This window comes from Asparagus officinalis, chromosome 4 (genome assembly GCF_001876935.1).
Source record: "Asparagus officinalis chromosome 4, Aspof.V1, whole genome shotgun sequence".
Classification (NCBI taxonomy): Eukaryota; Viridiplantae; Streptophyta; class Magnoliopsida; order Asparagales; family Asparagaceae; genus Asparagus; species Asparagus officinalis.
This window is the reverse complement of record NC_033797.1, coordinates 16,456,813-16,515,118: the sequence shown is the minus strand read 5'-3', so window position 1 is coordinate 16,515,118 and position 58,306 is coordinate 16,456,813. Positions and strand designations below refer to the sequence as shown.

At 39.2% G+C, this 58,306-nt stretch overlaps 2 protein-coding genes across 3 annotated transcripts; one reads left to right on the top strand and one right to left on the bottom strand.

The window, feature by feature from the left end:
• Positions 7,415-10,665, top strand: LOC109836754. Of its 2 annotated transcripts, none has more exons than XM_020404753.1 (4): positions 7,415-7,755; positions 7,856-8,067; positions 9,039-9,306; positions 10,207-10,665. In XM_020404753.1, exons 1-4 carry the CDS (start codon positions 7,501-7,503, stop codon positions 10,519-10,521), a joined length of 1,050 nt encoding a protein of 349 aa, XP_020260342.1. In that variant the 5' UTR covers positions 7,415-7,500; the 3' UTR covers positions 10,522-10,665. The 2 variants fall into 2 exon arrangements, with proteins under 2 accessions (XP_020260342.1, XP_020260343.1); XM_020404754.1 differs by having other exon boundaries at positions 7,427-7,769.
• Positions 11,862-18,216, bottom strand: LOC109836755 (diphosphomevalonate decarboxylase MVD2, peroxisomal-like). Its single transcript, XM_020404755.1, is given in 9 exon segments — positions 11,862-12,341; positions 12,450-12,624; positions 13,205-13,376; positions 13,624-13,710; positions 14,714-14,794; positions 14,935-14,998; positions 15,236-15,299; positions 17,594-17,792; positions 17,867-18,216. Coding segments are annotated over 9 exon segments (1,278 nt in total). The 5' UTR covers positions 18,083-18,216; the 3' UTR covers positions 11,862-12,121.

Below are 58,306 nucleotides of genomic sequence, written 5' to 3'. Positions count from 1 at the left end.
TTGATGCTTGTGATTTGAACAAGATTTTGAAGACTTAGTGTCTTACTGGGGAAGATTGCGATTTGAGCAATTTCGAGGACCTATCATCCTATTGTCAAGGATTGATAAGTTGATTGTCAGAGGTGTATTGTTAACGTGACAAATTAGGAGTGATGCAAGCTGCATTCATACTCTGTGGGGGTGATGATCGTCAGAAGTATAATGTTAACTCGACGATGTGAAAGATTCGTTACTCTTAATCCCGTGGATTCCAAGTAACCAACCCCCAGTCTTGATTAAAACTTAGTAGGGGAATAAAAAGAGGTAGACAAGGCACATCGCCTAGTGGGGCACTATCCATGAAGTCGGAATAGAGACACATCACCTGGTAGGCCATTATCTGATGAGTTTGACTATCAGAGGTAACTGTTAACGTGATAGTTTTGTGGACCCGCCATCCTACTTGAAGAGGATTGGTGGGGGAATTTGGAGGAAAAGGACTATCAGAGGTGACAGTTAACGTGATAGTTTTGGTGGACCCGCCATCCTACTTGAAGAGGATTGGTGGGGGGGAAAAGGGGAATAGAGGCACATCGCCTAGTGAGCCACTGTCTAACGAGTTTGACTATCAGAGGTAACTGTTAACGTGATAGTTTTGTGGACCCGCCATCCTACTTGAAGAGGATTGGTGGGGGAATTTGGAGGAAAAGGACTATCAGAGGTGACAGTTAACGTGATAGTTTTGGTGGTCCGCCATCCTACTAAAGAGGAGGATTAGCTTCAGTGGCTGTAGTATCTTCCGGTTCTGACTGAGAAGATTGAGCTTGGTCCGATTGCTCAGGAGAAGATTGGGCTTGGTCTGATTGCTCAGGTATAATCTTTTGAGCCTGTTCGCCTTGAGAGATTAGTTGTCTCCAAGAACGACATTCTGCAACTCCGATTCGGGCTAGGAGGTTGGTCTGCAAGTTGTGCCGACAGGTCTCTACTAAGGTAGACTGTGTCATACCTGACGAACACCGGAGAGCCATGGTTCGGAACCTCTTGACGAAGGCTTTGACGGACTCCCTCCTCTTCTGCTTAGTGGCGAGAAGGGTATGGATGAAGACTTCCGTATCCTCTTCAAAGAATCTCGACAGGAAGAGTCTCTCTAGATCTGCCCACTTTTGGATACATCCGGCAGGCAATTTTCTGAACCATTCAAAGGCAACTCCCTTGAGGGTGCCAATGAATAATCGAGCTATGGCATCGTTTGATATTACATTCCCAGTCTGTGACTTGAAATGATAGATATGTTGGTTCGGTGATCCCGTGCCGTCAAAAGCTTGTAGCGTCGGGACTTCAAATTTTGGAGGATAAGGGGCTGCGTCCCATTCGGTAGGGTAGGGCCTGACAACTCCCTCATCTTGGAGCTCGCTTCTGTTAGCAATGACATTGAGGCGGGCTTCCAATTCCTCGATTTTAGCCGACTGAGGATTTTGCTCATACTCCGTCTCTCTTCCTTCATCAGAGGAAGATTCTAGGTTGTGGGCTTCTTGGTCAGAAGCCGTGTCATCAACCATTTTTCCCTTCCCTTTGCTTGCGTGAGGTCGGGACGAAGACGTTTTTCCTCTCCGGGAGAGTTCTTGCCTAGGTGGTGAATCTGTCTTCTGAGATTTGGCCTTGTCTGTGACAATTTGAGTCAACAGGGCCATGAGTTCATTGATGGCCTCTTGCTGAGATTTGAGCATGGCCTCCTGCTCATCAAGTCTCTTCGCGAGATCTTCATGGCTTTCTGTCATATAGGCGGAGCTCTCATGTTCAACAAAAAAGCTTGATGATTGGGACTCTGCAATGGCTGAGTGTTCATCATCGGAATTGGTTCCTCTGGCTAACCTCCGATAGTTGACAGGGGGAATGGCTCCTGTTCGCGTCCGAGTATGTTGATAAACTCCATCAGACTTATTCAGGAAGTCTTTCAAGCCAGGAGACTGATCGTTCTCTGACTCATCGGAACTAGGAACTGATGATCTCCCTCTGCCGATCATGTTAGAAGTGACTCTAAGGTATTCATCCTCAGAAGTCTTCTTCTTGTGTGAACGCCGTCGTTGGTTGAATAAAGCAACGTTCGTAGATTGGTTGAACACCAGCAGTTGGGCCGCATATGAGCAGCATTGGCGTCCCGAGAGGACCGTAGGAATCAGTCGTTCACATTGAAATGAACGAATGACTTGTTGCATCGATCTTTCTCTCGATGTGAACTCTCTCGAATCTGTTATAAAGATTCGAGGAGAATTACTCACTGATTGTGAGGTTTGAACTGGAACCCCCAGTCCATGATTGGACAGGACTGGCTCTTGGTGAATATGGATCTGATTGAGATGCCTTGAATCCATAAACTTCTTATATCCGCCCCTCAACCTAGTCGCGCTACGCAGAGTATTCGCGGTATTGGATTTGGAACTTGGGACGCGAGGGTCGCGTTTGGCACTTGATACACGAAGGTCGCGTTTGGCACTTGAAACGCGAAGGTCGCGTTTGGCACGAAGATCGCGTTTGGCACTTGAAACACGAAGGTCGCGGTTCACGTACACATGTTCAGGGTGTTGGCAACACCAATCCTACCCATAGTCTTCCCCTTTCCTCCGTATTCTATCTTTTTAGTTTTTCCTATAACCTTTTATCTATTAGTAAGATAACTAAATTACTAAATTGTACTGTGACATTCTTCCCCATACATTGTGTTTTTCAGGATCTTGTCACGAGGAAAATGATTGGAACGGGATATGAGCAGAATGGTCATTATAAATTGGACTTGGGCTCCAAACATTTAGCTTGTATCAGAAACTCATCAGCTCTACAATGACACTGTCAGCTAGGGCATCCCTCTCTCTCTGTTCTCAAGCTTCTAAATCCTCAGTTCAAATCTCTTTCCTCATTAGAGTGTGAGTCGTGTCAACTTGGCAAACATCATCGTGTCTTATTCTAATCGAGTCAATAAGAGTGTTTGTGGAAAATTTGTAATAAAAAGAAATGAAGGAAAATTGATTTGTATTCCTTTAATCTCAGTTACAATTGGATTTCCTGATTACAAAAGAGAGGAGAATGATCTGGATTCTCCCCTTTGTTTAATTCTGGGTTCTTCACGGTGGCGATGAGATGCCTCCCTCGAATGCTCGCGTCGAGTTTGCTTCTCGTTGACGATCCGACGTCTTGTTTCACTGGAACGTGGTCTTCTCCTCACGATTTGACGTTGTGGAGAACTCTGAACGAGTTTGAAACTCTATGAAAGAGTTGATTTAACCGAAAGTCGGTTATAAGCCAAGGATGAAGAAGATCTTGTTGCCGATCTCCAAAGCTCCAACCGAAGGATGAAGGATCCTCTTTTCGCTGCCAAGTAGTCCCAACAGACCGCACCCGAAAGATCCAGCCCTGATCTGATTATCAAAAATCCGATCTTTAACTCTGTTGAGTTTGTTGTTATTTATAGGGGATTAAGGGGTGTAACCACCTCCTTAATTCGCTCCTAAGTGGGGCTAATGGGATGTAACCGCCCCTTAAATCACTCCTGAGTGGAGTTGTGATCCCCTCAGATCGTGGGAAACGGTTTTGGAACCGTTCAGCTCGTGTTTGAACGAGTCAAACGCAGATCCGCGTTCTGGCATGAATTCTGTGTCTGAACGCAACATCTGGAGGTGCGTTCTGCAGCGATATTGAGCTGCGTTCTTCTATGTTTGAAGGTGCGTTTGGCAGCAGTATAGAACTGCGTTCGAAGTCAGCTGGAGCTGCGTCTGGCAGCGGTTGAAGCTGCGTTCAGCTGCTGATCTGAGCTGCGTTCAGCTGCTGATCTGAGCCGCGTTCAGAGGCTGATTTGAGCTGCGTCCAGAAGCTGATTTGAGTTGCGTTCAGAGCTGATTTGAGTTGCGTTCAGAGTTGCGTTTGGCAGCGATTGGAGCTGCGTTTGAGCTGTGCTTGGCAGCGATTGGAGCTGCGTTTGAGCTGCGTTCGTGGCTATGAACGCGGCGCATATTGATGCTGGTGTGCGGGGAGGACTTCCGCAGCTTGATTTGAAGAGACCGTCGATTTGTAGTCTCTTTCTGTCGAAGCGTTGCAAAGATCGTCATTTTGTAATCTTTGCTTTAGCTCTCTGATATGTGAGAGTCGTCAAATTGTAACTCCCGATGTTGACTATGAAGGATGTTTGATTAGAGCTTCCATCAGTTGTCGTGAAGGTCGTCAGATTGTAACATTTAGCGATCTACGTGAAAGTCTTCAAATTGTAACCTCCTGGAAGTCGTCAGAGTGTAACTTCCATCATCGGTGTTTGATGAGGATCAGCTATCTATTATGATTTTTAGACAGCCTACAATAAGCATCGGTGTTTGAACCAGATTCTCATAAGACTTCGGTAGAGATAGAAGTAGTAGAAGTGCATGATCCTCGACTTCCACTGTCACCTCAATGTCTTTCAAATCCGATCAGATCCTATCGAACTTGTTGATGTATTCCCGGATTGATGGACCCTCCTCCATCTTGTAAGTATACAATTTGGATTTTAAATAGATCCAGTTCGTTAGACTCTTCGTCATGAAGGTGCTCTCTAACTTTAACCACACGCCCGCATTCGTTTCCTCCTTGTCCACCAAGAAAGCTACATCCCTTTCAAGGCAAAGGATAATCGACGCCCGTGCTTCCAGATCCAACTCTTCTCAATCCTCATCAGACATATCCTTGTGCTTCTTCTCTTTTCCCGCCAAGGCTTTGTGTAATTTCTGCGAAATCAACGAGTTTTTTATCTGCATCCTCCAATAGGAAAAATCATTTTTCCCATTGAATTTTTCAATCTCGTACTTTCCAACTTTAATTATTTTACTTGTAGACGCCATTCTCCGCTTGTCTGCTTCTCTCAGGAATTTCAACAAATATCTTGTGTTTTACCACACAATAATCAACCACCACCTCAGATCAGTAGCTCAACCACCGCCAATCTGAATAAGGGCTCTGATACCAATTGTTAGGCGCAGAGTCACGTCCTCACGCCGCGGAAGCGATATCACCTGAGAGATAACCCTGACTTTTGTTGCACAAAAGCACAAGTCAACCTCTATATTCTTGTTTCTCAAAGAAAACTAGAATAGATAGTGAAATTCTTATTTCTCAAAGGAAACAAGAATTGAAAGTGATATATTTCATCAAAGTGAAATATACATTCTTCCTCTCATCAGTTCTAGGACTGAAATATCGAGGGAACCTACAAGCTATGGCAACTCACAGATAAGACAAATACAAACACGAGATTTACGTGGTTCGGCTAACTAGCTTACGTCCACGGGAGGGGGTTTCACTATGAAGAAAAAATACCAAACTTATACATGTTCTCTCTTCCTCTCTTTCTTTTCTTCCAAAAGAACTCTACACAGCCCACTTATTTTCCCCACACTTTCTCCTCTCAACCTCCCTTCTATTTATAGCCAAGAGAGAGAGGAGGGAGGGGAGGGGGGGTGCCCTGCGGGACAGCTCAAAAATGAGCTCGGAAGAAGTCATAGGGGGTAGGAGCATTGGACTGCGTAGAGTATGGGCAAAGGAGGTACAAGAGCATGGCATCATGTCCTGTGTGTACAGGAGCATGGACCTAAACAACCCATTTCCAAACAATGAAGGTTCGGTTCACTTATGGCACGGCACTGAAGATCTGATGGTTTCTGTATCTCTCTCGCGTTGCATAAGCCAGAAGCTCCCTTGGGTTCACTATCATGAGATCCAAAATGCTGGACATTTGTTTCCTTTAGCTGACGGTATGAGTGATACCATAGTGAAGACGCTTGTTGGTGGAGATCGGTAGCACAAAAGAGTTTTCTTCTTTTCTTTCTAGTTTCAGAAACTGTGTTCAATGAGATGTTTGCTTTGTTCTTCGTAATGTTGGGCGATCCATTTGTGGGTGCACTTTTAAGCGGCAGCGTAGTTTCAGAGCATCAAACTTTCTTGTTTCCATTCGAGGTTCTTGAGTTTGAGTACTGTAAATCACCGTTGGAGAAAAATGTGCTAGATAATGCAAAATAATGCATTATGCAATGTAACAGAGTTTTTTTTCTTTTCTTTTTTAGCATAACATCGTGAAATAGAGCAGTGAAACACTGTTTTAGTGTGACATACACTATATTAATATAATGTTCGCCATTTCAATCTAACATATGTTATTGCCATACAATTTATTGCTACTTTAGTATAACCTTAGATAGGTTATAGTTCATGTGACGTATTGATACTTTTTGTGTTCGTGTGATTTATGAATACTTTTTCGCTCTTTATTAATTACTTGCTAGTAACTTCATGGAACTCGAAAGGAGGATCACTTTTCTCTCTTCAGTACTTTGTTAGTAAATTCGTATGACTTGAATTCAAGTTTAGAATCTTTATTAAACTATTTTATATTAAAAAATTATTGTAAATATTTTGTTGAAATCACCCCCAAAAATACCACTATCATTAGAAGTGTTACAAGCATCATTTTTTCAGCTTGTTCAGATCCACCAATAACGTAGGTAGGAAGCAAGTAACTTACAAATGTCCGTGTCACAGCTAATGATGTTGCCTTTTGTGGTCCACTCTTCATAGCATTTGCGTTTAAAACAAACACTAATTATTAATGGTTTTTTTTAATTTTTAGATCTTACTCCCTTACATATAAGTATTTTGATATTAGTCCCTAAACTCTTCATGTTTTAATATTAGTTCCCCAAATTATTTTGACGTGTTGATATTAGTCCTTCTGCTAGATTTACTGTTTAAACCTCAAACCATAATTGGGTTAACTCTAACCATGAGTGGATAATTGGGTTAATGCTAACCATGAGTGGGAAATTATCTTATTACGCACCCCTCTCTTACCTCCTACCTCTTCCACTACCATTCCCCCCTCCACAAGTATTCTCACCTCATCCTCCATCTCCTTCTCCACCGGTATTCTCACATCCTCGATCCATCATCGCCACCGCCACCATCAACACCTTCATTGGTAACGTCACCACTACCACATTGGAGTGGGCTCAATAGAGGAGGGAGAGGGCGGAGAGGAGGGGTCAAGCGCAAAGAGGAGAGAGGTCGATGGGGAGACGATGGGGAGAGATGAGAAGGGTATAATTGTCAGTTCAAAAAAGTTAAAAGAAAGCAAAATATTCTCCCCCATCTAATTTAACACCAACTAACCAGAGGGACTAATACCAACATAAGGTAGTTTGGAGGAGTAATATAGAAGTATAAAGACTTGAGGGACCAAGTGTCAACCTACCTATAACATAAGGGACAAATATTGAAAAACCCCATTATTAAAAAAATGCAACCACAATACTTTATTTATTTATTTATTTATTTATTTATTTTGGCATCTACGAGGCATGTGCACGACACGTTGAACAATAAGTACCTTATCGCAAAAGAGTAAGCATCCATCCCTACTTTCCTGTAACTTTCTCACGAAACTTAATTCAATTATCTTTCTACAAAACTCTTTCTCTCTCTCTCTCTCTCCGTCTCTCTCCTGCAGAGATGCTTATTGCTACATTAACAGTCACAGCTTTAGCAGTTCTTGCAGGATGGGGTTATCAAGCGATTCAACCACCGCCACCAAAACTCTGTGGCTCTCCCAATGGCCCTCCAATCACTTCTCCGAGAATTCAGCTAAGCGACGGCAGGTTTCTTGCCTACAAAGAATCAGGAACTCCAAAGAACAAGGCCAAGCACAAGATCATCCTCGTTCACGGCTTCGACAACTGCAAAGAGCTCATATTACCCGCATCTCAGGTTACAGTAAAAAAGTTAGCACATACATCGTCGTGTAATATGAATTGATGAAGGGGGTTTTGACCGTGTATATGAAATATGTTTTTGGTTTTGCGTGCAGGAGCTGGTGTGTGAACTCGGGGTGTACTTTCTGTCGTTTGATAGAGCGGGTTATGGAGACAGTGATCCAAACCCGAAGCGAGATGCCAAAAGTGAGGCTACGGATATTGAAGAACTTGCGGATAGGTTGGATATCGGGTTGAAGTTTTATGTGATTGGGTTTTCTATGGGAGGGTATCCGGCGTGGAGCTGTCTCAAATACATACCTCACAGGTACGTAGAAGATCAGAATATATCTTTGCGGTTCTTGGGATTAATTTGTGAAGGCTACACGTCCTTTTGGTGCTTTTGAAAATCTTCAATACTCTGTTGTTATAGATGATTCTCGAACAAAGGGGTAATTGCGGATAGCGCTGCCAGTACAGGCTCAAAAAATAAAAATAAAACCAGATATGATTAATGTATATATACTTGCATATAATATATAGCTATATACTAATATTTAAGTATATACTAATACATACTTATATAAATATAATAATAATAATAATTTAATTTTTAATTAAATTTTTAAAAAATACAAAAAATCCAGATCGTCCTGGAGCCCGGCCCGGTTTGGCCCGGACCAGGACAGGGGCCCGGCCCAAGAACCCCGGGTCCGGGTTCGGGCTAGGCATTTTACCCGGCCTGGACCCAAAAATCCAGACCGACCCGTTTGGACAGCCCTAACACAAACCCCAGGATAAGTTACATACCACATGCCACCGGATGTAATTAATCCTTCATTAAAAGATGTCATGTGTCATTCATTGGTCACTCTTGTTCCCTGCAGTTTTATTACATATGAGCCTTAACATTCTCAATTCCGCTAAATTCACAATGTTTGCTTTGCACATGTCAACAACCAAACATTTTGAACCACAAGATACGGACTTGATCCAAATGTCATCAAGTGACAAACATCTCCAATTCAATCTAAATTCACATTCTGAGAAGAGTCTAGCTCCTGTTCTGCCAGAATTCTCCTATTTCATTGCAACCGAAGTATCAGAGAACATTTCCCACAGCCTTAACTTCTTCATACATCCCAGCTTCAAATATCCATCCATAATAATACCAGCAACTGAACATTGGACATAATTAAAAAAAAATTAATAATAGAACAAATTTCATATTGTTAATTAACTCATCCCTTTGGGTGATGTTTGCATATCGATATCCTAACAAAGATCAAATGTTTGCAGATTAGCAGGAGCAGCTCTGGTTGTACCCGTTATCAACTACTGGTGGCCCTCATTTCCTGCAAATCTATCAAAACGAGTATACAGAAACTTATTAGTACAGGATCAAATAACATTCTGGATAGCGCATAATGCTCCATCGCTTTTATGTGGGTGGATGACTCAGAAATGGATCCCTAAACTGTCAGTTGTTGAGGGACACCCACACATATTCAGTGGGGATGATAAAGAGATCAGGCAAAAGATGGCAGCATATGCCGAAGAAAATGGGGTATTGCTTTTACTTTATGATATGCGTTTGAGATTTATTCACATTGATAGGCTTCTTTGAATTGCTTACTTCCCTCTGTCTACGTTTATTATGGTTTCTAGATCTCCTATCGATTCTTTCTGTTGGAATATTTTTGGTAAGGAAGAAGTTTGATTATCTAAATTCAAGTTTAATAGCAGCTTGGAATTAGGAAACATGTCAAAATAAAGTGAATGTAACAGAAATGAAAATGCTACAATGGATGTGAAAAGTACACTAAGAGATTAGGATAAGAAATGCATGCATCCGAAGTTAGAGGTCGCTCGTATTGAAATTAAAATGAGACTTTAGTTGAACTTGCTACCAAAGACTGGCACCCTCCTCTCTAGCTTTCCAGCAAGAATGGACCTATCTTCTACTCTTGCAATGAAGGCCAGTAAATGCACTATAAACTTGAATACCCTAAAGTTTACATTATTTTTTAACTTTGACACCCCAAAGTATTTCCCCTCGAAAAATACCCCGAACTTAGAAAGAAATTACTTTGATACCCTAATATGATATGACATGGGTATAAAAGCAATATCATTTATTTATTTATTTTGAACTTAGGGGTATCTTTTCAGCATAAAAAGAAGCTTCACTGCTTCAGGGTATCAAAATTAAAAATGGCGTAAATCATGCAGTATTTAAGTGCAAATAATCTTAAACATAATAAGTTACAGAATTGTACTTACCAAGGAACGCAAATATCAAATCAAGCAGCTTGGGGATCAGATGGTAGCCATCCTATACTTACGAAATGAAAAGTTCAAATTTTCTGTGGTTCTCCTCCTTTCCTTTTTTTGCATTTAATGCTTGTGCATCGATACATTTCATAACCTACATGATCACATACTAATGGTATCTGCAACCAAACAGTTTCTGAACAAACCTCGGCAGCAAGGAGTGCACGAGTCTCTTCATCGAGATCTGATGGTCGGATTCGGAAACTGGGAGTTTGATCCTATGAACATAAGCAATCCATTTCCTGATGATGAAGGTAGTGTGCATATTTGGCAAGGATATGATGATAGGCTAATCCCTGTTGATTTACAGCGATTCCTTGTAAAGAAGCTTCCATGGATACAGTATCATGAGAATCCTAAAGGAGGACATCTATTCTTCTGGACAAAAGAGTGGAGTGATGCAATACTAGGATCGCTTCTACGTGGACAGATGCCAACTGCTACATAGTGAAGAACTACGTTTAATGTTATGAGTTAGACAAACTCATCTTTGGTTCCTGTATCGAGTGAAGAAATTTTATGAAATAAAGCATTTTAAGGTCAATTGATACAGACATTCATGCATTAATACATACCAGTTAATTTTTTATAACGGAGTCATGCTTCTTTATTCTGAACTTGCCTCTTCATTGCCTTGGTCACCTTTCAATATTTTAGGAAAATTCATATTTTATATACAAGATGTTACACCTTTCAGGTGAATTTAACAATATATAATACTACAAGAAAAAAAAAAGAAGTGAATAGTCACAACATCAAAAACACACTTGTCAACTCTGGTCATCACTTTGGAGTTCTGATGTAGTGGCAAGGACAGTAATCAGGTTCCAAGTTCAAACCTCAACATCGACATTTTAAGATATATTAGTTTACCCTCATCTATTTTACCTTTCCATGTGAACCGCGCTTAGCTGGAGGACTTCCAACACGGATTAACAACACATGAGAGTAAAACACAGAATTTGCTTGATGCATTGTCTAATTCATTTATCTAAGATTTTGGATAAGAGAGTTATTTGAATTTGGATAAGAGAGTTATATGGACATGAATAAATAGGGGGGAAACAAAATAAAGGCGCTAAGGCTGATTGAAAAAAGCTATATTTATCTAAAGCATTACAAGATGTAATTGCTCACACAAAACCATGACCAGATAAACAACTGTCCATGTAAATAAGTATCATGTTTTCTATATGGACATGAATAAATAGGAAAAAATATAAAGGCGCTAAGGCTGATTGAAAAAAAGCTATATTTATCTATCTAAAGCATTATAAGAGGTAATTGTTAACACAAAACCATGACCACTTACAACCTTAATTTTCTAAAATAGATGCTGGGGTAAAAAGAATGCATGGTGTTGCTTCGATATTCAAGCTCTATGACAAAAGCAACATGGTGATATATTTATAACTTTGCAGATCCTTACATTGAGCTCAAAAGGAATGCCAACAACAAAGAAAACCTGGTATCAAATCCAGGGAGTTCTGGGTCTTTCTGATGTGAATGCCTATGAAATTTTAGGGTTTACAAAATTCAGGGGCGGGGGGCAAAATTTCCATTCTCTTGGATTTCTCATGTATGCACAGTTAACAATTCCCAGATAGCAGCTTTTATTGGGTGATGAAAAAAAATTTATTTCCAGAGTTGTCCCTTTCTTGTATACAGATTCTAGTCAGTAGAATGTAAAGGCGAAAACACAGGTAAACAACTATCTGTGTTTCAAGTTAAATACATGATGAATCATCAAAATAAGTAGCAGCAGCAGATATTATAATTTGGAACAAGTAGAGGAAAAGACAGCATAAAATATCAAATACCCTATCAACAACAAGAAAAAAAGTGCTTACAGATCAATTTTAACCGCTCAAAAGATACAACAAAGGACAATGCGACTAGAGAACACAAAATAATGTTAAAACACCCTGGTCATGCCTCAACAAAGAACTAGATGGTCTACTGCAAAACTTATAAATTTATTCATCGAACAGATGGAAAGAAATAACAACAATAACAATTACGCATTAAGCTCAACCTTCTAATATGAATCACTTTGGAAGCCCAGTTTCAGAACTAATCAGAGAATGTTCTTCTTCACTAAGTACTGTAGGACCTCTTCCAGACCTAGTGCATATGAAGTAGCTAAGATCACCTGCAGATCTTTGAGGGAGTTTATCCTTTATTTCAGGAGGAGGCTGCAAGGCTTCAATATCCTTTACTGATTCCACCCCAGCTTCATGCAGTATTGATTTGTCTCCTAGTACATAACTGAAAAGTAAAACGGTTAAGATGTTGGTTCATCTATGCGTGTCAATGTTGTTTTTTCCTCTGTTGCAACTTCTATGATATGATATGATATCTAGTACCAGTACCTACCTGTTCAATTCAGTGTCAGGAGGTGGTGGAAAGAAAAACAGCAACCTTTGAAGCAAAAGAGAAGCAATTTTTCTATTAGGTGCAATCATGACAGCATTTGGCCCGGCATCAAAGGTGTAAGCTACCTGTCATGTAACCCATGTTATATTCTTCTCAATTATGTTGCAATGGACATCTACGACAGAACATTCTGACGATATGTTAATTCAAACAGCTAAGATGTTGGCTCATCTATGTGCGTCAATGTTGCTTTTTTCCTCTGTTGTAACTTCTATGATATGTAAGATACTTCCCAGCAAGAAATTGGCATGTCCAACATATTTGGGCATGGAATGCGTGTCCAGCCATGCCCTACGGTTGCAAATTTGTAGACTTCAATTTGCCTAAAAAATCATATATATGATGGCAGTATGTTGTGCCTTTTGACATTATAAATACAAATCATGGGCTTAGACAAATTAATTACTTATCATGAAATAATCCCCTCAACAAAGAATCACAATGCTTCAAAGTTTCAGCATGGCAATCAATAAGGTAAGCTGTTAACCCACTCTGATGCAAATGATAATTAACATTTTTGCAGATAGCACAACAGCCTTAAATCATACCTGGGCTGATTATCCTGATGCAGTTTGTTTGCAAGAGTCATATTTCTTAGTAAGAAATGCAATAAAGTCAGATGAATGTTTTAAATTATCAACAAGCTAGATGCATAAAGAAATTATGAATATCAGAAACTAAGCTGCAATAACTACCAAGGAGATAATACCTGTGAGATGTGTCATTCATGTAGAATATAGGAGGGCTAGTATCCAAACAGACTGCATGAAACTGATTACTATCTGCACAGGTCAACTGTGCAAAAGATTTAAAATCGCGGTTTTTAATTGCTTCTTCCATTTGCACTATTCGACTAGGGACTATAACCTGTCAGTGAACAAAAACGAGAGAATCAATTAACCAGACATGCTCGCATCGACATTTTTTTCACATGTAGGGATTACATGGTCTACTACAAATTCTCAGTGCCCAGAAGACCGTAACTTTTCTCAAATGCCAGTGTGGAAAACCAAAGAAAATTGAAACTGATTCTGAGTAAATAAAATATATAGGCAAAAGATGGCCACATGATTTGATTTGAACAAAAGTTTGGCATGAGAGAGAAGGGGACTACCTTGGCCCTGTGCTCTAATAGAGGACTGGTCTCGACACTCTCACGCATACCCGTGGTGCTACTTGTTTCTTTCTGCCGTGAACTTACCTGAAACACAATGAATTTGACTCAACAATTAATATGTCAGAACTTTGATAATCACTGACGCTAAAACATGACGGAAGGAAGCATAGCTGTCAGCATCTATCTGAAAGTTGATTGTGGGCAAAATAAGCCACCATAGCTACATGTTAACATAAAAGGGCCATGTAAAAAGTTTTGCTGGAGCTATTAAAATAAATAATCAACAAAATAAAAGTGACAAATCAGTCTATTTGATCCAGTGCAAATTCAAGATGCCAATGATCAAGCTTATGAAAATAAGCCCTAGACAAGCACCAATGACAAGAACTTATTATATAATGGCAGAAAATAGAGAAATTCCTTTGTCGAAAGATTGTGGCCCTCTTGAGGATTGGGCCATGGCATAAAACAACCATTATAAACTGCATCTTGCTGCCGCATTGCTAAAGATGCTAAAGACGATTGGATGGTCTTCTCAGTCAGTTGCTATTGAACTCCAAGGTTCATTGTGACACCACAAAACCATGATCAGCCAACTTCAAAAGTAGAGAATAGACTATGTAGAAGTATAGAAAACAAACTTTTTCATCAGAAGTTCATAGTTAGCCACTTGAGTACAAAGAAAATTGTTACTTAAGCCTCTGAAGACTTTTAAACAGATTTCCCAACTTGAAAGTTACGAACAAAAGGTTTCCTGACATGGCCCTTCCTTGGCCTAGGTTGCTTCCACCAGAAGGTTGGCGCCAATTTGAAGAGCATTGATGCTAGATGAGAGTCAGTTCATGAAATCGGTGATTTATGACAATCTTTATCCTCTTAAAGAAGCTTATTGATTGCGGTTATGTCCCAAAAACAGACCCCATATGAAGATTGAAAATTTTGTTTGCTGATAAAAGAAGTGTAGAATATAAACTGGAAAAAATATTGGGAAAACATCTATAGGGCAATGAAACGAGAATTATAAAGCAAGAAAAGTTAATGCAGATATCACACGCTAGATAAAAAGGAATATTGATCTTCCACATACCACTGCTATGATAATAACTAGGTCTTTCCAGTGTGTATCACTAGTGAGTTGAACTGCTAAGCTGTCGCTCCCATTCACATCCTGAGGTTTAGAAATACTCTACTTCAATTGACTAGTGTGCTTGATAAAATGGAAAAGAAAAAGAAAAAAAAGGGGTTCTACTATATTCACAATTGCCAAAATAATATCCCAAAACTTCAATCATCTCTTCATGAACTTACACTTCCCATTTTCCATTTGACAAATCCACCATATAAGCTGCGACATGCACTGCCTGAACCTTGCCTGTGATTTATGATTACAATGTAAAATACCGGGATAAGATCAAATTTACTTCCTCCAAGTATAAAAGCAAACATATTGAAATGAAATAGATAATACATTTAGCTTTGGTATGAAAGTACATATAACACAAAGAATGAATCACCGAAATGCAAAGTCATGCATAAATCAGCAGATTAGATGCTAGGAAAAGAGTGTGCATGCTTGAGATAAAGATTTCAAAGAGATTAAAAACCTAACCTTGCAATAGCGGAGAGAGAGCCATGATCATCCTTCACATTCATTAACTTTGCAAGGGAATAAACTGCAAACAGGAAGTATTGGATTAAAATTATGATTAACAATGTTTAGCACATATACATGGTTTTCTAATACTTTTTGTTACTATTATTATGTTTTTCTAACTTACAATTCAGTTGAATTATGCAATAATTATGTTAGATCTGTAGATAAGAGATAACTCAAAAGCATATCTGCATAAAATTATCTTTAATTATTCAGATCTGCACAAATTGCCTAGGATAAATTTCCAATTAGAAATGTCTTCGATAATTTTTTCTGAAGTTGTAATTAACAACAGAGAAGGGACAATTACAGCATTGTATAGATTTCACAATTCCTAATCAACCAATAGATTAACTGACCATGGCCAGCGCCTCCCCCCCCCCCCACCCCTCCCCCCCCCCCCCCCCCCCCCCCCCCCCCCCCCGCCCTCCGATATCGGTGTAGATGCCCATGGTATTTATTCACATAAAACATAAATACATAATTTACATGAAGAGGAAGGAGAATAAGAACTTTGTACTTAAGGAGTTTATAGACAACTTTATTTTCGTACTATTGGTGTAATCAAGTATTGTTAACATGCAGTAGGACCTGAAGAAATACCTACTCATCTTCAATCTACTCACATTCTTACTCAAGAGATGAATGAACCTAGACTGCAGGTGGAATAAAAGTGAGGGAGTAAGTTGCAATGATAGCTTCAGTAATTAGATTAATTAGATTGAGTCAATAACCTTATCATATAAGTAGTGAGGTTATTATGCAGATGGGAATGAAGTTTTGCAAATAGAGTACCAAAGGTGTTAACTAAAATGTTAATGATCTTCGAAAAAGAAGTTAAAAATCCCAACAAATTCACATAGTGTTCTCATGAAATCACCCATGTCAATTTAATCCTTCCATACAAATAAATTCAGTAATTGTTAGCATATCCAGCTAAAAGTATAGAGCCAATGAAGGAGCCTCAACACTATCTACCACATAAACAACTCCTCCTATCTTGTCTCAACGAAAAATCAATAGAATTTTCTCTTGTTGTGGCTCAAAACCGCATTCCACACTCGTATTGACCCACAATGCGTGACCTCTAGAAGAACCAATTAACTAATATGCGCAATCCTAAAGCTAATAGAAATTCACCTTGAAAACATGTTCTAATTTTGGGTTGCTTTCGCTGTTAACAGTAAATAGACCATGATAATTCTACTATGTAACGTGATGAATTTTGACTTTAACACTTGACCCTGCCCAATTAATTCAGTTACCAATTTTCTTGATAGCTGCAAAAGGATCCAAATTTCCTTCAGTTCCTTTCGAGAATATGTTTAACCTAAATTAAGGTGTCCACCTTGCTAACTGAAGAAGCTGCATTACTATATTTCCACATCGATTGGCTATCATTGTATTAAGTTTTGATCATGACAGAATAAGTTAAGCATTTCAAAGCAAAATGCACGTTGCTAGAAACAAATATTATTCTGGGCAAATTTAACAAATCTACAAGTTAATGATTTATTATCTAATCAAACATGGAGATCAGTATGATAAAATTGCTCACGGAAACGCTTTTCATTCAAGAATATTGCAACGCGTGAATCTGCACCTCGGTTGGTTTAGAGCCTGTTCGGATTTGCCCCTTGTGAAGGGAAAGTTAAGTGAACATATGATAAGTTAAGGAAAATTACGGTAACATACAAAACTTGTTTGGGAATTTAGCAAGGAGCCATGGAGAACTTATTTCACCCAATTTGGTAACTTTAATCAAGTGAAGGGAAGGCAAGGGAGTACATGTAAATTTGCATAAATAGCCTTACATGTTATTTCACCCATTTCGATATCATCTTGATAGTAGAGTAAAATTGTCTCTTTGTAATATTCTTTTTTTTTCAATAGTTTCCTTCCCTTCCATTACATCCCAATTTAAGGGGGAACAAAATTTCAAAATTTTCCCCTCAGTTACCTTAACTTCCCCCATTATCTACCTTAATTGCATTCCCAAACAGGGTTAATGTGTCCCCTACCTTCCCTTACCTCACATTAACCCCAATCCAAACATGCTCTAAAGAGAAATCAATACTACGCTTAGGAACCAACTCGAGCTGCTATTTATACTGGAATTCTCTATTTTGCAACTATTTACATATTGGTCGCAAATAAGCAAATATTGACAGTTTATATTGATGTAAGCCAACATTTTTTAAGATCCATAGGACCAAAAAAAATAGTAATAAACCCCTAACGAGTTCACCACAGCCATATATAACCCACTTAATAAGAACTGAAAAAGGAGTAAAGTTGAATTTTTTTCCTTACCAAGGCAAGCGAAACCCGCAGCCGAGGAAGCCAATCCAGCTGCTGTCGGGAAATTATTATACGACGCAATGTGAACATGAAAATTTCCCCAATCTTCCTTCCTAATCTTAACCCCCTTCTTCTCATCCTCAAAATCTTCAGCCCTACTCCTAATCTCCCTCAAACAATTCTGATACCTCCCTCCACTGAGCGAAATCTCCTGCATTCCCCTAAAAATGAACCTAGGAAACATAAAAAGATAAATTAAATTATAAAATCAGGAAAAGATCAAACCTTTCCATTCAACCACATCCGATCGCTGTCGAATCTAGGGCTAATTGCGACGGTCGTGGTCGCGGATAGATGATCCGGATCTAGAGTGACGCTTATACTGTCATTGATTGGTAAAATTAGGGTCTCGTCTCGCTTCCCCCAGTATTTGATCACGGCGATGTTCGTCGGAGCTCTCGCCGTCGCCATTAGGATCCAGCTTTCCTGATCTCTCGTCATCTCTCAAGGATCAATCGATTCGATTCGATTCGAGAGCCTTGGATCGAGAAAGAAAACCCTAGCTCTGCAAATGATTCACGGTTCTAACAACCTAAGGAGGTGGAGAGAACTTTGTTAAAAGAACCGCGAGCTCTCTGTTTATATGAACGTAAATTTAGATCCAGGCCCCTGGATGTAAGTAGGAATTAAAATATGTGACACGTGCTAACACGTGCGATTGAGCTGATGTGAACAGCTCACCAATTAAAGGTGTATCCAATGAAATTACGACACGTGGAAATTGGAATGAAATGGATGATGATGATTGGATTGCTGACATTTTTCGTGTATATAGCCAAACAGCTGATATTTGACAGCTGACAAGGGTTCAACTGCTGTTTCTCTTCGCTAAAATACTAGTAAACTGACCACGCGGCGCATGCACGACATATACATTTTGTATATTCTTGAGCTGAACTTCTGCATAAAACATCGTTTGGCTATTAGAAATGGCTTGATTGCACTTAAATATCCTATAGTTTCCCTTCGCACTTATATAGACTCATTTATTTTGGCAGCAGTTTTTAAAATTTAAACTCGTATATCCTAAAGTTTTTTAAATGCATAGAATTCTCACTATCACAAATGGTTTTCATAATAGTGAGTTGCAAACAAAATAATAAATTTTCAAGATAGAACTGGAGTCCTATGCGGTCACATTTTATCCCTCAGAATAGACGGTGAAAGTTGAGTAATTGCAGTGCAGTTACCACATAATAAAAAATGATCTCTATCCTTTAGCCCCTTTTAATTATGATTAGAGTCTTGCTTCAGTACTGATAAAATTGGTTTATTTTATTAAATTTGATAAAGGGTGATCATAGGAAACTAGTGTTATCTTTTTCTTCATCTTTCAATTAGAAAATCTATATGGATAGCCTCCTTTTGGCATCTTGTTAATTTTGAGTAAATAATAACTAATCGATGAGAAAATTAAAGCAATCTACTTAAGTATTTGGGACGCTAAAGAAGTAGGATCTCATCAAGATGATATATTATATATTTGTTTCATTGGAAAGGAAAGGAAAAAAAAGGGATCATGTCACATTTAAATGTGTGTTTAGTTAGGATAAGTTGAAACAACAAATGGTCTTATAACATAGTATAATTCCAACTCTCGCTTTTGGAACGTACACTCTGAATTTTAACCTTAATTCAATAACATGGGATTCTAGCCACTCTTAACTAAACATACCTTGAGTCAAGTTAGACTCTAGAGAAATGAGATCAATTTGTAATATACACTAGTAGAATTCGTAGTATCGCTGACAACATCCCTGACGGGAGCTTGCCGTCGGCGTTGTTTATATCCCTGACGGCAAGAGCCGTCAAGGATGTAGCCGTCGGCATTGTAACCTTCCCGTCAGCGATGTTTAAATCGCTGACAGGTGGTCCATCATCGCTGACGGGATCCCGTCAGCGATGTTGAATTATTTTTGGGGGGATTTATCCCTCCAAAAATTTTATTATCGCTGTTAATTTGCCCTAGCCGCCGCTCTCAGTTCGGACATTTCCCATCGAAGAAACCCCGGCCCGCTCCCTCAGCTTCGCCTCCCCCAACCTCTCCGCTCCCAAATCTCCTCTCTCTCCCTCTCCACGAACACTACCCCCAAAAGGACCTCCGCCTCCAGTTCCAGCGTCGACCTCCGCTCCACGACAGCGACGCCGACGACCTCCGCTCCACGACAGCGACGTCGACGACCTCCGCCTCCACGACAGCGACGCCCACGACCTCTGCCTCCACGACAGCAGTCGCTTCTCTCCCTTTGGCCGCCGCCGCCGCCGCCGCCGCGTCCACCGCCGCCGTGACTTCACCGCTGCAGTCACTCAAGGTATTATTTGTCACTTAGATCATTAAAATTTCTATTAGGTCCCTCAATCATTGAAATTACTTAACTTGATTTCGAGGAATTGTACGTTGTTTACATTAGATCTCTGAATCAGGCGAGTTAGGGTTTACTCTAATAATTACTTAACTTGATTAAAAATGAATTCTAAAGAAATGCCTGAAGTTGCCACCAAATAGTGGTAGATGGTAGAGAGAGGTCATAAGATCCTCTATGATGATGTGATGAAGTCATGTAGCAGTGAGATAACCCATGAAAAATAAGATTGCGAGTTGAACCTGTAAGAAGAGAACCACAGAAGGTATTGAGAGGAAGAAAAAAAAAGAGAGAGGACTGCGACAGTCTAGAGGGATGTCAAGTGAGATAGAGAGGGTAAGCCAAAAATTGGTGCTGAAAGCGGGACATCTGACATGAGATAGCATTAACTAGAGGGGGTGAAGTGGGGGTGAAACCAATGCTTGGGATTAGCGTGGAATATAGGGTTTATATAGTAATAGGTTCATTTATCTTTGACAATTAAAAAATGGGATTTCTTGGTGCTTTTAGGCCAAGCACTTACCATGATCCAAAGCTTCTGACTGTTGAATCCAGCCCTTGGGCCCTGAGCACCACGACTTAGCAATATTTAGAGCACTGGTCTAATCTTTTTTATCACTTAAAATTGCACAACTCTAAGAGGAAGATGTCGGAGTTACTTTTCATCTCCTAGTGGGAAAAATTAAACTGTTGCACTCTCTTCAAAAAACAACCAAATAACTTGATAGTGTTTATCTTAAAGATGCACGTAAGAACCTAGCTTAGGCTTGTAGTAGAATCTTTTTCAATGTTAAATCCATGCATGTCTAATAATGTACACTTATTAACTATCACAGCAGTGGTGGGCGCACAGAGGAACTTTAGTTAAATTTGTATGTAGCTTTTGTAGAAGTAAATATTTCAATAATACTAAAAAGGTTGCTAAAGTCAATTGCATATGTTATATATCATGATTTATGAATCGAAAGTCGTTACCCCTAGTTTCCCATCTAATAATGTTGGATGTGAATCTCTTCTGATATAAACTCACGTAATTCTAGTTGGATGTGAAAATACTTTTTACATCTAAAGAGAATAACGTGATTTATGTTAGGAGCATGATATATATGCAATAATTATTAGATCTGTCTGGGGAGGAGTCCCCTTCTCGTACAGGTTAGGAATACAGTAGTGTATTATCTATCTTTGTATACTTTATGCATTTTTATTCCTTTAAAAATTTTGATAACACGTACCGCATTGTTCTCCGTGTACAATAAGCGTATGTTGTTTTACGTATCGATTTATAATCGATCTATTATCGATGATTGATACGCATTATAACATCCGCACAGTGTACTCGGAGAACTGTGGGTAGGTGCTGCCGAAATTTTTAAGAAATAAAAACGCTTAAAGTATATAAAGGTAGTTGTAGACACTACTATATTCCTAATGGGATAGGTCCATTTCCTATGACAGCCGTTAAATTTTCTTTTTTCAAATATGAGCGTTAGATTTTACTCCCATATAATTTATGTTCTGGTAATTTTCCCTCCGAGATTATTATAATTAAAATTTCCTTGATGTCGTGAAGAAAGTTAATATCACGCAACCTTTAATTTGATGCGTTACTAATAAAAATTCACATTACCTAATTATGCTTAATATCATACAGATCTATGAGGATAGTTCCCAACAAATCATGGATCGATATTCCTCGTATTGATAGATGGAGGGATAGTCGATATAAAGATGGAATAAATCAATTCATATAGTACGTCTTGGCAAACCCACGGAAGTTAAATAGTGATGTCGTGTATTGTCCCTGCTGTTGGTGTAAAAATAGGGCGTTGGTGGATAAAAGTGATTTACAGAAACACTTAATATCAGGATTTCATGAGGAGTACAAATATTGGACGTTTCATGGGGAATGATGTCTTGAAGAAATGGAACTGATGGTGGATACCGGTACTTCCGATGGGAGAATAGATGATACGAGAATAGACGATACACATACGATGCTCGCAGATATGTTAACAGTTCCTAATATAGATCAATCTGATTATGCTGAGGATGCTGACGAGTCAGGAAATACTGGAGGCGTGACTGATCATGAGGATCTGGCGCAGATAATGAAATTAATAGACGATAATGAAAATGATCTGTACGAGCGTTGCACCGAGTTCACCAGGTTATCATTTATGCTACGTCTTTTGCGTATAAAGTCTCTTAGTGGAATGGCAGATAAATATTTTAATATGTTGCTGTAGGGTCCTATTTTGCTTATGTATACCAAGTGTAGGATCGTGACCCTTAAGAATAGAGTGCGCTCTTATAAAAATCTGCGGAAGCTTTACACTTAAACACTAGAGTGTGAGTTTGCAAAGTAGATTATAAATTGCAAAGAAAGAATGGCAATTTTAGAAAATAAACATCACAAACACAAGCATGTATACTGGTTCCACCTCCCTGGTGTACATCCAGTCCCCAAGCAAATCCCGCTTGAGATTTTCACTATGATTTTGAAACCTTACAAAATCAAAAGCAAACCTGACCAATTTGCAAGACCATGCAAATTGCAAACCCAATTGACAAGACCATGCCAATCGTCACATCGATCTCTAGACCGAGAGATCAACCCCTCTCATAAACCGAGAGAACCTTTCTTTGAAGCAATGTACAATTCCAATCCTATAAACCTTGATATAGATGTGAATGTATAACAATGGCTTATCAATCTTTTTAACTCTCTGAATATTGCCTAAACAAGCTCTAAGAATGATAGGAACAAAGGCAATATCAGAAACTCTCTTTTATAGAAAAATAGATTGAAAAACTAAAAGTTTAGAGAGATAATTTGCACAATATGTGAATCTTATAAGTGTAAAACTTTTTTATTGTTTTCTGATATTTAAACCTATTTATAGCCTCTGAAATGACATAATTTTAAACCCAATTAACGTCCACAAAATGGCTATAAACAGTCACTTATTTAAAACTTAAAATCTGGAAAAACTGCATCTGTAGTCGACTACAAGTCATAGTAATCGACTACACTGAGTCTAAACAGACTCTGTGAAGTCAGAAAATTGCTTAGTAGTCGACTATAAGGCATAGTAGTCGACTACACTGTAAACTCACAGATTCTGGAATTTTCTTTTCAGTGTTTTGGCTGTAATTTTCTCATCCGACATCGGAATAAGGTGATTTAAGATTTGTTGGAAAGCTGTTGAAGAGACCTACAACTTTGGTCTTTTGAGTTTTTCCAGATTCTAATTATTAAGGGGTGTAAATGAAATGTTTTAAGACTCACTTAATATCTATAAACTCTAATGACTAACATAGGGTATTTCTATTGTTAACCAACACACTAAGCATATGTTAGTGTGTTCTAACACTATGTATGTGTATGTGTATGAGTGATCAAGGCTTGTACAAATTTCTAAGCAAAGAAAATATAAAATTACATTTTGACAATAAAGTATATCTTCTTCTTTGATTTATTTTGCCTTGAACTCATCTATGTCTTGAGTATCTCTTTGAATATAATTGTTGATATAGCTCTGATACTGCAAAACAAATGTTAGCATATAATACACACAACATATAATATTTGTTATCATCAAAATAAACTAATATTGGGATCAAGATTCCTTACATTCTCCCCCTTTTTGATGATGACAAATATATGTTATTAAGATATAAAAATTTTAATCCCCCTGTATAAAATCATTAAATAAAATCTTTTACTCCCCTTGCATCAAATCATTACTAAAAAATTTAAAATTTTCTATATAACTCCCTATTTGTCATTAACAAAAAGAAATAAATATAATTCTAGTTAAAATTTTCTCTTCCCGGGTACCTTAATAAAAATATTAAGCACTTTGGTACCCTTTTATATTATATCATTAGGATTAGCCCTTAGGAATCCAAATCCACTTGGAATTTGGTTTCCATTTATTAACATAAGTGTAATTCTTTGAATTGCAAACTTCATACATATAAGATGAAATATAATCATTCCTATCATGAATATTCAAATTCTTAGGAATCCATATATACTTATTTTGTTTAGCATGAATATTCTTATTATTATTCTTCAAAACATAATCATTCTTTGTAAAATACTTAGGAACAAATCCAATGCCAAAATGATTGTTTGAAGATTTTTGAAATGAGAGCAAATTATTCAAATTCTCTTTACTTTTATTGAATTTACTAACATTCAAACATATATCATCATATTTTAATTTAATAGAAGAAATATCTTTATCTAAAACATTAATGCGAATTTTTAAATCATTGCATTCTGATTTTAGATAAACATTCTCATTAGTTAAAATATGATTTTCTTTAAGCAATGATTTATTTTCCTCTTTCAATTCAATTACTTGAGAATAAGAAATAGTAGAAGAATTAAAATTAGAAATTTCTTCAAGTAATCTTTTATTTTCACCTTTAAGAAAATTATGTGATGCCTTTAATCTCAAAAATGTTTCATATAATTCATTGAAAGCATCTAAAAGCTCTTCATTGTTACTTACTTCATCTTGTGTCATAAAACACATATGAGCGCTTTCCTTTTCTTCGATTTCTTCATTCGAAGATGAATCATCTCTATCATCCCATGTAGCCGCCAAAGCTTTCTTTTTCTTGTTGAATTTTGTAGACTTTGACATTGATTTTAGAAAGTGACAATCATTCTTCATATGTCCTGGCTTATTGCAACGATAACAAATGAAATTATTATTAGTATCTTTAACATTACTTGTACCTTCATAAGTTACCTCGAGTTTGTACCAAATATCATATGCAGATGTGGCCGTTGACACCCTATTGAACTCATTCTTATCAAGAGCACAAAATAAGACATTCATTGCTTTAGAATCCAAGTTTGCATTGTTCCTTTGAGATGTAGTTCATTCTGTGAAAGGAGTGGTTGGCTTCTCATATTTTGTTTCCACAATGCTCAAAAGTTCATAGCCAATTGATTGAAGGTAAATCTCCATTCGACACTTCCAATAGTTGTAGTTTAATCCATCGAACATTGGTGGACGATTTGTAGAATGACCTTCTTTGAATTGTGATATATTTGTTGATGCCATTTTTCACCTTGCTCTGATACCAAATGTAGGGTCCTGTTTTGCTTATGTATACCAAGTGTAGGATCGTGATCCTTAAGAATAGAGTGCGCTCTTATAAAAATCTGCGGAAGCTTTACACTTAAACACTAGAGTGTGAGTTTGCAAAGTAGATTATAAATTGTAAAGAAAGAATGTCAATCTCAGAAAATAAACATCACAAACACAAGCATGTATACTGGTTCCACCTCCCCGGTGTACATCCAGTCCCCAAGCAAATCCCGCTTGAGATTTCCACTATGATTTTGAAACCTTACAAAATCAAAAGCAAACCTGACCAATTTGCAAGACCATGCAAATTGCAACCCAATTGACAAGACCATGTCAATCGTCACACCGATCTCTAGACCAAGAGATCAACCCCTCTCATAAACCGAGAGAACCTTTCTTTGAAGCAATGTACAATTCCAATCCTATAAGTCTTGATATAGATGTGAATGTATAACAGTGGCTTATCAATTTTTTTAACTCTCTGAATATTGCCTAAACAAGCTCTAAGAATGATAGGAACAAAGGTAATATCAGAAACTCTCTTTTATAGAAAAATAGATTAAAAAACTAAAAGTTTAGAGAGTTAATTTGCACAATATGTGAATCTTATAAGTGCAAAACTTTTTTATTGTTTTCTGATGTTTAAACCTATTTATAGCCTCTGAAATGATATAATTTTAAACTCAATTAACGTCCACAAAACGGCTATAAACAGTCACTTATTTAAAACCTGAAATCTGGAAAAACTGCATCTGCAGTCAACTACAAGTCATAGTGGTCAACTACACTGAGTCTAAACAGACTCTGTGAAGTTAGAAAATTGCTTAGTAGTCGACTACAAGGCATAGTAGTCGACTACACTGTAAACTCACAGATTCTGAAATTTTCTTTTTAGTGTTTTGGCTGTAACTTTCTCATCCGGACTACACTGTAAACTCACAGATTCTGAAATTTTCTTTTTAGTGTTTTGGCTGTAACTTTCTCATCCGATATCGGAATAAGGTGATTTAAGATTTGTTAGAAAGCTGTTGAAGAGACCTACAACTTTGGTCTTTTGAGTTTTACCAGATTCTAATTGTTAAGGGGTGTAAATAAAATATTTTAAGACCCACTCAATATCTATAAACTCTAATGGCTAACATAGGGGATTTCTATTGTTAACCAACACACTAAGCATATGTTAGTGTGTTCTAACACTATGTATGTGCATATGTGTGAGTGATAAAGGCTTGTATAAATTTCTAAGCAAAGAAAATATAAAATTATATTTTGACAATAAAGTATATCTTCTTCTTTGCTTTATTTTACCTTGAACTCATCTATGTCTTGTGTATCTCTTTGAATATAATTGTTGATATAGCTCTGATACTGTAAAACAAATGTTAGCACATAATACACACAACATATAATATTTGTTATCATCAAAATAAACTAATCTTGGGGTCAAGATTCCTTACAGTTGCTTGTGTTGCTGAGAAAAGTCATTCCAAATGGAAAAGAGAGCATACCAGAAAATTATGATAACGCAAAGAAGATTGTTTCCGTTATAGGACTTGATTACAATAAAATCGATGCATGCCCTAATGATTGTATCCTATACTATAAAGATAACAAAGATCTTCAGGAGTGTCCAATTTATGGAGTATCACGGTGGGTACAACGCAAAAATTATTCAACACATGGGACAGCAAGGTCTATGTTTAAGCAAAAGAAGATTCCAGCAAAGGTCCTACGTCATTTTCCCTTAATACCAAGGCTAAAATGGTTGTATATGAATAAAGACACTGCTAAGCAAATGAGGTGACACATGGAGGAACGTATTGATGATGGTAAAATCAGACATCCGGCCGATGCAGAGGCATGGAAGCATGTGGATAGAACTTTTCCTTCGTTTGCGAATGAGTGCAGGAATGTTAGACTAGGTTTGTCTAGCGACGGATTCAATCCATTTGGGATAATGAGTTCTGGTTGGTCTACATGGCCTGTTGTATTAACACCTTATAACTTACCACCTTGGCTTTGCATGAAACAACTGTATATGATACTTTCATTATTGATACCGGGCAAGCATGTACCAGGCAATGACATAGATGTGTTTTTAGAACCGCTAATTGATGAGTTAAAATAACTCTGGACTGAAGGGGTTATGACATATGATACTCATGCAAAGCAGTCTTTCAAACTACATACTATTTTACTATGGACAATTAAAGATTTTCCAGCCTATGCGAATCTTTCAGGTTGGTCTACAAAGGGAACATATGCATGTCCAGTGTGTGGTCCAGAATTCAAAGGTCTTTATCTGCAGCACAGTCGAAAGTTTTGCTATTGGTTTAATCGAAGGTGGTTGAACATAAAACACAGGTACAGAACAAAAAAATGGAGCAATTTTTTTGATGGTACTGTTGAGAAGAGAGATGCTCCACGTCCATTAGGTGGAGATCAGATTGTACATTTTCTTGAGAGGTTCCCTGCTGTCAGGTTTGGAAAGAAGCGTTATTCGAAAGAAGATTTACTTGGAGTAAGGAACTTGCGTATTAACAAAAGGATACCAAAATGAAAAAGACAAGCACAAGTGGTGAGTGATGGGGCTGAAGTCATAAAATTGCCCTCAAGATGGACAAAATTCAGCATTTTTTTTCAACTCCCCTATTGGAAAGAGTTAAAAATACGTCACAACTTGGACGTTATGCACATTGAAAAAAATATTTGTGATAATCTTTTGTCCACACTGTTGCAAGATGCTAATAAATCAAAGGATGATCTACGAGCTCGTCAAGATCTAACTGATTTGAACATTAGAGAGAAACTGTAGCCAAAAATTATCGGAAATGAAAGATTAGAATTACCCGCGTCTCCTATTACGATGTCGAAAGTTGAGATGCAAATATTTTGTCAAGTCCTCAAATCAATAAAGTTACCAGAGGGTTACTCCGCAAACATATCGAACAATATCCAGGTGCAAGAAAGGAAAATATTAGGACTTAAAACTCATGTTTATTTAACTTGAAGATGTCTAAAAACATTAACAAGAGGTTATTCGAAGCTAACCCCAGTCAAGACCAATCCACTGAGGAAGAGCCACCGAGTTCAGGAGAGATGTCAGGTATATCTTAGTTTAACTTAAGTATTTTTATTCATGATATATGCACAATGATAATTTATTTCTTTTATTTTTTTAGGTGAGGGTGAGGAAGAGCCGACTACCGTACCATTATATGCAGATCCTCCAGTGATACTTCGAGCACATATTCCCGGGATTGAGCGCGGGCCTTTACCAGCATGTGCAGAGGGGTACAGACTCAAGCATACAGAAAAATACATGCTTGCGAAAAAACGATTGGATGAATGGGGCCCACAGATTAATGAGATTTTATCTGATGCAAAAAATAAAATCAGACAAAGATTTGGTGAGTTTGATAAAAAAATTTCATTCTGGGTCTATTATTTAGTGACGGGTGCCTTGATTCTGTGTATTACTTGGATGATTAATCTTACAACAACTCAGCTGAATTAATGCTTGCAAGTGGTGTTGAGATTAAACATATATCTAATGTTTGAAAAAGTCTATAACTTTTGAACTTTTTTCCTTTGCATTTATATTCTGATTAAATAAAAGGTAATGAAATTCTAACTTAGTTAAGGGTGCTATCAAAACGAATGAACAAGTTCTAACCCTTTTAGCCTGTAAAACATCAATAATATTTGTTGACTATCTACATAATTGTATCTATATCTAATAAACATAATATTCTCAGGTTTCTCTTTTCCTTAATATTTTTCTTCTTCCTTTTTTTGGTAAATTCTAAGATCTTAAGATTGATTAAATAAAAGTGTTGATATATCTATTATTTTTTTCTTTGTTGTAGGAGAAAAACTTTACCAGAAAAAAGGATGCCAAGGAAGTGACTTTAAAAAAAGTTACCCCCGGATGGTTTTCGAGCAATTGTGAGATGGGGACATAATGGGATTCCAACCGGACAATAGGCTATTAACTTTAGCTCATACATTGGATGCTTGATACGGATGAGTGATAATGTGAATCCTTATTATGAGGCTGAGGAGCAGCCATTTCATGTCCTGGAGAGTATATATCGAGATTGTTGGGTAAATTCTTCTATTTAGCACAATTATTTTTCAATTCTGTCAATTATTGTCCATGCTTAACTATATTTTAATTTTTAGAGATATTTTAACATCGAAGACAGTCCCGTAGGCTGGGAATTTTTATTTGGATACACGGGAAAGTTCAAGCATTCTCTTCGGGAGTGGAGACATGAGTTAAAGAAGAAATGTTTTGATTGTTTCACTCACAACTGGGAGAGGATATACAAGCGAGATAAGAGGGTTGAGCCTGAGCACTTAGCTGCACTTATAGTATTGTGGGGCCAAGAGGAGCACCAGGTAAATATGTATAGTAGTTAATTATCATCAAGTTATTTATCTGAAACTAGTGATATATTTCATTGTATATTATAGCTGTAGGCGTATAAAAATGCCTATAGGTTCCTACACACAACTCGGGACGAAATGCAGACGATAAGCGTCATCATCCAAGTCAGGAAAGGATTATCTGGCCCCGTGAAAGCTAGAAAATATACAAAGTGAGTCATTGGAGTGTACAAGTCATCGGAATGACGAAATACACAATACAAGTTCGGAAAAGTCAGAAAGAGTCGAACACCTCAAAGTGGACCATAAAATGAAGAGGCATTTAGACCATGCTACAATTTGAATATGAAAAAGTTTAAAACATAAAAGTTGTAGATCTCTTCGTCAGCTTTCCAATGCATCTTGAATCAGCTTAATCGAAGGTCGTACGAAAGAGTTAAGTTCAAAATACCGAAGATGTCTCAAACTGACCCGCACAGCGGCAAGTCGGATCAGTCCGACCCGCGCGGCGGCGGGTCGGATCAGTCCGACCCGCACGGCGGCGGGTGCGGGTCGGATCAGTCCGACCCGCGCCCAGAACTGCCCGTAACCTCCAAAATACGTTTTTAGGCTGTCTCGATCGGTTTCTTCTGTTCCAGAGCATCCTAACTGACTTGATATCATCCTCAAACGTGGTTTCACTGTTGTTAACTGAAGATAGAGCTAAATCACTTGTTTTCATCCAAATAACCGCTTCCGAAGCTTATAAATACGAGCCCGGGGCCTTCTTTCAGGGGAGGCGATTGATTATCAAGACGAGGAGGTGCTGCCGGATTGTGGAGTCAAAGGAGCACGAATTTCAACGAGGGTTGATAGATCTTGGTGAGTTCTTCGGCATAAAGAAGGAGAGTTCAAGAGATCCGACGCCCGTTCCCGTCCGTCCCTTGAGATTAGGCTTGGTCTTAATCTCGAGAAGAGCCCTGATTTCGCTTGGTCGATCTCAGCGCTTCAAATCAAATACTTCCTCGGTGAAGATGAAGCTCTGCCGAACTTTTCATCAACCGGATCTAGATCAAAGGCGATCCACGGATAAACCCCGGCACAGGCAAAGATCCCACGCAAGCAGAAGACCGATAAATGATCTCTGCGTTTGTTTGATAAAGTTGTAAACTTTTTTTTTTATTTTTTTTTATTTTCATTGTGTAAGGAGATCATATACAAATATCAACTTTTTATTTTATTCGAGTTTATTGTAACGACTAAAGTTATAATAGATTCGATAGCAATGAAAATATCAACTTTCGACACAAACAAACTGGCGACCACAGTGGGAGCCAACAGCTTCGCTGCCGGAGCTGTCGTGTCGCAACCTCGAATCTGCATCCCGGTTGAAGAAGTGGTCGAATACGAGTTCGACCAACTGAAGTTCGAGGAATATCTGTTGTCCTCCTCCAGATCCTCCGCCTCTCGCAAGCGAAGAAAGATCAACGCCCCCGTTGTTGCGGTAGCTGAACCTCGCCACCCCTCCTCAATCAAGGAGTTGAGTACAGAAGGCGCGCCTATTTTATCAAAGAGAACTCGTCAAAGGCAGCGCCAACGCTGTGCGCGCCAACTCGCTAGAGCCTTGGAGTCAATTGACGGGATCCGTTACGAGGCGGATCTAAAAATTAGGCAATGCCAAGCACCCCAACAGCGAACAGATGTCCTCCCCTCCAAACCAATAGCAAATGAATGGATCCAAATCAAAAGGATCCGTTCAACTCTGGAGGAGCGAATGCAAAAGCACCGCGCGCTTGCGCGCACTCGAATTCTTGTGCAAAAAGCACAAAAGATGCAGAAGAAGGACATAGATAAGAAACAACCAAGACTGCATCAAACTTGGAGGCCCAAATCCAAAACGGTAGCCAAAAAGATCGAGAATCGCGGGTCACTTGAATCTGACCCGCCGGCACGAGGGTCACTCCGATCCGACCCGCCAATTTGCAGGTCACTTTAATCCGACCTGCCAATTTGCAGGTCACTCCAATCCGACCCGTCGATTTGCAGGTCACTTCGATCCGACCTGCCAAAACGCAGGTCACTTCAATCTGACCCGTCAAAACACAGGTCACTCCAATCCGACCTTCCAGCTTACGGGTTGTCCAAATCCGACCTTCCAACTCCCCGCCAATTCGTAGGTCACTTGGATCCGCCCCTCCACTTTGCGGGTCTCCCAAATCCGACCCTCCGACCCGCGGGACACTCAAGTCTGACCCGCGTCAGGGTAAAGACAGAAGACGTTATGCACATGTTTCGTCGATCCCTTCGAGTTCTGCACCTCTGATGGAGCGCCGTGACAGTGTGGACTTGTCCCATTTCATGGTGAGGACGGCGGATCGCCCGGGTCCTTTGCATAAGGATCAAGACAAGGTTGCGATCAAAGAACGCTTGGGCCTAGTGATTGAACCCCGAGCAATTATTCAAGCTGGGGGTCGCACACGGAAAACTTCTGTAATTGACCGCCTCGGACGACGAATTAAACTCCAAGAGCCCGTCGAGAGTTCACGCTTACAAATGCGTGACTCTAAACGCATGACTCTTGAGAACGCTAACAAGGAGTTGCATACTCAGAAGAAAACACGTAAGACAAACGAACACGTTATACCTGAGGATCCATGTAAACAGCCGATAGGTTGCTCTGACGGTAACGTCGAGGAGTTGTACTATCGGGCTGGGGGTATGAACAAGGCTCGGAAGAGATATACCCGAGAAACAAAGTCTCACTGCCCGTGCGCCAAGTTAATCAGGGCAGTATTATCAGCGTGTAGCTGCCCCATGACCGCTCCGCAGAGGGTCTCGGTATTCGAGAGGATCTTTAACGGAGCGACTAAGCCCAAGCCAAAACATTTCTGCGAGAAACAATCGGCCATTAAAGGTGACAAACTTCCGGAAGTCACAATAAATATGACTGATAAGGGAAAGTCGGTTCAACCTTCTAGCTCTGACCCGCTTGTATCGCATCGTTTAACCCGGTTACGATCAGGAACTATTAGACAAAGGGATTATCAGAGAATGCAGAGGGGATTATCCTCGGATGATGAAGCGTCAGATGCCAACTCTGCAGTCGCTTCTGACAATACGGTCTCCAGCCCAGGTCAGTCCCGCGAAGTGTTTATGATTAACACCGAGCAAGTAGCCAAAATGGTTGAGGATGCCTTGGCCAGGCAAAAAGGGAACTTCAAGTTCGAATTGGAAACGACTATGCGGCGGATGAGGGAAGAATATGACCAACAAATCCGAGCTTTGTCGAATCAAATTGGCGAATCCAGCCGTCGCAACACTGCCAACCAAGCAGGTAGCGATTCAGAGGTGGATGAACGCCTCAATACTGAGGACCCTCCCGTTAACCAAAACGCTGGGGGTGGCCCTACCAATAATAACAACACTGGGGGTAGCCCCGTTATTCCTCTTAAGAATCGTCCAAGCCCCGATACGAGCGAGGATGAGAAAATGAAAGACATTGAAAGTAAAATCAACGCTCTAATGTCTGATCGAGAGGTAAAGAGGACTGGCATTCCATGTCCATATCTAAGAGAGTGGGACTCAATAGCATACCCGGTGAAGTTCAACTTGATTAACTTCACGCCGTTTGACGGGAAGGGTTCACCTACTCAACATCTGATCTACTTCAAGTCCCACTTGGGTATGATCTCCGGCAATGAAGCCTTGATGGTTCGGTCATTCGTTGGTACCCTTCGCGGGCCCGCCTTCGATTGGTACCGCCATCTCAAGCCCGGAAGTATTAACAACTGGGACGATATGGAGAGCTCATTCCTTGACAGTTTCTTTGATGATGACGATGAGGTATCCATTAGGACACTTTTCGATGAGAAGCAAGAAGATGACGAGACAGTCGACGACTTCGTCAAGCGCTTCCGGAATAAAGCAATGAACTGCCGAGATTCGATCACGGAGGACTTCATCCTTCAGACATGTCATAACAACCTATCTATTGAGATATTGGAAGTTATGGGAGTCGCATCGTCTAACACTTGGAAAGACTTGAAGGTGCATGGTGAACAAGCCGAACGCTTCCTCCGAAGGAAGAAGGCCGAGAGGAGCCAACCGACGGCCAATCCTCCGAACTCGAACTTTGCCTCCCGTGGTAAGGGCAAGGCACCTGCAGCTGCTGTTGGTACTAATCAAACGTCATAACAGCAATCCCGAAGGCAGCAGAAGATTTCGGATCCGAAACTCCAAAAAGAGTACTCCTTCAAGGACGAAGACGTTCCAGCCATCTTCGAGTCTCTCCTTGAAAACAATAAGATCAAGCTGCCACCTGTCATAAATCAGGAGGAAGCTGATAACATCGCGGATCCGAAATACTGTGCGTACTACAGGAGAATCCTCCATCCCACCAAGGATTGCTTTACTCTCAAGAATAGCATTCAAACATTGGTTGAAGCCGGTGTTATATCGCTCAATTAAGTCGAATGAAGACTCCGACAAGTATAAGAGTATAAACTGCTCCTTCTAACACTCCAAAGAGTATATGAGTATAAACTGCTTCTCGGTCATCCAACTAAGTACAATGTTAAACCCGGTTTCGCAAAGGAAGCTGGGGGTGGATGATTTATGTAACGGGAAGTTCCTGGAGAATCATATATTCTTAAGGATAACCCGAACATGCGACTGAGGATAACATACTCCTCGTTACACCTAGTTTTGCAAAGAAAGCTGGGGGTGGATAGTTCATGTAACGGGAAGTTCCCGGAAGAATGTTAAATATAATATTCTTAGGGATAACCCGATCATTATGAACAAAGTGATAAACACTAAACTCCTACTATGACTTCCGAATACTCTTTTGCTGAGATGAGATTCGATCACTTCATTAGATCAATCTTCCCTCACAAAACTCTCATTGGTGCTTAACGACTCACAGTCTCCCACCACAAAATCCCCCACCGATCAGACTAATTGACGGTGGGACCACCAAAATTCTTTCCTGTTTAATCCATTCAAACTCCCGCTATGTTCGTGCACTCAACACTTTCATGGTTAGAGTCCGGATATAATGCTTAGAATTTTGATCTGTCAATCTTGACGAAATGTCAAACCCCTTCGTGCTAAGTCATTATCACTTAACACCAAGAACCCCTACTGAGTGATTTGTACAAGTCAATACTCCCACTGTGATTTGTACTCCCACTCCCACTATCCACTTGGTCAAACCTTCCTACAGTTAGGACCACAGTCAAAATCCCCTCCCGATTCCTTCAATGAATGAGAGGTTCACAAATCGAGTGATCAAACCTTCCGGAGTGGAGATCCCACTCTTAGTTTCACCTTTCCGGATTCTGGGGGTGGAGATCCCACCTCGAGTCTCCTTTCCAACTGGAGATAGAATATAAAATTCTTCCTCTTCAGCTTTGGGAGATAGAATATAAAATTCTTCCTCTCCCGTTTCGGGTTCGTCTTTGCCCCAAGAGAAGACACCACCTTTTCAACTCCTAAAATCCGTGCCTCACAGGCACGGGGAATTTTATCCCGAATCCTGAGTAGGGATAAGTCAACGCCTAACACGCGTTGCCGGTTTAGTCTTTCACTGATTGAAAAAGACACCAGAATCCAGTCTGGGGTATTTTATCCCAAAGCCTAAGCAGGGATAAGTCAACGCCTAACACGCATTGCCGGTTAGTTCTTAATCGTAAAAAGAACAAAAGCCCACATATTCGACATTGTGGCAGGTTGTTATTCATAACGCCAAAATCCGTGCTTCACACGTACGATGAATTTTATCCTGAATCTTGAGCAGGGATAAGTCAACGCCTAACACGCGTTGCCGGTTAGTCTTTTGCCGTGAAAAGGACAAAAGCCCACATATTCGACATTGTGGCAGGCCGTTATTAATAACGCCAAAATCCGCGACTCACACGCGCGGGGAATTTTATTCCGAACCCTAAGTAGGGATAAGTCAACGCCTAACTCGCGTTGCCGGTTTAGTCTTTCACCGATTGAAAAAGACACCAGAGTATAATTCTGGGGACTTTCATCCCGAATCCTAAGTAGGGATGAGTCAACGCCTAATACGCGTTGCCGGAGACACCAGAATTCCAATCTGGGGACTTTTATCCCGAAGCCTAAGTAGGGATAGGTCAGCGTCTAACACACGTTGTACTTTGCCGGGTAGCCTATTCCCGTAACAATGGCGAAGTCTACGTATTCAATATCGTAGCATCAAGTCTAAGGGAGTTCATTCCTTTAGCACAACGTCACATGCGGAACAGACTTAAACAATCTGCATGCTAGCTCGGCTCAAACGGTAGTCAGTAAAGGCTTATCAAACCCATTGATGGCTGAGAATTTGCCAAAAATTCTATAAATGCGAGTCATTGACGCATCAGCTTCATTAGTTGGTCTCGTGACTTGAGCATCTAACAAATTCAGAATAAGATCCACACGTACAGATGAATCAGCTTTAATAGTTGGTCATGCAGCCCAATATTTGGGAGTGCCACGCTCCAATGCCTTAAGAGCTTAAACTGTGTAGACTCCAGCAAACGTACGAGTATAAACTGTGTTAACGCCGGTCAACGCGTTATAACTAAAGTCAATGCCGGACAACGCATTACAGTGAAGGTCGATGCTGGTCGACACATCAACAATTTCGCCAAAATAAGGCAAAGGATGATTCCAGGGAGTTCAATCGCACTCAGACATGAATTTCTGACGATGATCAGTTCAAAGACAACTCAATGGCACGAGCTAAGTTCAGAAACTTACACACCAATCTCAGTTCAAGATTTCGACAACGGTCAGACGATAAACGCAGCGCCGGAAGAACTTCATCTATTCGACGAAACAATGAATAGATTGAAGGCTGAAGAAGTTAAGAATTGAGGTGGTTTAAGGTCACTCTACGAAATTGAGGAGATGGCCTATCTTATCCAAAGCATTCCAGACTCCTCTATAAAAGAAAGAGTCTGAAATACTTTGGAGGGGGTATCTGTAGGCGTCTAAAAATGCCTATAGGTATCCACACACAGCTCGAGAAAGTAAAAGAGATAGGGTTAGGAATCGTTATCCTTGATGCGCGATGTGTTAACGAGGTTCGGCCCGCTGACCTACGTCCCCGCTCCCCACTCTTGAGGAGAAATCCACTACACACCCGGTTTGGAAGCCGGAACTTCGTCTACACAGCGATCCCACACGATCTCTCTCACTACACAGTTTGATCTCAACAGATCACACTCCCTCACAGTTGATCTACACAAGATCTCACTCACACAACAGAAGAAAAGATGCAAGACTCTCTCTTTACACAGCCCCTATAGCAAAGAGAAAGATTACTGAAGCTGGGAAGTGAATCACACATAAAAACCACAGAGAAAACAGATTTGAAAACTTTGAAAATTTTTCTCAGGAAACAGCAGACTCTCTGGTTTTTGCAAACGTTAGGGCTAAGAAAGAAGAAGAAGTCTGGGGGGTTTTTATAGAAGAGATTAAATCATTTTAAAACAAAACCCAATCTTCCCATTTAGGAAGATAATCTTCTTTGGGGCAGTTACACCCCTAATCCCCCTATAAATAGCAACAAACTCAACAGAGTGAGAGATCGGATTCTTGATAATCAGATCAAGGGGTGGATTTTCGTGGAGAAGATCTTTCGATCAGATCTTCCAGAATCAGAAAAAGGAGGATTGACTCCTTACACAGTCTGGGAAATCAACAGACGGAGGAACTCTAAACCGTCGATATTTGGCTTATTAACCGAATTATTTTCGGTTCCAACAACTCTATCATTAGAGTTTGTTACTTGTTCTGAATCACGAAACTCGTCAAGAGTTATCAAACAGACAAGACAGTTGTTCCAGGGAGTCAAGACGGTCGGATCGTCAACGAGAAGCAAACTCGACGCGAACAATCGAGGGAGGCATCTCATCGCTACCAAGAAGAACCCAGAATTAAACAAAGGAGAGAATCCCGATCATTCTCTTCTCTTTTGTAATCGGAAATCCAATTGTAATTGAGAGTTGAGAGAATTGTAATCATTCTTTTTCTAAACAGTTAGAGAGAATAAAATCAAGTATAGTTCTTTTCTTATTTTCTTGTTACAAAATTTTCCACCAAACAGCAGTTCACAGGTCCCTCTACGAGATTGAGGAGAGGGCCTATCTTATCCAAAGCATTCCAGACTCCTCTATAAAAGAATGAGTGTGAAATACTTTGGAGGGGGTATCTGTAGGCGTATAAAAATGCCTATAGGTTCCTACACACAGCTCGGGACGAAATGCAGACGATAAGCGTCATCATCCAAGTCAAGAAAGGATTATCTGGCCCCGTGAAAGCTAGCAAATATACAAAGTGAGTCATTAGAGTGTACAAGTCATCGGAATGACGAAATACACAATACAAGTTCGGAAAAGTCAGAAAGAGTCGAACACCTCAAAGTGGACCGTAAAATGAAGAGGCATTTAGACCATGCTACAATTTGAATCTGAAAAAGTTCAAAACATGAAAGTTGTAGGTCTCTTCGTCATCTTTCTAACGCATCTTGAATCACCTCATTTTGAGGTCAGATGAGTGAGTTAAGACCGTTATAGTAACTCCGGGACGCTCAAATCCGACCCGCGCTACAGTCCGACCCGCTACAGTTCTGACCCACGCTATAGTTCCGACCCATACTACAGTCCGACTCGTGCTACAGTAATCTGATCCTCACTACTGTAATCCGACCCGTGCTACAGTAATCCGACCCGCGCTACAGTGATCTGACCCGCACAAAGAAGTGAAGTTTTGACTATGCTACGATTTGAATCTGAAAAATCTCAAAACATAAAAGTTGTAGATCTCTTCGTCAGCTTTCTACATTCGAGGCCTATAAATATGAGTCAAAGGCCTCCATTTTTCAGGGGCGATTGATTATCAAGACGAGGAGGTGCTGCCGGATTGTGGAGTCAAAGGAGCACGAATTTCAGTGAGGGTTGACAGATCTTGGCGAGTTCTTCGGCATAAAGAAGGAGAGTTCGAGAGATCCGACGCCCGTTCCCATCCGTCCCTTGAGATTAGGCTTGGTCTTAATATCGAGAAGAGCCCTAATTTCGCTTGATCGATCTCAGCGCTTCAAATCAAATACTTCCTCGGTGAAGACGAAGCTCTGCCGAATTTTTCATCAACCGGATCTAGATCAAAGGCGGTCTACGGATAAACCCCGGCACAGGCAAAGATCCCACGCAAGCAGAAGACCGATAAACGATCTCTGCGTTTATTTGATAAAGTTGTAAACTTTTTTTTTATTTTTTTTTATTTTCATTGTGTAAGGAGATCTTATACAAAGATCAACTTTTTATTTTATTCGAGTTTATTGTAACGACTAAAGTTGTAATAGATTCGATAGCAATGAAAATATCAACTTTCGACGCAAACAATAGCTTGTACTAAAATTCTCTTTATTCATGTTGAAGAAAAAATGCCAGAGAAATAAACTAAATCGATGGAAGAAAGATTATGATCATCATACGGGGACTACTTCATTTGCCCAGATTGAGGATCAATTTTGTAGGACAACGGTAAATAAAGTCTTTTAATCTTCTATATATATTATCTCCGCTTCCTAGAATATTTGATAAATAAAACTAATAAATATATTTTTAAATCTCAGAACGCTCCCTTTATCTCGCTACCAGAACTGCACAGGAGGACGATGGTTCAATTTAAGAAGGGGTACGATAACGATGAAAATAGGAAACAAAAGCTAGAATTGGCCAAGAAAATGCAGGTTAACTAATTATCGTCTGTTTTTTGTTGGGAATTTATTGTTTGCACTCGTCTTTTTGGTCATCTTAATTATCATACATGAATTATATGTGTGAATGTCAAATGGTAAGTGTTATGCTGTAATTATGAGTTTTGTTAGAAGTAGTGTTATATTTGTAAAAGAGAATGACCATAAATCTTCAGGTAGCCAGACATTAAACATTACTAATTCATCCTCATGTGATATAGGCGGTACATCTTCAGGTAGAAGTGTTATGCTCATAAGACTTAAACATTATTAATTCATCCTCAAGTGATATAGGCGGTACATCTTCAGGTAGCCAGACATTTTAAGTGTATATGCACGTTGTTTTTAATGTAAGCACATGGTCTATTAATCTAAGGCAATAAGTTTAAGGAGTAATCATAATAGTCCTCTGTCTCTCTTGCTATAGTGTATGAAATCTTGTGCTATCTTTCAGTGTTTTTTTTTTTTGAGGTGGAGACTTTTTATTCACTTGGAGCCTTTGCTCTGTTCTTCAATAGAAGTTCTTAATGGTAATCTTTTTTTTTCTTCTATAAATTCCTCAATTTGTTTATACTCTGTTTTTTTCACTGATGTTGATGTCAGATTTAATTTGTGCATGAATTTTAGTGTGATATATAGGTTTTGAATTAGGACAACCGAACATAAGGTCTCAAGTTTTGTTGATTTTTTAGTTTGCAAGTATTATGGGAGTAGAGACACTTACCATAGCTAGAACTCAAGAAGAGAATGAATTCAGATTCTTGTAGTCTAAAATTCTCTTTCATTTTTATGACTGTTTCATAGATATCATCATTTACATATCTTATACTATTACAAAAGTGTGTAGGATGTTAGAACTTTTTTGACCCGAAGAACCCTCTAAGTTATGTTAAAATACATACATGCATACATAAAATAGTTACATGCATACCTAATACATATATAACCATACCCCTTCATATTCTTTTCATAACTAACCCCTAATTAGAAAAATGTAGTAAGTACACCTTCAAATTACATCCACTATTGTTAGAAAATTCAATTCAATAAACAGTGAGACCTCTAAGGGGAAAGATTATTTGTTTCTGATGAATATATAGAAAGGCTAAAAACTAGCCATTCCCAAACATCATAGAAATGATGTTTATAGAAAAATTGGTATTTTCAATACTAAATTCCTCAATAAACATTATTATATGTGTGAATGTGTTAAGGAAGATGCATGCATACTTCATCTTTTATTTTACTTGTTCAGGTAAATATATCTTTTATTTTTGAAAGGTCAATTCTTAAATTTATTTTTTTGTCTTTTAGAAAGCTCTGGAAAATACATATTCTGAGGTTGTTGCACAGAGCCAGGAGCTCCTGACTAGAGAACAGAATTATAATGTGAGCCATTTAGTTTGTGGACTTCCCAAAAAGGGGAGGACCAGGTGGATGGGAGTTGAAGCTCAGAGGGTGTCTACACAATTCCAGTCTCCGCCGATTTCAACACCATCGACTATGCCCTCGGGGCCCTCTTACATGCCACAGGAGGATTGCACTCAGCAGGTGATGCAGCTTGTATCCTCTGTGATGAATATGTTAGATGGTCAGATTCCTGAGGAGATGTGGGAGGATATTCAAGAGGAGCTTATGCGAGTGATCCAACCTACTGCTACTTTTGCGATGGTTTCCAGGCAAATAATGAAATCTTGTAGAAAGCGGGTTCCTACTCGGGTGCAAAGCCAGATTATGAATTTTTTGGCCACTCAAAATGCATTTACTGGTAGTGGAGAGAGTAGCCGGCAGGTATACTTATTATATATGTGAAACATGATTACACACAATATTATGTGATTCTAAATTTAAGTTATTTTGTTGTTAGAGTGGAGATGATGCTATTGGGAGCACGAGTTGTAGGGATGGAGCCGCCAGTGGCGATGCGGACGATGACATGGATAGGGCGGATGATCTATCTTAGTGAGTTATATCATAAACCCGTGTTTGTATATTGGACATCTTTATATTAGAGATTATGATATGCATGTATGGTTTGTTGTGGAAAATTTTGTCGATTTAGAACTTATGATATGTGTGTACAGTTTGTTATGGGATTTTTCGTGGATTTAGAACTTATGATATGCGTGTATGATTTGTTGTGGAAATTTTTGTGGATTTAGAACTTGTTGTGGAAATTGAATGAACATATTTTGAATATTTGTGAAAATTGATTGAATGAGAGATGTTTGTGAAATTTGGATTGTTCGAGATGTTTTGGAATGTGCAAGAAATGTCGTTGTTTGCAGATTTGTATGTACAGGGAATTGATATGTACAGGGAACTGATTATAATCAGCTAAATTTTTTTTAGCTGCTAATGACTATCGCTGACGGGAATCACGTCAGCGATAATTATCGCTGATGGGATTCCCGTCAACGATAACTTGTTCAGCGCTGACGAACTGCCGTCAGCAACAAACATCATTGACGGGATCCCGTCAGCGATGTTATATACATCGCTGATGGGAATACCGTCAGCGATGTATCATTATCACTGACGGCGTTTGCCGTCAACATTGTTGCCGTCAGTAATAAACATTACTGACGGCGCCCCGTCAGCGATAATTCTTCCCTGACGGGACTATTGCTGACGGCATATCCTTGACGGGATGTCGTCAAGGATAATTATCGCTGACGGGATTTTAAGCATTCCTGACGGGAATGCCCGTCAACAATACCTGGTTTTCCACTAGTGATATTTCTTGTGAAAAAAAGAAAATCACACAGAATTTAAATTCATTTTTCTTCATTAGGAACTTCTATAAGGAAAACCACACTAAATCGAAATTCATTAAATTTTACCTCAAGTAGATTGATAAATTATTCATTTTCAAAGATAATTTCTTGAATATATCAGTTAAACTCGAATTTATGATATGCGCAACAATTTCCAAAAAAAATAGAATGCCAAAACAAATAAAAAAATGAAAAAAAGGGTAAATGAGAGGAAGCATAAAACTTCCTAAAGTTTTGAATGTCAGTGGATTGACTTAATTAACTACCTTGCTAGTGGAGCAATGAAAATATGAGTGGATAAAAACAGACTAAGTTTAATGGGGTTTTGCGAAATTACCTTAAAGAAAGAACATGCAAGGGGTTTTTCAACATTAGGGGTATTTCTGATCATTGTGATGCACGTATACTCATTTAGATTAACACCGTAAGCTAGAAGGGTTTGTGAACAAACTTAAGCAGGATTTCTGACATTTTCAAACTAAAGGAGCCAGGGTTAACTGAGAAACAGCCAAACATAAGGGTTTTTTTCTCCCCTTCTTCTTCTTCAATTTACCCTAAAATAAATCATAATCATCCACTATATAATAAATAGTTGTAATCGAAGAAGAGCTGGATTGGCCACTATAGACTACCAATTGTATCCAAAAAATGTAAGTTGCCTACCGAGCGCACCTCCAAAGCCAGGTTTCTTCTTTGCACATACAGCAAACATCATTGATAAAAGAAGCCTTTATCAGTGATATCATGACTTACAAAACTAACAATGAACAATTTACTCAAATAAATATCTCTATATGCTTCTTGACGCAGTGCAGAAGTGATAACCTCGGAATCCACCAAGGAGTGTTATCTGAATCCACAAAGCACGATCTCCGAATCCATGGGAAACTTCGAATCCACAAAGAAAATATTAAAAGAAAAATTTCATTGATGAAAAGTTATGTCTCTATGGCTTATAATACTCTACTTAAATAGAATATAAATAAGGCTCCTACTATGACTCAAACTTTACCATAAATAAAAATAACAAAACTCTTTCTAAAAGACTCCTAGGATTAGGGAAGTGTTACGGGGTGTCCCCTATTCTTCACAAATATACTATCGCGTGAGTCGTCACTCCCCCAGTCGAGTCGGCTTCATTCCCCAAAGACGACTCGAAAGGCGGACTCAGTCGGGCGAAAGATTGCTACTCATCAATCGCCTGACACTTCCCCCGAAGGCGACTTAGAACATTACTTCTCAGCATTATTTTACCATTTATGGTCATCATTACGGCTCCACGTCACACATCAACAAGCCTCGACGGCTGCTGGGTCCCCATAACATAGAAGTGACTCCGCATCACTCGCTGACAGGCCTCAACGGTTGCTTGATCCCCATAACACAGAAGTGACACCGCGTCACTCGCTGACAGTCCTCGACGGCTGCTGATTCCCTATGTCACCGAAGTGACCTCCCATCACTTACCGATTGACACGTATCAGGCAAAGGATGACTCAGCCTCCAGTCCATCCCTCGCCATCGTCATAAACCGCATTCTCACTAAATACCTGTTCTGCCCTTGGCATCCTCTATAAAGACAGACATTATTCATACTGAAAGGAGGTTCGATCTCTCCCTCACTACCTAAAAAAAATTCTCTAGTCACATATTAGAAGGAGATACTATTCCTCTATGACTGAACCCAAGTCCATCAGCTAACTTGATCGTCGGAGGTACCACAAGAGAAACCAGCCCCGTACTCCCGCGATTCTTGTGTGTGCAGGTGATTCGCCTACCCCGAGCTCTAAGAACTAGGCATAAAGTCGAAGAAGGAAAGCGGCCCCCTCTCGACGATTCAACATCTCGACGATCCAGTAACTCGACAACCCCCATCGACTGTTTGTTCACGAGCATCAACAGGAAGTAAATCAGTCAAATTTAGAATCAAACCAGATTTGATTCGTAATCAAAATAGACTCCTAAAACATTACCTAAAATAGTAAAAAACTGACAAAAACACTGATATCTCTCAATCTAGAGGGAATTTAGCAAAACGAACGGCGAAAAACCGATCAACAGTGGGTTTGGTTGACTTCGTCTTGGAAAAATACGTGAATTATATATATAATTCATCCAATTCCGACTTATGGTTTAAGAGATATGACTCGTTCTTCGTTACAAGTTATTTTCCTCGACCGGGTCCGCGTGTGGGCTTGTGTCGGTCATGCTTCTCCATAAATATGTGTGCAGTGTGTTCTACATCACTTCTCTATACATGATCTACCAGAATATTTCATAATACTAATGAAAGGCGATGTCTAATGAGAATGAGATGTTCAACCAAACTAAATAAGAAATTCCAGGACATATATTGCAGAAATTGCAAATTCTGTAAAAATAAATACTGGAAAATATAATGTAAAGGAGTACATCAAAACTTTTTTCTTGGGTACCAAATATCAGCAATTAAGAAATGAAATAACTAGTGTTTGATTCTTTCTTCTAAGTTATATCTGCATCATAATAGGAAATCCTTAGATGCAATAGAGGCATTAATCACTTCTGCCCTTCCTCGCACATCTTTGAGATAGCTTCAACAACTTCTTTGACGAAATAAGGCTTTCTCTGTAAATAGCAAAACTTCTACACAAATCTGCTTGGAAGAGTTCATGTAAAACTTCACTATGAGGCTTAAAACAAAAAACATGCCTTTTTCCCTCATTATAGGATCCAAGATAAGTTCACGATTTAATATTTCTGTAATGTATATACCTCAGGCCACCACTATGGGATTTATACTCTTTGACCAATGTGTTATTCAAATAATCTTTCATAACCCATATCTCAAGGTAACTTTCCATTATGTTATGGGATACAAGCCAAAGGTTCCCTCCATTCTCCTTCAAACGTGCATTGTTAGGTTATGTGGAGCCTAATTTTCAGACCCGGCCCAATTCGCTTAAGTGATTAGAGCGCAGCTTGTAAACTATTCAGAACATAGTGAAATTTTACCTGCGGCAGCCGTGGACGTAGCCTCTCTCATCGAAAAGTAAACCACGTAAATTCTGTGTGTTCTGTGATTTATTTTTCCTCTCTTCTCTCTCTCTCATCTCTATTTCTAAATCGCAACAGGGGTTAGAAAAACCCTAACATGCACAAGAGAATAGGGGACATGGGAGCGATATAATTGATCCGAACTTTTCGTCTTTGAAACGTGCACAAGAGAATAGGGGACAGGGGAGCGATATAATTGATCCAAACTTTTCGTCTTTGAGATTGAACATGGAAACATCTAATTGTTTTTTCATAATCACCTCCAATCCAGTGTAGGGCCGCGCCTGTGAGAATTGCTGAATCACGGTCCGAGGGCGGGCGAGGGCCGGAGGCAGGGCCGCGGACCTACTAGCGGAGCAACAAGAAGCCGGTTTTGCGAGAAACACCCGTGAAGAGAAGCACAACGTGAAGAGATTGTTGCTGCGCGTGGGCCCACCCGAATAGACTTTTGAAGCTATAAATAGATTTTTTTTTGTGCCCTAGGTAGGTGTGCAAAAGAGGGGGTGCAGGTGCAAGCGACAGAGGGATTCGTGCAGGAGGAGGAAAAGGTACAGTGCAAGGAGTTTAAATTTCGGCAGAGTTTCTGGTGCACAATAAGAGAGAAAGATCAATAAGAATTTTCGTCTCACCAAGGAGACAAGAATCTGAAGCGAATATCTCAACAAAGTGAGATATCGACTCTTCCTTTCATCAGTTCTAGGACTGGCTTGTCGAGGGATCCTAAAACTATTACAATGGTCACAAACACAAACAAACCAATTTTACGTGGTTCGACAAATTGCCTACATCCACGGGGCAAGGAGGGGAGAGATCTACTATTAGAGGGAGAGATACAACTAGGATTTACAATCTCACAACCTAAACCCTCTCACAAATTCTCAGATCCCTCACACAAATACTCTCTCAAAGGGATGCACAAATCAAACTCAAAAGGAACTGCTCAAATTGAAGTCGGTCTGCCTTCTGCTCTTGCGCCGAAAAATTCTTCTCTATGGAAGAAACTCAACCGAAAAATAAACTCCTTGCACCGTACCTTTCCCTCCTCCTACATGAATCCCTCTGTCACTTCCACCTACACCCCCTCTTTTGCACACCTACCTAGGGCACAAAGAAATCTATTTATAGCTTCAAAAGTCTATTCGGGTGGGCCCACGCGCAGCAACAATCTCTTCACATTGTGCTTCTCTTCACGCGGTTTCTCCAAAAAACGCTTCTTGTTGCTCCGCTGGTGGTCCCCCCCACATGATTCACAATTCTCCACCTCGGTGAAGTTTTCTCAAAATTGAGCCGACACCAACCAAACTAAATGTCTCACTTGTTACATCCAGGATGAAGTGAAACAATTTACGACAACGGACTCAATCCACAACAAGTCGAGAAACCAAATGAGAATGTAATCACTCTCAAAATGTTGGTATCTACTCACCAAATCGGCTGCATCAAAACTGACTGCCTACGTATCCTCTTGCCCAAAGAATCAAGCCTCACGTAGTTCACTCAAATGGCCGCGAATGACCTCAATCCAATAGAAGAGTTCGTAACTCTTCTCCAATATCATCAACTCTATGACTGATAGCACCTCCAATGGCCTCAAACACCTCCACCTGAGGTGAATCAATGGCCATATCCAAACTACATCTATCAGCTGCACTCGAATCAAAACCCAACTCATCATCTGCATCCAAAACCAAATGATCTCCAAACTGTGTCACCTCAGTTGGAATCCCAAACGATGCAGTATGATCTGGAGTATGTGGAGTAATCTCCACCCAATGTGGAGTAGCATCACTCTCCACCCACTGCGATACCTCTAAGGTCTGTCCAAAACTCTCCACCTGCTGAGAGTCAATTAGCTCCCTCATCGAAGCCTCAATCAAAGTGACACTACCAGACCAAACATCCAATGGAGTTTTACCTCTAATCACAGCAGTTGATAACTCTTTAATAGGATGACCCAAATATATCGAAGACTCGGTCCAAAAACTCTTCTCCAAATCATTGCTTGACAACAAACACTGATCCTCCTCCAGCAAGGCACGGTTCTCCAAATTTATTACCCTATCTAGTTGCCCTAAGATTTTCTTTCCAATGAAGTGTCTCAAAATACCGTGAGCTCGGCTCCAATACAGAAATAGGTCCATATTGTACCTCCCAACAAAATCAGAATGAAGTACCTTCACCTTTCTGTCCATCTTACACTTCTTCAAACTGTTAGAGACTACTAGGACTTTCTCCAATGGGGATTTGGTTGTAACCCAAACACGCCTAGAACAGCCACCAACAAAGGAAACCAAACGCCTATTACCTCCCAATGATGCCCCTTGGAAGGCCCCCAAACATCCACGTGAACTTCTCCAGAACGACCCTTAGTACGGTGAATAGAGGTGCCAAACTTCACCTCGGTCTTCTTGCTCACATCAACATGTTTACTGGACTTCAATCTGCAGGTCTTCGCACCCTCTTTCAATCTATGCGAGGAATTAATACTGGAATGGCCAAGCCCCAAATATCGCAGTCTAGTCGAATCAATAGAAGTCGCTAGTTCTCCACATGCCACTATACCTCCAGTCAAGTAATACATGTTATTTCTCCTGATACCCTTCATCACAATCCGAGAGTCTTCCACAATCTTGAGAACCATATCCTCAATTCGAATATTCAGACCATCTCCAACCAAAGCTCCAATCGAGATCAATTTTTTTCTCAAAGAATGAGTATATCTCACATCATTTAACTCCCTAACAGTCCCGTCAAATATTTTGATGCGAATTCTTCCTATCCTAAGGATCTGGCATGCACGGTTATCAGCCATGTACACCACACCACTATCCAGCTTCTCAAAACTAGAGAACCATTTCCTTCTAGGGCACACATGATAGGTCACACCACTATCCAATATCCACTCGGATTCCTCCGAATAGCTTCATGTAGGACTGATAGAAAGCGAATAAATAGAAGAGTCAGAAATATTACCGTTCGATATGATGTTTGCTTCTGATGATGGTTGCTTCCCTTTTCCCTTCTGCTTATTTTTCATCCATTCGTCGAGCTTTGGGCAGTCTTTCTTCTAATGACCAGTCTTCTTGCACCAAGCACACTGATCTTTTCCAATTGTAGGATGTCCTACTCTAGACTGTGACTTCTAATTCTTTCGGTTTGGACCCTTCCCTCTTGCGGCTAACGTCTCTGCTACCGACTCAGTCGAAGTCTCCTTATCCTTCTTCCGAAGCTGATAATTCACCAGTGCAGTAGTGATCTCACTATACGAAAGAGATGCATTCCCATTAATCAGAGTAAGGACAAAGATCTCATATTCCTCGTCGGGCAAGGAACTCAACAACAGCAATGCCTTGTCCTCATCTTTAATCATGACATCCACATTCACCAAATTCGCAAGAAGCTTTGTGTAGGTGTTCACGTGATCTCTAATTGAGGTTCCCTTCTTCAACTGGAAACGATAAAGTCTCCTCTTTAAATGCAAACGGTTCTCAACACTCTTTGTCAGATACTTGCTTTCGAGAATCTCCCAAATCTTCTTTGCAGAAGTCTTATTCATCACATTATATTTTAGATCTTGAGTCAAACAAGACCTAATCACACCACATGTCGTTCGATTCATCTTCTTCCAAACCTTCTCTTTAATATCATCTAGCTTGCCATCTAACTCCAAGGTATCCTCCAAATTCTGCGCGTTCAGCGCATCCAAAACCTCGCATCTCCATAATCCAAAGTTGTTTGTGCCATTAACCTTCTCCACATCTATCTTCATAGAGTGGATATTCAAACTCTGAATGGTCTTCGCGCCAGAAGCACCACCCTCGACACCCGAAGCACCTTCTTTCCCCGACATCTTTCTTAACGCACCAATCGAATGAAGAATAGATCCAAAACTGAAAAGATAGAGTCTTTACCAAAAGATCTCACCTTTATCACCAAACGAAGCCCTAGACGAGCCTCCAAATTGATCTACTCCTCCAACCAAGATAAAACCCTAGATCTAGAACCTGAGCTCTGATACCACTTGTTGTGCACAGCAGAAATTTTGGTAGAGTTTCTGGTGCACAATAAGAGAGAAAGATCAATAAGAATTCTCGTCTCACCAAGGAGATAATAATCTAAAGCGAATATTTCAACAAAGTGAGATATCGGCTTTTCCTCTCATCAATTCTAAGACTGACTTGTCGAGAGATCCTAAAACTATTACAATGGCCACAAACATAAACAAACCAATTTTACGTGGTTTGGCAAATTATCTACGTCCATGGGGCAAGGAGTGGGAGATCTACTATTAGAGGGAGAGATACAACTAGGGTTTACAATCTCACAACCTAAACCCTCTCACAAACTCTCAGATCCCTCACACAAATACTCTCTCAAAGGGATGCACAAATCAAACTCAAAAGAAACTGCTCAAAATCAAGTCGGTCTGCCTTCTGCTCTTGCGCCAAAAAATTCTTCTCTGCGGAAGAAACTCAACCGAAAAATAAACTCCTTGCACTGTACCTTTTCCTCCTCCTGCACGAATCTCTCTGTCGCTTGCACCTGCACCCCCTCTTTTGCACACCTACCTAGGGCACAAAGAAATCTATTTATATCTTCAAAAGTCTATTCGGGTGGGCCCACGCGTAGCAACAATCTCTTCACGTTGTGCTTCTCTTCATGCGGTTTCTCCAAAAAACGCTTCTTGTTGCTCCGCTGGTGGTCCCCCCCACATGATTCACAATTCTCCACCTCGGTGAAGTTTTCTCAAAATTGAAAAAAATCCATAGGGAGCTTCACCAAGGCACCTCCATTGTGCAGGGCCCATTGGATAGATCTCACAGTGAAAATGACAACTCTCAGGACAAGAAAAAAATTTATGTATCTTATATTGCCCATAGTCATGTCGATACCTAGACCAACATTAACATATTGAAAGCATTTTTTATGATCATTGTTCTTTGGAAGTTTCCGAAGTTCCCGATTCATAGGATTCAACAAGTATATATCAGATTTAGGAGTACGACCATAAGCACAAGTCAAACCATCAATAGTATTTGATAACTGATAAGACACTCTCCCACGATTAAGTTTGTAGAAAATGTCTGTATATTTTTCCCCATACCCCATACTGAAATCATACACCATGATCCTTATCTTTTTATAGGTAACACATTTATCAATAATCATGTAGCATGAAGATCTGCTGTAATTTCAGGAAACGGGGATCATAAGTTAAAGAAAGCCATTGCTTACAGACACTGCGGAGTTTTGCAATAGATTTCACAGGTAGTCTTGATAGTATATCAATCAATGTCAAGTGGTAGTACAAAGAATGAGCAGCAACAAGTTTCAGTTTTTGTTTCAACCTGTAGACACAGATATTTAATTCTAAAACATAATTACCTGAATCAATTTCTGAAAAGAGAGGGTAACTACCTGAATATTGCCCTTGTTATTTCCAGTAATTCTTTGCTTCTTGTTAGGGTAATCTTTTTCTTGTGATGGGTTGATGCCTTTCTTGTTCACCATGTCTGCTAGGTTATTGCGTGCCTGCAAGTTTTCGATATCAATAGTCATATGAGTTTCTGAAAGGAGCAAGAAAGAAAGGCTGTGGTTTTAACTTTTTGGCTCCCAAATCAGAAAGAAGTAGATGAAGAGAATACAGGAAAAATGGTAGAAAACAGGTTTGGACATCTAGCGGTCGACCGCGAGTGGCACGGCAGTCGACCGCAAATGTGCACGCAAGCTGGAAAAGTCTCTGGACTTTTCGCGGTCGACCGCCAGTGGCGCGGCCGCGAGTGGCGCGGCGGTCGACCGACCAAATCCTATAGTGATATTGAGTTTCTGTCGTTGGATCCGGTCGACCGCACGTTTTTTCTAGGGTTTTCTAATAGAGATTTTAGATTGCACTGAGCATATTGAGAGGGAAACTTGAGAGCAAGTTGAGAGATTTGGTTTAGGGTTTATTTGAGTGAGTTTTTGAGATTGTAATCCTTTGTACTCTCCTTGATTTAGTGGAAACTCTCCATCCTCTCCCCGTGGACGTAGGCAAATTGTCGAACAACGTATATCTTTGTGTTTGGTTTGATTTGTCGTATTTGGATTGAATTGTGCTCGTGTGTGGTTGGTTCTCTTCTCCCGTGATCACAGATTCGTTCGGTGTACGAGCACGCTTCCGCATAAGCGCGCAACAATTGGTATCAGAGCTCAGATTTGAGATATAGGGTTTTGGCATTAGGTGGAGGAAGATTCGTCGTGGAAGCTTGGTTCTTGGAGTTCTAGGCTTCGATGGAGATAGTGTTTGGAGTTGTCGTTGAAGATTTCGCTTTCCTCATGTGGTTAGGAGATCTATTTGGAATATGTTCTAGGATTCAGTTGGGTAACTTCTAAATTCTATAAAGTTTGAATCTTTCTTTGTAATTTAGAGTTTGTGATTATGGGTGAAAAAGTTGGTGAAAGCAGCAAGATGGCGGGTACAGTTCAAGTTGGGTTTCAGAACACTAAGATTAGTGTGGTGAAGTATGACGGTAAGATTAATTTTAGTTTGTGGATGAGCGATGTTCAGGATACGCTCAATGCTCAGAATTTGGAGGAGACCATCATGGTCTATGAGAAGCCACCAAAATATGAAGAGGCGATATGAAAAAAGATGAATAGAAACACTTGTGGGGTGATCAGGTCTTGTTTGGAACATGAACTAAAATATGATGTGATTGGGGTGACGTCTGCAATGAAGATGTGAAAAATTCTCAACAATAAGTATCTTACGAAGAGTGTTGAGAACAGATTGTACTTGCTGCGTAAGTTATTCAGATTTCAGATGTCCCGAAGTACCTCATTAGGAGTTCATGTGAACAACTACACTAAGTTGTTATCGGACTTGGCCAATGTTAATGAGAAGATATCGGATGAGTACAAGGCTATTATTCTTTTGGGCTCCTTACCGGATGAGGAGTATGATACATTTGTGCTTACTTTGTTGAACGGGAGATCTTCTATCACTTATAGTGAAGTAACTAACGCTTTGATGAATTATGATTTAAGGAGGAAGGACAATGAGACTTCCCACGCTAGTACTTCAGGAGAGACCTTGTCGATGAGAAGTAAAAGCCCATATCCGAGAGGTGGCAATAGAGGCAGGTCAAAGTCGAGAGTCTATCACCAGTTAGAAAAGAACCAATGTGCATTCTGTAAGGAACATGGACATTGAAAGAGAGACCGTCCAAAGATCAAGGAGAAGGAAAATAGTAAGAAAAATGGCCCGAAGACCAATGAGGTGAATGTTCCGAAAGGCGATGATTCTGATGATTCGAGCTTTTTTCTATTGATCACTCCAGAGGTGAACCACTTGGATCATCAAATTGGATGTTTGATCCTGGCGCTATTTATCATATGACTCCCGGACGAGATTGGTTTTTATCATTTCAGAGACCTGATGGGGGTGTTATTGTCATGGAAAATGATCAATCATGTGGTATTTATGGGATAGGTACCGTGAGGATTCCAATGCACGATGGAGTAGTCCGTGAATTAAAGGAGGTGAGATTTGTTCCTCAGTTGAAGAAGAATCTTATCTCAGTTGGAGCTTTAGAGGCCAAGGGATTCAATGTGATCTTTGAGGATGTTATAGCAAAGGTTACTAAGGGATCTTTGGTGGTGATAAAGAGAGTCCACAGTCAGAACTTATATTATCTGAAGGGGAACATCGAAATTGGCCAGGTTGCTTCAGCTACTTCAGAGGCGGATATTAGCAGACTTTGGCACTACAGGTTAGGGCACACAGGAGAGAAGTCACTGCAGGCTTTATGCAAGCATGGGCTATTAAATGGAGCCAAGAGTGGAAAAATTAAGTTCTGTGAGCACTGTGTTCTTGGCAAGAAGACGAATGTGAAGTTAGGGACTGCCATTCATAGGACGAGGGGCATCCTAAATTATGTGCACATTCATAGGACGAGGGGCATCCTCACTACAGGTTGGAGAACACAGGAGAGAAGTCACTACATGCTTTGTGCAAGCAGGGGTTATTGAAGAGAGCCAAGAGTAAAAAAGTTGAGTTCTGTGAGCACTTGTTCGTGGCAAGAAGACAAAGGTGAAGTTAGGGACTGTCATTCATAGGACGAGGGGCATCTTGAATTATGTGTACACAGATGTTTGGGGTCCCATCAAGACTGCATCACTTGGTGATCGATATTGGTTCGTCACGTTCGTTGATGACTATTCTAGGCATTGTTGGGTGTACACCATGACGAAGAAGAGTGAAGTCCTATATATATTTGTGGAGTAGAAGAAGAGGTTGGAACTACAGACTGAAAGAAAGATCAAGACGTTGCGATCCGATAACGGCAGCGAGTACACATCAAACCCCTTTTTACAGCTATGTCGAGATGAGGTTATAGAGAGACACTTCACAGTTAGTCATACATCGTAGCAGAATGGGGTGGCAGAGAGGTTAAATCGGTCTTTGCTGGAGAAGATCCGATGTTTATTGGCGCATAGTGGTTTGAAAAGGATCTTTTGGGCTGAGGTACCTCACACTCGGTTTTTTAGCTCATCGAAAACTTTACAATCTCACACTCTTACGATCACACTCTACACCCTCTGAGTGTTGATCTCTAGCCCGTGTCTCCCTCAAGTGTTAAGAATTATAACCTACCTCTAAATATTACCACCTACCCCACTCCTTTTAGGACGATCCCGTCTCTCATCACACACTCCTCTCGGTGTACAAGTGTATTACAAAGTGATCTCACAATAAAGCACAAATACAACAATGGTTGTTCTCTACTATGGATGAGAACACAATGAAAGCTCACACTCTAAGTCACAAACCCACACCCCCAAATTATACTATGAATGTAAATACAATAAGCTCAATAGGTTGTGTGTGAATAAAGAGTATAATCAAAACAAACTAAACTCAAATAGCTAGAAATAGAGTTTAGAAAAACTTCTTTATAGATAACAAGAGGGAGAGAGAGAAGAGTTGAAGCTCAAACACAAATTGCAATCTCCTCTATCTCTTGTGAAAATTGCTTCACAAAACCAAACTTGATACAAACACTAAAACAAACTTAAACACCCTTTAAACTTGTTTTAAAGACTTTCTTCTTCTTAAAGGAACTGAGGATATGTGGGGGTATTTATAGAAAACCCCAAAGCCAAGAAGAAACCAACAAAACCCAGCAAGAAGATAAAAAATAAAAAGCTAGAAAAAACTAGCCGTTGGGCAATCAGTCGACTGATATTGTTCATCAGTCGACTGATGAGCTGACCGTTACAGGCCAGCAACACGTCATCAGTCGACTGGTAAATTCGTCAGTCGACCAATGACCTTATTAGTCGACTGATCAGTCGACCGAATAAGAAACATAAACTATTGGCTATTCCAGGCGATTTTTTCAGTCGGCTGAACACTTGCATCAGTCGACAGATAACATAATATCAGCCTGTTTTGAATAGTAAAACTAATATTTAAAGTATTTTTAAAAATAGCAAATAAATTCCAAAAAATATAAAACTTTGGGAAATATTTATAAACATGTGAATGAACATGTTACAATTTTTTTTTGGAATTGCACTTCTCATTTGTAAAAACTCATTATTTTTTAAAACTAGTCCAAAACATAAAAATACAACAACACTTGTTTTGTCATTTTAACTAAACTATATTTTGAAAACTCTTGTATGACTTTATAGACTTGATAAAAGGTATAACCTATTGTTCTAAAGTCTATAACCCAAAAACATAATATATTTCCAAATATAATAGAATATAAAACATATGAATGTGTATATAAATATATATTTGTTTCATATCAGCATAACTAAACCAAAACAACTTAAACATATGAAATCAAACATGTATATATATCAATATATATTTGTTTCATATTTAAACTTGAAAATCAAAAACCAAAACTTATGTGTATATATATATGACTATATATATAAACCAAATACGTGTGTGTGTGTATGTGTATGATTGAGCTTAAAGTACCAACACACAAAGTATAAATTCCTAAACTAAATTATCCAAGCTTGATAGATCTTCATTGAAGCTTTTCTTGGTAAATTTACGGATGAAGGTTGAACTTGAATTGTATTGCTTCATACCGATATTCCTTCCATCCTCCAAAGGATATGATCGTGAAAGCTCTAGTCCATCCATCCTCCAATATATTGTTTGTCTATAATAAGTAGAAAAACACAAACAATAGACAAACAACATTAGTAGTAAATTGTTTGTTAAACATAATCAAAACAAAAAGGCTAACAGATAGTCCACCAAAGCTTCTATCCACTCATGTTGCCTAGGGATCCTTGTATGATATGAAGAGTCTTTTCATATATATAAATGAGTGGATAGAAACTTTTATATATATATATATATATATAACATATATTATACATAAACAAATTGTATATACTTATAAGTTATAACGTGAGAGAGAGAGAGAGAGAAAATCATATTAATATATATGTATTTATTACATACTTATATTATGCTAATTTAAGTACAGTTATACAATTTACTTATATGATACACTTTTATATATACTAAATGCAATATACTTATATATAATTATACTTATGCACTTACATAACTGTAATTTTATAATATACACATATAAATATACTTATATATAACACACAGACATTAATAGCCATATCATAATATAATTATACGTAAAAATATGTAAAAAAATTAACCGGGCTAGGCACGGGCATCACCAATCATATTAGGAGTCATCTCATCCGTTCTTAACTAAAATCAGTTAATTCTTATTATTTTTAACTAAGATTTTAGTTTACACTTTCCTCCATTTTGCTCTAATTAACTATAGTTTCAATACTCCTCTTCAATGCCATAAATCTGAAAATTGTTGAATTATCAATAGTAATGCGGATCCTGTTGAAATCTAGAAGATAAGATGAATGTGGATATTACTTGAATATGGATAATTAATTAGATGACTCTTCATTAGCTCATGTCCTTTAGTCTTTTTATTATCCATCTATATAATGTATGTCATAGACTACAAAATGTATGAAGGAATGAGGAAGATGAATAAAAATAAGAATTATTTTTCTCCCTATTTCTTCTCTTATCTATTTACATTTACATTTTATGTTTGATTCTTATTTTTGATATATATGATGTATGTAGATATAACAACAAGATTACAACACGAATTGTAAGGTGGTGAGATATAAAGCGAGATTCATAGCTCAATGGGTTCACACAGAGACCCGACATCGATTTAGAGGTGGTGAGATATAAAGCGAGATTCATAGCTCAATGGGTTCACACAGAGACCCGACATCGATTTAGATGTAAAATATTCTCCTATTAGGGTTCACACAGAGACCCGACATCGATTTAGATGTAAAATATTCTCCTATTAGTGATTGTATTACATTCCGCAAGTTAATACCTATGGCAAAAACTATAAATTTATATATGCAGTATATGTATGTCATGACCACATTTTTATATGTGTCATTAGACACTAATATTTTTATATGAAAGTCCCTGATGGACATAAAATTCCTGATTTGAGAGAAAATGAGAATTGTAACATGTATAGCATTAAATTGCAAAGGTCGTTATACGACTTGAAATAGTTGAGTAGAATGTGGTATAACTGACTGAGTGAGTTCCTCCTGAAGAGGAGATATGCAAATAATAATGTCTGCCCTTGTGTGTTTATAAAGAAATTCGAAAATGGCTTCTGCATTATCTCATTCTATATTGATGATATAAATGTTCTTGGAACGTACAAAGAGCTTACAGAAGCTAGCTCATGCCTAAAGACGAAGTTTGAAACGAAAAAACTTGGGGAAAACCAAGTATTGTCTCGGCCTGCAGATCGAGCATGTTCCTAAAGAAATATTGGTATACCAGTCAACCTACCTGAAGAAGGTCATGAAGAGATTTTAAATGAATAAATCTCATGAACTTAGCACACCAATGGTTGTTAAATCCCTTGAAGTGGATAAAGACCCATACAAACCTAAAGAAGATAACGAGGATATTTTAGGATCCGAAGTCTCGTATTTGAGCGTGCTATTGAAGCACTTATTTATCTTACAAATTGCACCATGTCTGATATTGCATTTGTGTTACACATGCTAGCAAGAATTAGTGTATCTCCTGAAAGGAGATATTGAAATAATGTTAAATATATCCACTGGTATCTTCAAGAGATCTTTGTTTATTCTATAAAAGAAATTGAAATATGACATTGGTGGGCTATTCTGATATTGGTTATATGACTGATTCCCATATTACCAAATCTCTGACTAGTTTTATTTTTCTCTGCAGTGATACTGTTATTTCTTAGAGGTCTATTAAGCAGACAATGTTTACTAGTTGAAACCACTCAGAGATTGTTCCTCTATATGTGCCACATGCGAACGTGTAAGGTTCAAATCGTTGATAAAACACATTCGATGATCGTGTGGCATATTAAACAAGGATATTACCCCCGCTGTCTTTTCTAAGGACAATATAACTTGCGTTGCATAAATGAGATGTGGAAAATTTTTATCCACTTGCGCTCGAAAATAACAATGAAATTAACATAGATAATTTCGCTCTAAGTAATGACAATCTAGACGATTTGATCACCAAATCCCTTAATACATCAACTTTTAATTTTATGGTATCGTGCTTGGTGACCACAATATGCATAGATTTGAATGTTTGTTGTCTTGAGGGGGAGCGAATTATTTTTTAGAATAATCCTGAAGATCAAACCCCGAAAGCGGTGGCTATACTCTTTTTTCCTTAGCTAAGTTTTTGTCCCACTGAGTTTTCTTAGCCAAAGGTTTTTAACAAGGCAGCTAATGCAACACAAGTTTGGATCCCGAAGATCTATAGTTGTACTCTTTTTTTCCTTTACTAAGTTTTTGTCCTACATGGTTTTTCTTAACGAAATGTTTTTAACGAGACAACTGATGTAACAGAAATAATGTATGTATGCCATGTACTCTTTTCCTCGACTAGTTTTTCCCACTGGGTTTTTTTCCTAGCGATGTTTTTAACGAGACATTGACATCACGAAGTAATGTCCAAGGGGGAGTGTTAAAATCTAGAAGATAAGATGAATATGGACATTACTTGAACAAAAACGCTGTTTGTCTCGCGCGTGATGCATCACGCAAGAGAGGAGGGGGGTCGGTGGGACCCACGTGACGTGGGTGTTGGCCTTCTTGTTTTGATGATGATTTAACAAACAATTTACATCTAATAT

Bases quoted from the DNA above. Each gene is read 5' to 3' on its own strand.
- LOC109836754 (XM_020404753.1), top strand. From the start codon at position 7,501: ATGCTTATTGCTACATTAACAGTCACAGCTTTAGCAGTTCTTGCAGGA. The intron at 7,756-7,855 runs GTTACAGTAAAA...TTTTGCGTGCAG, and splicing joins TCATATTACCCGCATCTCAG to GAGCTGGTGTGTGAACTCGG. The intron at 8,068-9,038 runs GTACGTAGAAGA...AAATGTTTGCAG, and splicing joins CTCAAATACATACCTCACAG to ATTAGCAGGAGCAGCTCTGG.